The following is a 72,089-nucleotide window of genomic DNA, read 5'->3' as shown; positions in this document are numbered from 1 at the left end:
CTTCCCCTCTTTTGGTCACATTCACACCCACGCACTTGTCATCATATTGTGATGAGCTGTCTAGCTTGCCTACAGCATTCTGCCACAAGTGTTGGAGAATCTTCAAGAAGAGAAGAAGTGCTGATATTTCACCATTTCTTGACCTTGCTATTTTTGACACATATTCGGTGAGCTGTACAAGCCGCCCCACTGGTGGTAAGGCATTGTGCAGCATATCACATGTCTTTTTAGCTTCAGATTTATTTTCTTGAGCCCTTAACTAAACAGGAAGGGTTTTATGAGACATATGTGCGCAACAACATACAAAAAACAAACATACTATTGATCAAGTAGCTTCCAGCTTCCAGAGTTCTCCTCAGGCAATAATCATATTATATTTTGGCTCACATTACCACATTAGCATCATGCACTTTGTGCACGAATTTGTTGGCCTCACATCTATAATGATATGATGAAGCTCTGGTTCCACCTCATCCAATAGGTGCTCTGCTAGATTTAGATCTGTTAACAGTGGAGACTTTTGAGTACAGTGAACTCACTGTCATGTTCAACAAACCAGTTTGAGATGATTTGAGTTTTGTGACATGGCTGCTTCCAGCAGAAAACCATCAGAGGATGGTCATAACTGGATGGACATGGTCAGTAACAACACTCAGATAGGCTGTTGTGTTTAAATGATGCTTAGTTAGTACTAACAAGCCCAAAATATGCCAAGAAAATGTCCCCCTCATCATCGCACCAGCAGCAGATGCCTAAACCACCGATACAAGGCAGGGCAGAGCCATGCTTTGGTGTTGTTTACTCTAAATTCTGACCCCACCATGCTAATGTCAGAGCAGAAATCGAGACTCATGACAGCAAGTTTTTCCAATATTTTGTTGTCCAATTTTGATGAGCCCGTGCAAATTGTATCCTCAATTTCCTGTTTTTAGGTGAGAGGTGTGGTCTTCTGCTGCTGTAAACCATCTGCTTCAAGGATCACTTCGAAGGTGTTGTGCATTCTGAGACGCTCTTCTGCATACCTTAGTTGTTGTTGTTGTTTTTTTTAGTTATTTTGTCTTCTTCCTATCAGTTCAAAGCAGTCTGGCTAGTCTCTAAACTGCAGAGAACTGCAGCTCACTGGGTATATTGTCTTTTTCAGACCATTTGCTGTAAACCCTTGAAATGATTGCGTGAGAAATCCCAGTAGATCAGTAGTTTCTGAAATACTCAGACCTGCCCGCCTGGTACCAACAACCATGCCATGTTCAAAGTCACATAAATCACCTTTCTTCCTAGTTTTGATCCAGGTTGTCTTTATTGTGTCTACTTGCCTGAATTCACTGGGTTGCTGTCATATGATTAGCCAGTTGATTAGGTGTACCTGATGAAGTAGCCAGTGAGTCTAAATGTTGCTTTTCAAAGTCAGTCTGGACAGCAAAATTCATAAAATCCTCCCAATAAACCTTGTTTGCATACACAGCAGGATCTTGACTGATCATAACAGCTTCTGTTTTATCTGCATTTAACCCTCCTTGAACATGAAAATCACATTTGTATGATTATTAAAAATTTCCTTAATGTTGTTAATTTGTAGAGTAAAGACTTCAACATTATCTATAAATTATCAAATACAAGCTAAATTGTTCTCTTGAGGACCTGAGGGTAAAAACATATCTGGTAGAAATGTACTATTGCATACAAATGATCTAATCAATTGTAACATGTTGACTCATGTGTGTATCAGCCACTAGATGGCACTGTGTTGCTGCAATGTGTGTAATTCACTCGCGAGCAAGAAGCTCCAGAGGAAATGGAGAAGTAGACGAAATAAAGTGGAATCGGAGCAGAGATCAGTGTGTGCGTGCAGTTAATAAGAAGCTCGGTATACATACAAAAACAACACATGGTGTCAGAGTAGCAGATTCTACGCAATCCCTCGCCGTCGGACAGCGCAGACATGGAGGCTTACGGCGTTCCCACACCGCGTATGGATTGGGACTCCAGCAACCTGCCCGAGGCATGGCGGCGTTTCAAGCAGCACGCCGAGCTAATGTTCGCTGGTCCTCTTCGGGGGAAGGAGGAGGCAGACAAATGCAGCTACCTTCTTCTATGGGTCGGTGAGAAAGGACGGGACGTCTACAACACGTGGACGCTCACCGCAGACGACTCCCGAAAGCTTCAGACGTACTACGATAAGTACACTGATTACATCATACCGAAAGCTAACCCAATCTACGCCCGATATAAGTTTCATGAAAAGATGCAGGGTGAAAATGAGACATTTGAACAGTTTATTACGGAACTGAAACTACTTGCTAAAGACTGTGGGTACCCAAATACAGATGAAATGGTCAGGGATCGCATTGTATTTGCCACTAACTCGCCACACGTCCGAGAAAAGCTACTCAGCCAAGGCGCAGAGCTCACGCTAGAGAAAGCTATAGATATAGCACGATCACACGAGCTAGCAAAGCAACAGCTAAAAACTATGGGTCACTCCAGGGGCCAAGAAACTGTGCACGCCATCGGCAGGAAATCGCACAGACAAGAATATCAAACAAGAAGCGTGAGACCAAAAGAACACGCTAATGCAACACTAAAAACGTGCAGCTATTGTGCCGGACAACACAGTAATAAAGACACCTGCCCAGCAAAAGGGAAGCAATGTGCAAAATGCAAGAAAATGAACCATTTTGCGAGAGCATGCAGGTCAAGACTCCCTTCGCAGACAAAAGCCCACCTCAAATCAGTACACACTGTGAGAGAGAACATAGAAATGTCAACTATGGACACAGATGAGGACCAAGACTGTTTCTACATTGATAGCATCACCATAGAAAATGAAGGAAGAAATGATGAGCAAGCATATGCAGACATGCAGCTTGGTTCCCCCCCCACAGACAGTGAGGTTTAAAGTTGACACTGGGGCGCAAGCAAACACAATTCCAGCTAACATGTTCCAGACACTCTTCCCACACGTGACACTGAAGCCTGTCACACACAAGCTCACAGATTATGGGGGACACTCACTCAGCGTGGAAGGAAAATGCCAGTTAAAATGCAAACACAAAGACAAGACCTGCACGTTGGAATTCCATGTTGTTAACACAAGCGCCCCACCTGTATTAGCAATGAAAGCTTGCCGTGACCTTAACCTGGTAAGGATTGTGATGGCAGTGACGGAGGAAAGAGGCAAGACAACCAACAGTTCACAGGCAATACTAGACGAATATGCAGACGTATTCAAAGGGATAGGAGAATTTCCTGGTGAATGCAGTTTCCATGTAAATCCAGACGTTGCACCCACAGTCAGCCCACCTCGTCGGATTCCCATTGCTTTGCGAGCCCGACTCAAAGACGAGCTCGACAACATGGAAAGGAACCAAATCATATGCAAGGTCACAGATCCTACGGACTGGGTGAATGCACTTGTTGTCGTGGAAAAACCCAAGACAGGCAGACTCAGAGTATGTCTGGACCCCAGACCCCTCAACAAGGCTATACAAAGACCCCATTACCCTCTACCCACCTTAGAGGATGTCACCACAAAACTTGCTGGGGCCAAGTATTTCAGTGTTTTGGACGCCAGATCAGGCTACTGGGCCATTAAGCTAAGCCACGAATCATCTCTGTTAACCACATTTAATACTGTGTTTGGCAGGTACCGCTTCCTCAGGTTGCCATTCGGCATAATCTCAGCTCAGGATGAGTTCCAGCGACGCGTGGACGAGACCTACGAGGGCCTGAGGGGCGTGGCAGCCATTGTGGACGACGTACTGGTCTTCGGAGAAACCAAACAGGAGCATGACGACAACCTGAGGGCCATGCTGCAGCGCAGCAGAGAGAGAGGTGTAAAACTGAACCCTGACAAGTGCACCATCTGCGTCAAAGAGGTCAGTTACTTCGGTCACACATTGTCACACGAAGGGCTGAAACCAGATCCACAAAAAGTAAAAGCAGTCCAAGACATGGCGCCCCCACAGAACAGGGCGGAATTGGAAACAGTGCTGGGGATGGTTAATTATCTAGCAAGATTTGCCCCACACCTGTCAGAGATAAATGCTCCGCTCCGCCAGCTGTTAAAGCAGGACAGTGAGTTTGTATGGGACAAGAACCATGACAGAGCCTTTCAACGAATGAAGGAGCTGATCACTAAAGAACCAGGCCCAGTTCTCTCCTTCTTCGACCCCAAGAAAGCGCTACGACTCCAGGTCGATGCATCCAAAAGTGGCCTCGGTGCTGTGATGCTGCAGGACGGCAAGCCAGTTGCCTACGCATCCAAGTCACTTAACAGCACTGAGCAGAACTATGCCCAAATAGAAAAAGAGCTGTATGCTGTTCTCTTTGGTTGCAAGCGGTTCCACGAGTACATGTACGGTCATCATGTGACCATTGAGTCGGACCACAAGCCACTTGAGTCCATACTCAAAAAAACACTAGCATCAGCACCACCACGGCTACAGAGGATGATAATACAGCTGCAAAAGTACGACATCAGCATCATCCACAAGCCAGGGAAAGACATCCCGGTAGCCGACACGCTCTCCCGGAAATCCATAGAGTTTCACGACAAATCACTATGTGACGGGATGGATGCGCAGATCCACTCAGTCCTCAGCAACATGCCTGTCAGTGATCAGAGACTCTCAGAGATAAGAAACTAAACAGCCCAAGATCCTCAGCTCAACAGCCTGAGACGGACCACATTGAGTGGATGGCCTGATAAACGGTCTCAATGTCCGCCTGACATTCAGGAGTTTTGGAACCACAGGGATGAGATCTCACTGATAGACGGGATCATGTTTAAAGGAGAGAAAATGATCATCCCAAACAGGCTCAGAAAGGACATGATAGAGCGGATTCATTCCAGCCATATGGGTATAGAAAAGAGCAAAAACAGAGCCAGAGACCTTCTGTTTTGGCCAGGCATGGGAAAGCAGATTGAGGAAGCAGTCGGAGCCTGCAGCACATGCCAGGAGAGACAAGCTGCTAACCCCAAGGAACCCCTGTTGTCACATGCAATACCAGAACGACCGTGGCAGGTCATAGCCACCGATCTGTTCACTTGGAACTCGGAAGACTACATCATCATGGTAGATTACTACAGTAGATTCTTCGAGTTGGAAAGACTGCGCAGCTGCACTGCAGAAGCAGTGATCCACAAACTAAAGTCAGCCATGGCTAGGCATGGTATTCCAGAGTCGGTGATTAGTGATAACGGTCCGTGCTATGCTTCCAGTAAGTTTCAACAGTTCGCAAAGTCATGGAGTTTCACCCACACCACTACTAGTCCCCATTACCCACAGAGCAACGGTCTAGCCGAGAAAACAGTCCAGACAGCAAAGAAACTTCTGGACAAGGCCAAAGCGGAACATAAGGATCCCTACTTGAGCCTATTAGAATACCGGAACACCCCCGTGGACAACTTAAAGTCGCCTGCACAACTACTCATGAGCCGGAGACTTCGCTCCATCCTCCCTGCAACACCAAAACAGCTGGAACCCCAAGTAGTTTGCCAGCAAACAGTGCGTGAGAGGAGAGAGGTCTGCCAGCAGCGCCAGCAGACTTATTTCAACAAAGCCGCCCGACCTCTGCCTCAACTATATCCTGGCACACCGGTCCGGTTCCGGCAAAAAGACGGTTCCTGGAAGCCAGCTGTGGTCACAAGTTGTGCCGACACGTCCAGAAGCTACAACATAACCACAGATACAGGACAAGTTTACCGGCGTAACCGCCGACACCTCCGCAGAAGCAGGAACAGCGTAGGAGGTGAGGAGTTCATTCAACCAACAGGCATCAGCGATGACAGCCCTGTGGTATCTCAGCCCCCTGATAAAGACATTACAACACCTGGATACACGACTCGTTATGGGCGTGTTACCAAACCAAGACAGGTCTTGGACCTGTAATATTGTAAAGGGTGCAGGCGGATCGCTGCCCTAAAAAAAAAAAAAACAAACAAACAAAAAAAACAAAACAAAAGCTGTTTACATGTTTGTTGTTCCAATGATGTCATTATATGCATCTGTTTATTATGTTAATGATGTAGCCAGTATTGAGACAAATGCTACGTTAGTAATGGATGTTGGTCAGGATGTTATTCCTGTAATTTCAGTTGCCTTAGGAGTTTTACAAGCCTGAGTTGTGTTGTGTTTGTTTTTAAGAAGGGAGATGTAACATGTTGACTCATGTGTGTATCAGCCACTAGATGGCACTGTGTTGCTGCAATGTGTGTAATTCACTCGCGAGCAAGAAGCTCCAGAGGAAATGGAGAAGTAGACGAAATAAAGTGGAATCGGAGCAGAGATCAGTGTGTGCGTGCAGTTAATAAGAAGCTCGGTATACATACAAAAACAACACATCAATCAGACTGCACTTGGCTGGAGCAAGCCTGTACATATCACAGTGATTTTCACTATTTGTGCAAAAGAAAGGCTCGTGTCAAATCACTGCTACATATAGATATATATCTATATCTATATATAGATATATATCTATATCTATCTATCTATCTATATAGATAGATACATACAGTAACTGAAGTTTGGTGCAATAATAGATGTGCTTTGAACTTGGATTTCTTGCAGTGACTGTCATTTATTTGGTTATATGCGTGGTCTCCAGGGAATAACACTCCTTTCGTATTAAGCTCTTCCCCCACTGAGCATCCTTCCTTACGCAGACCTCTGCTTCCTTTTAATTTTCCCTGCTTCCAACCCTTTGAACCAAACGTTGGTTCATTCATTAATATTTATTTCCCTTTACATCACTTTGATGGTGGAGCCTTTTAAATGTTTAATTTGGTTCAGGGCCATTAAACAGTAATGCTGGAGTCTTTTAATTCTAATGTACACATTATGCCACAGACTGAACACAAGCTGTGTGGACATAGCCTCTATACTCTGCATCACTGTGGCCAACTGTTTTTGCCTCAAGTCCATCATATATTGATGTTGGTCAGAACCAGTAGGAAGCACATTTGAATACACTGGATAGTTCTTTAAGACCATTTGCAAATGAGAGCAAGTAACCTTGTAAAAGGTGCTTAATGGTGTGAAGAGTATATTAAATAAAAGTGTTAGTGAAAAGCTAAGACTAATGAGAAATTTAAAACAAAATATAAAATGAAATCAAGTGTGAAAAAAACAGTCTAGTCTGGATTCGAGCCTTCTGGTTGTAAGTCATGTGATTATGCCACCCACCATACCTCAACTCTTCATATTTTGCCTCCAAGGTGCAATAGTCCTCCAAGGCTTCTGACACATTGGCTGCTTTTTCAATCATTTTCATTTCAGTCCTTGTGCCGGAGCACTTTCAGAGGAATGTTTGTTTGATAAGCCATTTAACATTCACAAGCATGAAAAGTCATCTAATTCAAGGGTTGAACCAACATTGTGTCTACACATAACAGACAACTTAGCAAAGAATCGATTCAAACTTTGTCTTTACGCACTTTGTTACTAGCAGAACAACAACTTGGCACATCTGAGGGTGGTGTACAGTGTGTTCCTACAAATGTGAGGAAACCAGATAAGTAGATGGCCAAAAACTACAGCAGGTGAACAGTATCTGAAAATCATGACCCTAAGACATAGGAGGAAAGAAATATCGGCAAGACCTGAAACAGAACCTGGGAGCTGCAAATGTCTCTTTAGTTGATTCATCTACTGTCAAAGAAGCCTCATCGAAAATGGTTTTAGAGGACAGATGTGCTGTAAAGAAGCAGGGGAGAAAAGGTAGAGGTATGCCAAATTACACAAGAACTGGACTGAAAATTCAGGCACCATCTTATCTTAATGACCTTGTAGTACCATATCACCCTATTAGAGCACTTCGCTCTCGCACTGCAGGCCTACTTGTTGTTCCTAGAGTATTTAAAAGTTTTCAGGCCCCTCTTCTGTGGAACCAGCTTCCATTTTGGATTCGGGAGACAGACACTATCTCTACTTTCAAGATTAGACTTAAATCTTTCCTTTTTGCTAAAGCATATAGTTAGGGCTGGACCAGGTGACCCTGGATCCTCCCTTAGTTATGCTGCAATAGACGTAGGCTGCCGGGGATTCCCATGATGCATTGAGTTTTTCCTTTCCAGTCACCTTTCTCACTCACTATGTGTTAACAGACCTCTCTGCATTGAATCATATCTGTTATTAACCTCTGTCTCTCTTCCACAGCATGTCTTTTATCCTGTCTTCCTTCTCTCACCCCAACCGGTCGCAGCAGATGGCCGCCCCTCCCTGAGCCTGGTTCTGCCGGACGTTTCTTCCTGTTAAAAGGGAGTTTTTCCTTCCCACTGTCGCCAAAGTGCTTGTTCATAGGGGGTCGTATGATTGTTGGGTTTTTCTCTGTATCTATGAAGCGCCTTGAGGCAACTTTTGTTGTGATTTGGCGCTATATAAATAAAATTGAATTGAATTGAATTGAAAATTAGTGGCCACGTGTCTTTTTTTTTTTCTTTTTCTTTTTTTTTTTTTTTTTGCCTGTCCCGTTTGGCTCTTTTGCCATCAGAATTGTTGTCTAAAGGCAAACAAAGATGCCCAACGGATTTACTTTACCAAATTGACCATCCCAGCCTTGCCGTAATGGTCCATTTGATTCACCTTTTATTGTTTATTTTATTTTCACTTACTGAATACGGGACAGACTTGACTGGGGGAAAGAAGGGGAGAAAGAAAGAGGGAAAGAGAAACAGCTGAGAAGAGGGACGGGGGAGAAGGGCAAAAGACAAAAACCAACAGAATGAGCAGAAAAAAAATGCATATATCAATCACCTGGGTCACCTGCTGAGAAAGAAAAAAGAAAGCAAGCAGAAGAGAACAAGAGTAATAGAATAAACAACATCACAATGATATATGGGAATATGACAGTAAATACTAAATATTAAACATTATTGTGCAGCACATAAGATCAACAGAACACAGTGTGCTTTGAGGTAGGAGCCAAAAAGGGTGTAGTTTGTGGGTGTGATCACCCGTGTGTACACCTGTGAGCATGGACGCGCTTGTTTTTTGTTTTTTAAAAGGTTCCTTCATGTAATGATCTGCTAGAGGGTGTGGGGGGGCCACAGCCCCGTCCTCCAGGGCATGAAGCAGGTATGGAGGAGATCAAAACTCCAGACATCCAGAGGCCCCCAGAACACAAGAGACCAAGGAAGACCAACAGAGGGGCAGCTGCGCCACTGTCCCAGAGAGAGCTGAGGAGAGTCCCAGATGAGGGCTCACTCAGCAGCCGCGGAGCAGAAGCCAGGGGGAGTTGCAGTGAGCTCCGCCGGCAGCCAGCCGCGCCTGAGTGACCGAGCCCCAGGCCGAGAGGCCGGGGGCACCCCACCTCCGAAGTGGCCCGAGCGAGCCCCAGGCTCCAGGCCCCGATGAGCGGCCGCCAAGGAGTGAGCCGGTGTGTACCTGGACGCCCATCCCCGGACACAAAGAACCACCAACGCACCGATGTCTGAGGGAGTCCGCCACTGGCAGGGGAAGTGGTGGTAGGGGGAGATAGGCCTCCAAACCTTGGAGGGCCTGAGATGTCCCCAGAGAGGTGGCGCCTGACACCCAACCTGACATATAGACACAGACATACAGGCACACACAGATACAAACATCCATTCCCCCCCTCATGCTCTCATATGCACTTACTCCACACTCAACCAACGTGGAGACAGACATAAAGAGACGCTGTACACACGATCACACTCCCCAAGCGTACTCTACAAACCGGGTCTAGGTACCCTTGCCCCTGGAGGGGGGAACTGCACCCAGACCCAGGTGGTGTTACCCTTTTCCCTGCGGTGGGGGGAGGCAGACCGCCCCGACTCCGCAGCAGCAGGAAGGCCCCACACTCCAGACCGCAGTCAGACGGCCAACTCCTCCTCCTAGCCCCCCCGCTCCAGCAGGTCGCAGAGAATGGGGGTGAGAGAAGACTCCAAACCTCCCTCCACCCGCTCATTGTAGTGTTGATGCATGTGTGTTCTAAGGTGCATTTAAAACCCAGGAGGGCATGGAGCTACCTGCCAGAGAGCAGCAGGTAAGCGCATGGTCCCTCCTGTTAGCCCTCAATGTCTACATGTATTTAAAATTGAGAGGTGGGCAACGACGCCAGGGGTGGGGTGTACACCCTGATGGTACTTTGGATTCCGTGTATCGTGCCCACCCCCAAGATCCTATATGTATGTGTAATGAGAGTGTGAGTAATGTGAATGTCTAAGTTGTGGGATAAAATTGAGGCAGAGGCAGCCAGAAGGGGACAGAGGGGGGGGGTAGCCTCCTCTGCACCCTGGTGACATACCCCTACTCCAAGGTCCTGCATGTGTGGGTGGTTGTGGTTGTGAGTGGCCACATGTCTTATGGAGTGATAAATCCAAATGTGAAATTTTTGGTTCAAATTCTCCTCAATATGTATCCAGAAGGTCAGGAGAGAGCATTCACAGCTTAGTGGAGGCTGTCTGAAACAGCATTTCAGCCAGTTGTGTTAGGGATCGTCAAAACTGATGGAATTATGAATGCATAAAAGAACCATCAGATTTTGATCCACTATGCAAAAACCACCTCGGATTGGCAACGGCTTCATTTGTCAGCATGACAATGATACCAGATACACTGCCAATGCATTAAACATGCACCTGGATAGAAATACACACAATGGAACACTATCAGTGAGCAAAATTCCCCATAACATAAAGTTGAAGACATATAAGGCTTCCAAGTTTGGTTTGTGCTGCATTGCTCTCCTCACTTGTCTGCCTTTATACTGAAATGGAGGTCTTGTTAGACCACATCAAACACATGTCCCAGCTCTCTGTTATCCCCACTCACACTCATTTCCATGTCTCTCTAACTGTTGGGCTCAGTTCTTTCCTACTAATGCATCCCCATCTCTTTTTACTTTGTAGTCCAACACATGACACCGACATCAATAGAGGTCCTTTAAAGAAATTACATTAAGTAAAATACTGCTCAGAGGGAAGGCAAGAAAGGAGCATCTCACAGGAGGTTTATATATAACACACGTAAAGAATCACAATCAAGTAGTCACACAGTGTTACACAACCTGTGAAATGTGTTGTATAATGTGTCTGGTTGCTTTGGAGGAGCTTTGAAAAGTCATTTCAATAATGTTGTAAGATGTAGGAGTCATGACGCCTGACAAAAGATGTCATCATGTTACATTATGGAAAGTTTAAGACCCAATTTTTTGGAGCTTGAGCTTCAATGGTTTCGACTGTGCTTTTTAAACGTGTCTCTGCAAGTTACTGCACCACTGGAGTACTCGCTTTAAAAGTCTGCTGTGTTTATTCATAAACTTTAGAGACTTTTCAAAGAGCTCTACTTGCAGGGCAAGCGGTGAAAACATGTTATGGATTCTCTTTGACTTCTGTCTGCAGCAGGAAACCTTTATGTCTTTATTTATATTTTACAGGTGATCAGTGTTTTGGAAAGGAATGATTTAGCTTTGAAAAACCATAACCATCACTTACGCTTCTGTTGGACCACATGTGTTTTATGACCCGCTGAAAGTCTCAGCTGGCCTGTGCGAATGAAATCTGTATCCAGTAACTGGATGCAGGAGGTGATCTGGTGGGACTCCAAAAAGATGACACAGTTACAGCAAAATCAATGAAGTCTTTAATGAGCTGCAGTTTGAATGAAACAACACATCTGTTAGAAAGTTATATCTATAAAATTCAAATGATTTGTGTAATTACTTCCAATCATTTCACTGTGTGAAATAAACTTACAAATCATCTGATTGATTTTCATTCATGCAGGCCTAAATAAATCTACATGTTTGCAGTTCGTGTGAGGATTTATGCTACCCTGCTTATTAAATGTTTCTTTTTAAAGGGACAGCATACACAGGGTTTCACAGCCTTTTTTTCTTCCCCTCAACTAACCCAGGAAAGCTAAATAAAAATGTAGAGATTACATTAAAATGTTGCCCAGTAACAGCTTATGCAGATATAAGTCAGGTTCAAACCCGTTCACTTTTTATTCACAATTTAAAGTTGAGTTTGAAGATCTTTTAGTATTATGTTTACTTATTATAGGCTCAACATATACACTATATACACATCAATTAAAACTGATATCCAACCCTTCATCCAAAAACACATTATCCTCCAAAAGATTTTTTTAAGTCATTCAAAATTCACTTTGAATGACTTTTAAAATCTATTAAATACAGTAGATGGTATTTTCTTCCTTCATTCTCATTTACCAGCTCTGTGAGTGAATGAATGATAACAGAAGCAAGCTGAAAAAAAGCTGAGGCAGGAATCAATTTAGCGTGGACGAGAGCTGTTAAAGTGCTGTTAGAGGCCACAACACTGTCCACCCATACATCACTTGACAGTATGTGCAGGGTGTGTTTTAAGCTGAGGGTAAGTACTAACAATGTACAGCATACTTTGCTCAGTAACTGTACAACAAGCAAGATTTAACATGCCAAGTTACAAAATTCTATTAGCACTTAAACCGACAACTCCGAGAAAACGTACAATATTAATGCTGGATTAACCTCCGAATATGAAATAGTAATTTTAACATTAAGCAGTAAAACAGAGAAATATCCTGTAGGCAAAGTGGTTAGTAAATCTAATAAAGCAGTTGTCTGCTTAAAACTGTACACATAAGCCATTCCAACAATAAAAAGACGTTGTATAAAGATCTAATAAAGTCAGCTATAAAATAATTCTGAAGAATGGGGGTAAAATCCCATCTCATTAAGTCACAAAAACAAATAAAAATATAATTTTCATGTAGACACAATGTATCACAGATAAAGTGCACTACGGTGTAATTACTGGAGTAAGCTACGCAGCTGGAACAGACAACATGCATTTTGTTACATCTGTCGATGAATTTTCTCGCAGAAAACAACATAATCCTGATATTACAACTAACCCCACACAGTCTAGCAGCTCAAATTATATTTTCACTGCCAGATTCGACAGTTTTTTAAATATTCTAACTAAAGTTTTATATAATATATGCAAGCAGAAAACAGTAGCTGTGTTATTTTGAGTGGAAGATGTTTATTTTGTTGGTTTTTTGGCAGGTGAAAAATATGGTTATCTCACAGCTGTGGCTCGTTGCTTCGTGTCTTTTCAGTTCATGGTCATTCAGCGTGATTTTGTCACAGAGCAGGTATTCAGGTGTGCGTGCAGACGATACAGTTGTGTATCTGTCTGATGGAACATTTTCATATTCAAAGCTGTTGCGGTACAGATAGTGTTTGACTTAAATACCAGGGGGAGGTTTAGACACATATTTCAGTAATTTCCCTCATGCGAGCCACAGATATGCTTTTCTACGTATCAGTACAGCTGTTTGTACAGGCAGCATAATAAGATGCATTTTACTATACAGGTCTTAGCATGACCTCAAGCATAATTTCATACTTCCCATCTATTTATCCAGCATATATAAATAGTTGAAAATGCATTGTGATGATTGAAGCTCCTACAGTACTGTTTCTGTTTCTTCTTCAAAAAGCTTTCTATTGACACGGGATGAAAGTCAAACTTGAAACAGTCCCTGTATAATGATGAGGTGTGTAGTCAAGGTGGTGGGTGCCTTCAGTTGTAGTTTATACACTTTGGTGCCTTTGTTGTGGTTCATTGCGTAGTTGGCTGCAGCTAGATCAAACACCTGGTGGTGGCTGTGGTGGTGGAGTTTCAGGGTGACCGGCTTCTCCGAGTGTGTTACCCTAGTCGTCCTTGAATTCCAAACTCTGAATTGCAGTTTTTCATTCACCCATTGGCCGGTGTTACTCAACAAAACTCATCAAAAGTTATGAATTATATAATGCTCAGTCATTTTAAAATGTAATTTAATCACTCTCTGGAGAAAGTAAGTCGTTACAACATAAAACCCGAGGCTACAGATATTTACGTTGACATAAATATCTGTAATAATGATGATAGACATATGGGTTTTCTTTTAGCCTTTAACTTTGAAGACTGGCCTAAGCAGACTTCAGTCCAATGACTATTGTGTTTCTACTATAGAAGCATGTATAGGTAGAAATGGAGGCTACAATGCTACAAGCCTGAGAGCTCATCACCTGTAGAAAATCTGGCTGTTGGGCTGGGGTCAACATAAACTCTGCTTTAGTATCATTCCTCACCAGCATCGTCGCAGTCAGAACTCATTCAGTTGAAGACTGTTTGCAGACCGAGTCAACCACATTTCCATTTTATCACCATCTGGACACACCAGAGTGGTTTTGAACGTCACAAATCTGTTCCCCATGTTTTAGGCCATTTCAAGGGCAACAAGATTGCAGACATTTGCAATAATTTGGGTCATCAATAGTTTTATAATGGAGTTGTTTCTGTCCTGAATGCTGTTTGCACTCAAATTGTAGACCATTGTTGAGAGATACGTTTTCAATTCAATTCAATTTTATTTACATAGTGGCAAATCAAAACAACAGTTAACTCAAGACGCTTTATATTGTAAGGTGAAGATCCTACAATAACAGAGAGAAAACCCCATAAATCGGTTGGTGACAGTGGGGAGGAAAAACTCCCTTTTAACCAGGCTCAGGGAGGGGCACCCATCTACTGCGACCAATTGGGGTTGAACTTTTTAACATGTTACACCCAATATTGCCATTCGCACATGCAATGCAAAGCCCTTTACAGTACTGCAATAAGTTTTATAAAATGCTTTATATTTAGTATATTTTTCATTTTTTACTTCTTGCACCAGCAGCAACAAGTGAATTAAGCTCACAAAGTATTTAGTACTCTGAAGCTTTGCCTTTGCCGTGCACTTCAACAAAACAACCTTAAAATCGAATCAACCTAACATGATTCATTCAAACAAAAAGGACGACACCGTTATCTAATCAGTTTAAGCTCAGGGTGGAGAACAGAGGATTTCTGAAGCAAAGTTATGCTGATGTTATAAGTAAGTTTATTTTACAAAGGGGTGGAGGACCAGACACTAACTCAACAGCTGCTGAAGGAAGCTTCTGGTCTGGAACAGTCCTCTGTTTAATGAATTTGCTTTGCTGTGTTTCTATGACTGACAGTAAAATATTACAGTAATAAAACATGACTGCTGTTTGTTTTCTTAATACTGACTTTATCTTTGAGAGACTCCAAGATGATAAAAAGATGCAGGCGAAACAGATGTTAGCATAAACTGACTTTAGTGTGATAATTAGGATCCTGATTGTTGGGGCAGGCATTATTGCACAGCTGTTAACAAAACAACTTGTCTTCATTTAAAAATCGGTTGAATAACAATTATTTGATATGTTGAAGTAAATAAAGAAGAAAGGTCTGCTTACTGTAGATTTCAGTATTTTCTAAGTGTGTGTGTCCATCACTACATTAATGAGCACCTTCCAGGCAGGTTGCTGTGATGAGGAGGTGCTCTCCTTTCCACAGAGATGAGAAATGATGGTGGCAGCCCAAAGTCTAATTATAAAGTGGGTCTAACAAACCAGCCGTTCATATGTCTCTCACAGCTTAATACCTCAGAGGAGGCAAGACAGATTTTTCCTGTAATTTTCATTCTTTGTCTTCTGTGCGTTTTGCTTCCTCAGAAATGTCGGAATGCCGCGTGCCTCCCTCCTCCACCTACACAGTAGCCGCTGCAGCTCCCTCAGTCACTCCCCGAGAAGAAATAGCATCAATAAACAGTTGTCATGGTTTTCAACTCCACCAACAAGACTTGGTGAAATGCTGTTTAATCTATTCTTTAAAATACACGTGGGAGGATGTTTGTGCATTGTGTATTCTGAGTAGTGAGAATGCCTTCAGACATTCATCAAGAGTAAAACATTGTAGTTCCCCAGGGGTCAAAAAGACTTTCTAAACATAGTTTAATCATAGGAAAGAACAAAAATAATTAGAATACAGTTTAGTCCTTCTGTGCTGACAACTCAGTGTGACTGAAACTAAAATGCCTTGATACTTAAGTCTCTGACCCAGCAAACATGCCCATGCAGGCCCAAACCCCTGTTTATAGGGATGCTCACACTTGCAGATGATTAAGACCATATGGTTAGCAGCACCTGGCTGCTACTTGATTTTTTTTATTCCTAGTCCAGCAGTGAGTATCGTAGGTTTTGCACAAAGTTCAGTAAAAACTTTATTTTGTAAGTTTTCTTCACCAAACTATCAGAAAATTGATAAAATACTCAGAGTTGGTAGAGTTTTACTATTGAAACTGATACTCAAAGTTGGCTACACAAATAGAAAGATGTAGCTTTAGATTGTGGCCCCCCGAGCCTGTATAAAAATGATTTGGTTGGTTCTTAACTGAGCTCAAATGTGAGTGTTTTGTTTTTTTTCCCAGCCCTGAATATTTCACGTGGGTATCAAATGTACTTCAGAAATTGTGAAGACTCAAAAATAAGATATAAAATAATTACGATTTAAAAAGCAGCAAATTTCAATCCTGTCTGGCCCTGCAGCATAGACGATTTTCCTAGTACGAAGGTAAAGCTTTGCATGGCTTCACTGGATGCGCTAAAGTGAATGTACAAGAAAAATCACTTGACTTTGTGGGATCAGGTGGGGACTGGTCACTGATTTGACTGATTTAATATGGAACGAATTTTGGAATAAATTCAAAAATCAGCCTCCTGACATGTTCACATTCTGATATTAAACTGGAGCAACATCATCAAATTCAGAGCCCCTTCTGTTTTCTTTTCTGTCTTTTTCTTTTTTTCTTTTACCGCACAGCTTGTTTCTTTTTTGGTGTGGATGTACAAATTTTTCCAGGTTTTATATACCCCATTAAATGCCCATTATTACTGGGTAATTATTCCCATAGTAGTGCAAGTTAGCAAACTTTGGTTCCCTATACTAGTTATCATTTCATCCATTGTAATCACCAACAAACATCTAGCCAGCTATGTAGCCTAGAATGTCCTTAAGTGACCGGCCGTCGACTGCAAAACAATGTGAGATGAGCGAATCACTTCCTGTGGGTACGCAGCCTGCCTGACCCTCACTATGGTTGCAAACGTCATGCAGGTTTCTGTTTAAATAAACTCAATGACAACAAGGAAAGCCACTAAACAAATATGCGGTGAAGTCAGGCTTCTGAAAGAGGAACTAAGAGGAGAAAAATTCACAAGACAAGTGGAGCAGATAAAAGTAGAAACTACTTTCAGCTCCTAAGGTTTCGCCACCCCAACTGTAGAGGAGAGACACTTGAATAACATAGCCTAGCTAGGAGAGCAGCCTAGCATGTCCAGGTGAGTCGACATGTTTAGCAGAGCATAGTTACCAACCAACCTAACCAATCCAGGGTAATGATTTAACAGTCATTTTATTGGACTGCTTTTCCAGTTGGTGTCACATTATTTATAACAATAATGGCAATGAGCTCTGTGAATTTCTTGCCCAGGGCAATGGCGACTCTAGAATCGCCACTGGCCTGTAAATTTTATGACAATCCAAATTGGTGAACTGACTGACATACAAGTGCTACTTTCCCAGGAGCTTTGCTGCTTACATGGCTAGAAAGTCATGAGATTCTACTTCGAAAGAGCTGTGCCTCACATTTTCGGGGTTGTGAATGAGTGCAGTCGACTCCTTATATAAGATGATGAGGCGAAGCAAGCAGATGAGAAACAGTTGGAGGGGTTTGTGGTGCAGCATGAAAACTCAGCAGCTGCAACTCCTCCTTCACTTCGGCGAAATTAGATCAGAAGGCATTTTGATATTTCGAAATGGATGTACAGCTGCTTTCATAAACCCAAACTACATTATGCATAGAAGTTGCGTGGGGGTGCAACAATGCAGATATCATATATGAATGGATCATTCTGATCGCACGGTTTTATTGTTTAGGGTACTTTATAAAATTGCTAATAATTCCCATAATGAACACAATTGTTCTGCCTAATCTCCACTGAATTCTAGATAACTGTAAAGAATGCCCTTGCAGGTACTACTACATAATGATATGTACAGTGGTGGACAATTAGCTGTGCAATAATGATTATTATACAGTGGGTGGTTTCAGCCAAGCAATCTTGAGCCATAAATTTTAATTTGTTTAATGCCTGAAGTAAACCCGCACTCAATACAGATCACACCAACATTTAATTCTTCACCCGAGGTGCTATGCAACAGAAAAAAAACGATTTAAATGGAAATTTGCTTATTCCATTTTAACTTGCATGAGACTAGTGATTAGAATTTAATTTTAAAGTTAACTGGCATTCAACAAAGGGTTCCACAAGCGCCTCAGCCAGTCAGAAAGAGACTGGAACCAAGTCACTCACACTGAAATTATTCAAATGAGTGAGCGTGATGCTTGATTTTTCTGATTAGGTAAACCTAAATAAACTGCTCTCACTGAGTAAATCATTGACTCTTTGCTTTCAGATTTACCAGCGAGATGCACTTGAGAGTTAAGGACGCGACAATCAAAATATAAAAGGTAAAATAAAATCCACGGCTGGCACTCCAGTCACAGAATCTAATGCCGAGAGAGAGACACAGAGCAAACACAAACTAAACTGAGCACACATGCTAAAATGAAAAGGTTTGAGCTGGATCAAGGTTGTTTTAACATAAGCCTAAAAGGTGAAAGGCACCAGAAGAATCGGGGATAGAAAACTCATACTTCAACAATGAAAGCTATTGAGTTTCCAGAAATTCCTAGGCGACCGCTGCTCTGCTTCCAAGATGATTTTATTATATAATATTTTCCTCTCTTTGTACTCAAGAGAGCTTTTGTTCACTATCCCTTTTCACTTAAAGCAGCGCAGCCTCTGTGAACCCACACTGCCCCCTATTGATCAAAACCAGCCCCGGCATCAACACTTGGTGCTCTGTGATGAATAACAAAACTGCTTTCTGTGAAGCAACTTTCTCCTCTCCAGTGTTTTACTTCCACAAAAGGAAATGTGACTCACGCTTACCTCTGTAAAAGGACAAAGTGAGGGCCCACCGGAGGACATAATAGTAAAGACTAGATAATATGCAAGTTCAAACAGAAAACTTGTATGCACTCTGCAAAAGTATTCTGCATAAAACTGCACTCTGGTTATACTGCAGTGGGAGTGCACGGAAACAGCTCTGCACAATTTATTTATCAGTCAAGATGCTTGACTCATTTGCATATGCTGAGTTCCTGCATATATTTATGTAGCAATAATAGAAAAGACGGTGACTCAATCTCTAGTGATTACCTCCTGCTTTTTTTTTTCCTTTTTGAGCAACAAAATTAACGATCGTCACTCAAAGAAAAGAGATTCTATTTGCCGTCTTTGGATTTAAGAAGACACGGACAGGTGATGTAACCTTCCACTGTTTTATTTCCGTCCATTATGTCTCATCAGACACACTGACTGTACAAAGTAATGGGACAACCTGCCACCTCTCCATTAAACAGCCCATGAAATTGATTGAGCTGGCCTCAATGTTATTACCTCGATGTTTTCCATCTTCAGCGTACAACCTTTAATAAAGGCGTAAAGGCAGGGGAGAAAGTAACACAGTGGGGGTTTTTTATTATTCAGATGGAGATGATGGTCAGGCTGTCTTCAACCCTTTCTTCTCTAACGCTTCTCTAACTATATGAAGTATTGCCCTCTTGAAGTTATGCATTAAAGCTGGGGTGAAACCGTACATCAGAGAGCCAATGACAGTAAGGTGCTCTGGAGGAGGAACAAAGAAAGGAATGTACTTTTATTAAAAAAGGTTCATGGAATGGGTGTTCAGTTCGGCATTTGATCTTCGTATCACAGAGATGATGAAGAAAATGAAAGAAAACATGACTGAGGTTAATGAAAATCAGCTGAATGGTGAGACTGCTTGGAACACCTATGAGCTGGCCTCTGTCTCCCCCCAGTGGTGGAGGGAAAATGCAGCGATGTTTGATGGCTCAAGTTAATTTTATGTCAGCTGGCAGGAAGTAAGCCTATTTGCCTTTAGTGATTCCAGCAGCATTTCGATGGCCAGCTTCCATTTACCCTTCTCGTATCTGCACTATGAAAAGTCGATGAATAAGTGCAGAATACACAGTCTGGTCTATTTTACTGGAAGCATTAAATATTCGGCTTGAACTGCTTTACTGTACGCATGTGCACTATGGGAAGTGTTCTATAGATTAATAGTACAGTCAGACTTTGAATACATTCTGCAGCAGAGCAAAATGTCAGATGTTAGCGTTTAAACATCATTAATGCACATTTTTCCTCTTGAAGATCTTATTTAACTAACGCCTCTTGTTTTTGTTATGTCATATAACTTCAATTAAAGTGAAATGAACATATAATGATGTTGAGATTATGGACTTATATGACATCAATATTCATAATAAGTCATAAAATATGTCATCAAAGGATTAACCGGGTCCATTTATGAGCAAACCATTAAACATGAGACTAACGTTGGTTAAAAAGCTAGTTAAAAAGCTGACTGAGGCCTGTAATAGACTGGGGACCTGTCCAGAGTATACCCTGCCTCTCACCCTGGTATACCCAGCCCCAGGTGGAAAAAAGTGGACGACATTATAACAAACAAATCAAATATTTTCTTGTTTAAGCCTCAAATGTGAAGATTTTATACTTTTATCACCTTTATGTCTCTGTAAATTTTATATGCTTTAACCTTGCTGTCCTACCAATAACACCTTGAGTTCTTGGCATTGAGATGGACTTCATATGGACCAAATGATCACCTCGGTCACTAGGTGGATAAAAACAATTTGTTTTTATTAATATGATTTCCATTCCTATCTTCCACAATCTCAGTATTACTTTTTCCTCTCTTTTTTTACTTTACCTCACATTTATGTTTTATTTTCTTCACTCTTTATCACTGTGGTATATATAAAGGACTATTTTTCCACTATCTCATAGTACAAGGCCCTTACTATGCATCTGTGGCACTTTACTTATTTTAGAATACACTGTTTTTATTTTTTATCCTGCTGCTGTAAGACAATAGTTTCCCTTGTGGGATCAATAAAGCATGAAAAATCCTATTACTTCAAGATTTATGAGTGCAATGAATAAAATAAAACATGACGTTGAAGACATAATGTCAGCAAACCAACAAGCCCAGGATGACAGCACTAGAAGGGGGTACTGTGAACCATGCTAGAAAGCTAACGTTCGCTGCTTATCACTAATCTCAAAGAACAGTTGAGGCCAGCGTGAAGGTAATTAGATTTGTAGGTACTGAACTTTAAATGTTAAGGGATTATAAAATGTTTTGCAATTCATTCTCAAGAGGACATTTATGTCTTCACTTAAAGGCAAAAAAAAATCAGAGTACCACCAAGGTCAGTATAATTCAGCCTCTGGAGGCTCTGTCTGGGTCGTGCGTTCATTAGTTTTTAAGAGATTTTACTTTGGAACAAAATATTGGCCTTAGTAACAACAGTCTGGTTATATACTTAAAACTCATGGTATGAAACTACTGCAGGATGAGATCTGATAATCAGTGATCAATTATTTTCTCATTATCAGCCGCTGTCTGATAACAGCTGTCATCTATGGGGACTTTTTTTTGTACATTATGTCCAAAAAGGGAATTCCCAAAAATCTGGGCATGCCTATGTGAGCTGTAATGTGGAGGTGACGTTGCTCTAGAGGGGCCTCAAAAAGATCAGCCATCTCAGTTTGGCCCCAGCAGTGATCAAAGTCAGAGATCAGATGTGACTTTAGGCATATAATGTGCTCAGCCAAGTGCACAAAGCCTTCCTGACAGGACAGAGATGGCTCGGCATTGACAATGATTTACGGTGTGGTGTGGAGCATTCTTCGCCTACGAGGGTAGACAGGAGACATAGGAGGTCTGCAGACGCACTGTAAATTCTTGTTAAACTGATCAGAGCAGACAGCACTCAAACATCACCGAAACATCAAGCTAAACATGTAGAGTCTCCTCTGCTTCCCACTTAAGATCCAAGAAGCTGAAGCCAGCGTACCCCTGAGGCTCTGTAAGTGTTTTCAACTCTTGTACAAGCACTCCGGCTTAACTCCCTTGTGATTTTACTTATAGCACTGCATAATTACATACGTTCCGTTAAATAAAACTGTGTTAAAGGCAAAAAAAATATTTTACTGGGTTACTCAGATAGCCTAAGGTAAATACTGATGTGGTCTAGGGGAAAAAAATTGTCACTTGACAATTTGGGATTATTGGGTAAATCTAATCTATTTTATTTATTTATTTATGAAGTGAATCTATAGTCTGTTGCAAGAAACAGGAAAATAAATAAGCACAGATATTTTTTAAAGTCCATCTAGAAATGATTTTCACATGCCCGAAAGAAATTATTGGCTCTTTTATATGCAGGCTGTTAAAAAAAAAGACACCTCCTTCCAGACAGGTCTTTAAAAAAAAGTAATAAAGTGCAAAAGTTCAAGCAGTCTGAAACTGTGAAATCAAGTGAGTGTCACAAGTTATGTGAAGTGATTAAAGCTCCATTGTTCGCTTACTGAGCTGTGACCGATGAAGGGTAAAGGAAAGGAATTTTGCACAAAAGAAATTAAACTTCATTAGTTTGACATCGATTCCTGAATTTACATATTAACTTGGCTAATACAAGAAACAAACCTTGCAAAAAATCAGTCAGGCATCATGTTTTAGTAACTTAACAAGTGTTAAAAAGGAGTTCAAGCCCATATCAGCTGATAGTTTAGCTGATTCATATAGAGCCTATGATATTTACGCTGCTGTAGCCAGCCTATAGTTAGTATGCATTTGCAAGCCTCTTTGCAACCCTCCTCCATGCTTAAATCTGTCCTATCTGTTCTTGCTGATGCATGCTCTTTTACCTTTCTCCAGTCTTATGTCCTCTATGAATTAATGTGAAACAATGCTGGAGGTCCAAGAAAGGAGATAAAAAGAAAAACTGATTTTAAATATCATTTTCTACGTAGTGCAGAGGTTTATTTTGCTGCCTTGACCAGTTTTACATGCAAAACTATGATAAAACACAAAGTGTCCAATCAAGAGAAGCACTGAAAAAGAATGGTAGCTTTCAGATTCTAGGAAGTGAAGATAATTGGGTAAATAAAGAGAATTACACCATATGAGGGAGATATAAAAAAGTACTGATATGTGCATCCCCAGAATATATGTGTGCATAACCTCTAGATCTTTGCACAAACTCAAACTAGTCTCAGTTTAAACATTCAGAGAATGAGGACAAGCAAGAGATATATGAGACAAACACCTGACTTGATACACTACATACTGTGTTCACTCTGCTAGTTACACTCTGTCAACATGCAGATATGCTGCTTGCTGTGACTGTTGTTTCTTATCAACATTCCTGTCTTGACCTTGGTTCAGACACATTGGTCAACTTTGAGACGACTGAGAGGAGAATACAAACACTTGCTGCCCGTGGTTTGTTGACTAGTGTAAGGTAAGGTTTGCCTGGTGTATAAATAGACAGAGAAGGTCTAACGCTTCATTTCTGAGGTTTTCCTGACAGGAACCACAAGCACAGAAGCAGTCAGGAAACTGTGAGACACAAATGTGTTCTCTCCTAGAGCCGTTGTGTTGTTTGATTTTCTCTAAATGTGAGTGTAATTTTACCTCATGTTTGAAATATTCCTTTTATGACTCTATCTTGGGAGAGTGTGCTTATGTGATGGAGGAGAAAACTGGCAGACCAACAAAGATATAAGTATATAAGAATAGCATGATTTTAGGGTTTAGTTTTAGTTTACTAAAACTTTACTTTAACTAGCTGGAGACACCAACAGACTAAATAAACAGAACAGGAAGGCTGACTCTGTAATTGACTGTTGGTTGGTGTTTGTAGTGATTTTTGGTAGTTGTCATTGGTAGTTGTAGTGGTTGGTTGTTGTAGTTGGTTGCTGGTTGTTTATTGTTAGTTGTTATTATTGTTGGTTTCTGCTGTTCGTCAGTTGTTATTGGTGGTGATTGATGCCAGCTGTTGCTGTTGGTTGTTGGTATTGTATCATTATTCAACTGCTGAAATAAAAGAATTTGTGAAATAGGGGATTTTGTGTTTTCCATCAAATTGTATTGTAGTTGTATCTAAATGATTTAAACAGTTAGCTGTTAAAAATGTATTAAAGTTTCATTTGAAGATCAGTCTGAAGGCAGAAAGGCTGCTGATACAAGTGTTAAATAAAGATAACTGCAGCACAGCCTCTCACAGTACCATTAGTTATTGGCTAAAAAACAGATTTTAAATTTAACCTGTCATTAAACACAGGTGTTTGCCTTTATGGCAGCTGAACGTAGCAACAGAGTAGCAAATAAAAAGAATGACATGTGGCTGGTTAAACGCTGAAGTGCGTTTAAACAATAACTTAAAGCACATAGCAAGTATTTTATTTCTTCATGTGAGGGCAAGCACTACTTCAAACTGCTTGTCAGGGTTTCATATCAAAAGCAGGCTGCTGGATTAAAGAACCAAGCAACAAAAACACCTTTTACTGTTTTCAGTGTTTGGTGTCGTGGTTTTTGTTGCACAGCATCTTAATTTCACTTTTCTAAAGGCCACACAAGGTAATCTTCCTGTTCAGAGACATCACTCCCAGATCTGACTAAATGGGAGCAAAAGGGTCAGAAAACAGTCACTCCAAATAATAGTCTTATCATCCATCCATGGTTGGGAGACTGTATGAAATGCATCTTGGGTGCAATTAATCAAATTCTGCTGCCAGTGGTGACACATTGATGAATGCTCCCATGTTTTTACTGGTTAAAGACAAAGGTGGAAACAAAAGAAGCACATTTCTGTGTGATTTCTTACTGTCACACAAACAAAACATACATCTTTATACTTCTAGAGACTCTGAGAACCTTGTGTTGATTTATTCAGACATTTTTTGTTTCTTATTAAGTGCTTGTTTTACTGTAAAAAGCCCCACATAGGTGTGAATCATCATAACCGGATAAAACTAGAGGTGAGCTTTCATGAATTCTTATAATCAAGTATTCTGCAGATTCTGAGGGCGACTGAGGTAAACAACCTGCTGTAAAAATAAAAATGCTTTATTGAGCAATACTTAGTATGGATTGCAACATCCTGCGGTGTTGCAATACCAACGATGGGGTTTCATTTGTTTTTCTGAGGTTGGCAAAAAAATTATGTAACAGGAAATTTCATTTGAATGTGTGGCATTTTGATACCTGCATTCAGGCTATCGCATGCAGCAGATCCGCGCAAGTTGCATAGAAAGTCAAGTTGTTGTTTTTCTATGTTTTCCTGCTATGGTGCATGATACGGTAATAATATGTGTGTGTATATACATTCTTGAGCACCTTTATGCATCTAAATCAAACTCTTGAATTTGTTTTAAATACAAGTGCATTCCTAAATAGACTGCTCAAAAAATAAAACAACATTTTCAAAAAAAACAATGGGGAAAAAATTACCATGCTGGATATGAACTGGGTCGGGAAAGGAAGGATGCCACATCATTGGACAGAAATGAAAATTATCAGTCTGTAGAGGGCAGAGGTCATCCTGTTCCTCCTTGCACAAAAGAGCAGATATCAGGCGTGCTGATGGGTTAAGGAATGCCTTCCATGGTCTTCTCATAGAGTAACTGCCTGTCTCCTGGAATCTCCTCCATGCTCTTGAGACTGTGCTGGGAGACAGCAAACATTCTGGCAATGGCACGTAATGACGTGGCATCCTGGAGGAGCTGGACTATCTGTGCAATCTCTGTAGGATCACATCATACTACCAGTAATGATACTGACCCTAGTCAAATGCAAAAGTAGTGAAAAAAACACAACAAAAACGTCAGCAGCCGCCAAGTCTAAAAGCATTTCTGTTTTTGGTGGCTATCTCTTTGTTGCCCCTTTAGTGCACCTGTTGTTAATTTCATTGACACTAAAGCAGCTGAAACTAACAACCCCCTCTGCTACTAACTGCCCAGATCAATATGCCAGAAGTTTAACTGACTTGATGCTGTACTTTGAATAAATGTTCCTTTAATTTTTTGAGCAGTGTATTTATGTTGAAAGGCATAGCATAGCAGTCAGTATACACTAAAGCATGTATATATTTGTAGTATCATTGGCTAAGCCATCTTTTCATTTGGATGCATACCAAATAAGGCTTCCATCTTCCATATATAGTATTTTTGTGTATTAAAAGTTGCATAGGCTTTAAAAACAATCCAGTGATGGCTGGGCTCTGTGTTTTTGATACAGAGAGATCAAATTCAGCTCTACTATATGGTGGTCCACTGCCTATCAAGCTAATACTTGATAGGCAAGCTAATACTGCTGCCAATGCTGTTCGTAGAAGTGGTTTATGTTTAAGATCGCAATTTCAGACTCTCCTCCATTAGGCTAAAACAGCTAAACTATAAGCTCAGACAGCACCAGATTAAACAGTGTTAAACTCAGCTAATGGCCCCTGTTGACCACCCCCAACACGTTGCCTCTATGCACACAACTTCAAAGCAAACAGTAAGACTACGCATGTCTACAGAGCTGATATAAAACCTGTAGCTAGTTCGCCAGAGTAATGCGATTGAGGGAAATTACAATTCTAGATGCACATTTCTCTCCGTGGTACATGAACTAACATTCATTTCAGCCATCACAAAATGTTAAATGCTACAGAGAACTGCAGGTTTCGGGCTTGTGGAAAGAATTTCAGGCAGATTCGATTTCAGGTTTACAGATTAAGAATGCAGGAGTAGTCCTAAAGGTAAACAGTGTCTTAGCGGTACATTATCCACAGTATTACCAAAGAAAACTTAACACAAAGAAATTACCACATCAAGACTGCTGCACACTAAACTTAATGTTTGTTGTTCAGGTGAACTTTGATGTCAGTGAGAGAAAGGTTAACAAAACTCTTCTTCTTCATCTGGCTGCTCTCTTTAGGGGTCAACCATCTCACCCAATCGCTAGTGTCCTCCTCCTTCTCGCCACTTCTCTATGGTCTTCCTCTTTTCCTCCTGCCTGGCAGCTCCATATTCAGCACCTCTGCCTGACCTGAGACAAAAAGGCAAGACATATGGGTGCACCATCTAAGACAGATAAAAGGGGGCACAACCACTAAGAGACTTAAAGACATATTATTATTATTATTTTTTAAATAGATTAGTAAATGAACTGGAAGACAGTTAAGGGAAGCTAAAATTGGGATGACATGCTCTGGTTGGTTGCATCAGATTAAATTCTAGCTGCAGTGTTTTGCACCAGTTGTGGGCGAACAATACATCGTAGCAGGTCTCACCACCATAATATAAACCTTCCCTTTTAATCTTACTGCTAACCTTCTCTTGCAAATCAGCCCTGAGACTCTCCAGCCACACCACTGTCAAACTAAAGATTTCCCCTTACTTGCAGGCATACATATTACACGTGTGCTTTCTATCCCACAACTATACAAAAGATCTACCTGAAAAGGTCCATCTATCCATTTTCACACACTGAGACCTCCTTGTCTTTATCTTGCTGGCCACCTCCTCCACCTCATCCAGGAGGGGGGACACCAAGGTGTCCCACAGTCTGCCAAGAGAGAGGTCTTCCCTGAGGCCTGTCCTCAGTAGGACATGCCTGAAACACCTCACCTAGGAGGCATCTTAAACAGGTTCCTGAACCACCTCATCAAACTGAAAAGGTCCAATTGTAAAATCAGACACAGCCACAGAGTTGTGCGGCTGCAGGATCTCACAGCCCTGTGGGGAATGAGCTGTATCAAAGGACTTTGGAGGGGAGGGGAGGGGAAAGAAAAGGGACAGGACCAGGAATCTAGCATCCCAGCAGTGAGAAGAGGGATGGATGGGACTCAAATACCCTGCGCAAATGGAAATATTTTTCAGGTAGAAAGGGCAGCTGCTGTTCATCCTTCTGCCTCTGTGCAGGAATGATTCCCACACAGGATAAACCGAGAGCAGCTCCTTATATTTCAGCAAACACCATCACTTTCTTGCTGCACACAGCACAAATCTTCCATTTCCAGAGCTCGCTCGCCCATTTTGTGTGACGGGTCCCGTATGTCTGACCCACTAACACATTTCCGTTTATCAGGCGGCGTTACGTCACGCCAGTGGGCGGAGTCTAGTCGTTCAAAACACAGCCTGCCTTCAAATCCTCCCAGATTTTTTTACGATTCCCACCTTTTTTTTATTTTAAATTTTGCTCTCATTTTACAGCCTCCCTCAGCTTTTTCGGTACTCGGCGCCTTTTTTACTTTTTAAAATTTTTATCTGCTCTTCGTATATAATGCGGTGGATCTCCGTGTATTCTTTCCGACCTGGTTTTTCTTCCGAGATTGACTTCACGAACAGCATCATCCTCTGTTGTTTGTTTTCTGGATGCTTTCGATGGATATGGATTAATTTAAAAGCCGTATAAATGCACCTGCCGTCGGAGAGACACTCGGCTTTTAAAATCGCAGAGGTAAGACTGTGCGAGAGCTAAAGCGGAGGGTTAACGGGAACAAATGTTTTTGTTTGCTGCAGCAGCAGCAACTGTGCAAGAGGCTGCAGGAGCAGCTGCGGGGCATTATCCCGCCTGGAGCCCGTCTGCGTTGTGCTGCACGTACTGCACATCAGAACAAAGTCCATACTTTCAAATGATTTTGAATTTGCATTTTGTCAGCAGTGTGGAAGTCTGGGGAAATGGCGTTATTGTTGTCGAGCAGACTTGAGCGCGCAGTTCATTTCCTGCTTCGCTTCTTTTTCTGAGTAGAGCAGATTGTTTACCAAAGCAGACTAAAAATCGCCGCTGCAAATTTCGGTTTCGAGCCAATACCAAGTGAGCGCAGGCCCAGTGTTACCGACACTGATGCTTTAACCTTCTGTAGGCAATCTCAAAAGTACATCTCAGTTTTTCTGCGTGATGAAGAAATGCCCCTGTAGTAAAAGAAATCCATCTGTAAACACGACTCTCAGGGTTTAAACTGTAAGAAATGAATGTGTAAAATTACAGATTAAACTCTGGTAGCTTGTTGCCCAGACTTCCCTCTAATTATAAAACTTTCTTTTTCTTACTATGAAACAATTTTTAAAAAAACAAATTCTAAAGTAGAAGCAGAAAAACAGGAAATTTTGTTATTTAATAGTTGTAATTAAACATGTAATGTGACCCCACTGCTGAGGTCTTTATTAGGAAAACCTATATATCCTATGAAAATACTGCATTAAATAGCGGCATTTAGACAAATGTGTCCTTTCTGATTAATAGGAGAAATATATTGAACTTGGGGGGGTAGAAACAAGGTCAAGTATCAATCAATACCAATACTAGCATTACTGTCGATACTTGGATCGATTGACTCATCTCTACTGTGGATCGTGGAAATCACATTTTTGCACAAAACTGGTTTGTATTTAAAGAAGCTGCTCAAATTGCTGTTTCTACGAAACGTTTCATCTCCCTGAACTTTACTAAGCTGCTATCATTTTTCTTCTATTAATTAAATTAATAGAAGAAAAAGAATGTGATAGCTTCTTGTCTCACCCAACCCTCCCCCCCACCATCAGGTGTGTGTGCCCTGGGTGCAGCCTGGCCTGTGCTGTGGATGTGATGAAGAACCCAGGAGCCGCGGAGAGCCGTCGGCTGGACGGCCTGCTGGAGGCCGCTCTGGTCCGAGAGGCTCGCCTCTGGAAGGTACCAGTCTTCAAGAATGGATGCATCCAGGTGAGCCCATAGTTGTTAGGGGATGCATAAATGTAGGGTGTCATTTTTGCATTTTCAACTTGAGTAAAGGTGTTTTTTAATGTTTATAAAGCACAGACATTTTATAGGCAGCTCAAACCTTTTTTATGATATAAAAAATGGAATGATGCCAACAGGAAAATCAATTTTGATTTGGTCAGTAAAAGGAGCCATTCTTATGACAGGAACCAATAAATCTCTTCATCTCAAAGTAGTTCAGCTGGTATTATAGAAAGGCAGCCTGTCATCTGGTTTTTATGTTGCTGTCATTGTACCTCTTAAAGCAATAACCACAGCAGAAAACCTTACAGGTTCTGGTTTGCGCCTGGTTGCATTTTATTCTTTCATCTAAAATGTAGTTCTTTGCACATGTAAATCATTAATCTGTTTTATCCTTTGTCCGCTCAGGGCGCTGACATCTCTTCATCCCAACACCAAGAAATGATCCTTTGGCTTGGAGAAATGAACAGGCTGTTTCATTTCTGTCCAGAGACCTTTGCACTGGGAGTGTGTGTCCTCAACCGTCTGCTGTCTACTGTGAAGGTAGACAACAACACGTGATGGTGGTGGTGTCCGGCTTTTGTTTTGGTTTACAGCTTAATTTGCCCAGTAACTAAGGTTTACACTTTAGAATAATAGATTCTGTAGTTCTAAATTAAACTGTTCAAAGTTGCTTTGCGCACATTTCACAGCTAATATTCTGTATGCACACCCTGTTAGTTTATCCAGTGCTGCAGGAACAAAGAGGTGAGAGCGAGGCAGATCTTTACTGTTGCAACATATCATGTACTTAAAAGTTATCAGTTGTGATGTTTGATTTAATTTCCGCGGGTCTTTCTTTATGGAGGCAAACTAAACAAATCCTTTTGTGTTTTATAGGCTCAAACAAAGTACCTGAAATGCATCGCTTTTACCTCACTGGTTCTGGCTGCCAAAATCAACGAGGAAGATGAGGTAAGAGCAAGCTTTAAGCTGCAATGCAAAAAGGAAACCAAGAGTTTAAGGCTCAGTCACAGTAGAGTAAAATTGGAGGGCAGCCTCCTTGCGACTGTGGGGGGAAATCAGTGGTTGCCAGGTGACTGCAGTGAATTTATGTACTCTGATTATTGGGTTGGGTTTTTTTTTTTTTTTTTTCACACAACTACTTGAGCGTGTGATATCCTCACCCTCCACATTGGATTGCAAGGTGATTGCACAGGTTGCCTGATGTGAGGCAACCTGTCTCCAGACAATCATGGTGTGACTCGGACTCACTGCAATCACTCTCAGACTGACTGTTAAACTGATTTATAAACGTCCAGATTTCCAAAACCTTGCAATCAATCTGATACAGTCTACGAAAATTACTGCAACTCCTCTGCAACACATCTCTTTTCAGCAGGAGACTAGTTAACTGTATGTATTCTGGTAATATTCTGGCAGCAACTACGTCACTATTTATGGAATTTTCAAAACTGAGGTTCTGACTGGACACTTAATTTAGCAAGTAGATGGCAACAGAATTGGATGTTCACCGATTTATCAGTTAATTGCAATGTTAATACAAACTGTATGTAGTTGCCAACCAGTTGCAAACTGATTGCAGACTGACTCCGACTTATTGCAGTTTCAAGGCAAAGGCGACAAAATCACAAGTTTGTTGCACATGATCACTAATAATGATTTTTAAAAATAGAAATAAATAAAAAAATAAACACCTCCGACTTCAGTGCATTTTCAAAACATTGTTTATTAATTTCCCTTTTTGTCTGTGTGTGTTTAACAGGTTATAGGCTCTGTTAAAGGCCTGGTTGTGCAGAGTGGATGCAACTTTTCAACAGCGGAGATTCTTCGCATGGAGAGGATCATTCTAGACAAGCTGCACTGGGACTTGTACACCGCAACACCCATCGACTTCGTTCACATAGTAAGAGAGAATTCAGCAGATTGACAAGCAGACAGAATTATTTTTTTTTTTCTTTCTTTTTTGTAATCTGGACCTGAACTCGAAATGCTTCATGAATTCAGCTCCTGGTCTTGCATAAAAACACACGTGGTACAAAAGCGCACATAAAACTGTCATGCTTGCATCATGTTTGCTTCAAGATGGCATTCACAAACCCTCACACCTTCACCTCCCCCTAAAGAAAAGAATTGGTCCTTGTAGTGATTGTGCATTTATTTGATATGACTCAATGTGGCTACAGTTATATATATATATATATATATATATATATATATATATATATATATATATATATATATATATATATATATATATATATATATATATATAACATAACAAACTCCATTCAGTTGATAAAGAAATCCTGGATTTCACTAAAAGCATATCTGGAAAGCTGGATTGTGTTTTTCTTCATGCCACTGTTTTAGAAATCAGATTTGATTTCTTTATTTTTAATGAGCAAAAATTCCAAATATTTTGTTTTTCAGGTTCTTAAATGCAGATTTTAAATAAATCCTCCAAAGATTTAATCCAGACTTTTTTTTTTCTCACTTTCCTTCTAATTCATTGGCAAAGATGACATTTAGTGATTCATAGACTATTAAATCTGTCCATTGCAGAGTAAACAGATGAAAGAATTAAACTTGACATTAAAATAAAGCTTTAGTGCCACTTTGTGATCTAAAGATTTGACTTGCAGATCTCCATAGTGGACAAAATCAAGTTTTTGTGTTTTTTAAGCAATAAGTCAAGCGTTATGAGGCTTCTCTAACACAGAAGGCTGCATGTGCAAGCTGCAAGCAAAGTAACATACGTTGCATATCAGGCCAAGGCACTTCTGACTAACCCTGCAGCCTCGCTGTGGAGACCTAAAAGATGAGCGGCCAGGAGGGTATAAAGATCAAGGATCTCTAAAATTATATCTGGGGTAACCGCTCAAAATCTCCGTGTTGTGTTTACGGCTTGGATCTGTGGCACTACTTGTTAAATCTTCCCAAGTCATTGCCTGAGGAGGTAACCGCTCACTGAGCTGTCAACAAACACACACACACACACACACACATTATTTGGATCCCCCCCTCGTACAGTTGGGCCTCGGGCTGTATTCATAATGCTTTTAAGTGAAAGTCAAAGAGCAAAAATTCACGGGACTGAGGTAAACGTCTCGCCTGTGAAGGTGCTCTAAAGAAAAATCTTTATCCATGTGATAGAAATAAAGCAGATTGTAGGCCAGAAGCTGGAAGCTTTATGAATACAGCCTTGACAAATGGTTAAACTGAATTCAGCCACATGCTTTACGAGTTTTACCTACAACTCGTGATGCACACTTTCAAATGCATCTGACTTTTTAGAAAAGTTAAATATTTTTATTTTTGTCTTCTCATGGATTCTGTCTCAACCCACACCTCAACGACCACCAACATTCCCAACAAATGTATAAATAACATCGTTGTGATTCTGAGAGCAGTGTAGGACTGCTTCTTAAAGCCACCAACCATAAACTGTCCCCCCCAAAAAGCAGCTTGGCACATTCAGGCTGAATCCCCACTAAACTTACAAGAAAAAGAAAAAAATGGCACTTCCCCTCCAGGCTGATATTTATGTCACAGGTTTACCGAGTGCAGTTCTTATTGTGGCTCTATTATTGTCCTAGCGCTCGACTTTTCAGGTATTACAAAATCCAAGACTTTTAAAATAAAGACATGATGTATTAATAAAAACTATAATAAAATAAAGACATTTTCTCTCTTTGTACTATTCAAATAAATACTTTAACTATACTTTTAAGTATGTCACAATTACATTCCCCCGGCCCTGAAGAAGTTTCCCTTCACTAAATAAAACTGTATTCTACCGTTGTCTACAAAACGGCTAACAATAGACTCTATCGATTAATTTGTCACAGACGCTCCACCATGACACTTTGATATGAATAAATAAGAGGATTTACAGAGTTTTCTTCGTGTTACCTCTTGTCGTTCAACATCCATGTGAAACTCCTGGAGAAGCACTATCAGCTGTGTGATGGTAAAAACCATCTTTACTGCTACATTACCCTGAAAAGGACTCCAGAAAGAAGTGTAGTGGTGAGGGGGGGACTCAAGAAATTATATTGACTTTAGCGCCACACCGCTGAATCTGCAGCTCCAGGAACATCCCACTTTCTTTAAATCCCATGGCTTATATTTGCTACGGCGTAAAAGACGAAATAAAGCAGATGAACCAAACGCTATGTGACTAAATGAATGACGGGGTTTGAAACAAAAGCTGGATGAATGCATTCCTTTTTTTGATTCTCAGGATGTTCATCTAAACCAAAAGACTGAGCCAGCTTATTCAGCCTGTACTCACTGGTTTTAAAAGTGAAGCAGATTAATTAGTTTATGTTGCTATTTGGAAAAACTGAAACCACCTTCTTTTTCCACTGAGCCCCAACTCAGGTTTGTCAGTTACCTCCCACAAACGGTAACACAGAAAAGCACTGCACGTACAATACGATACAAACGAGATTACAATAAGCAGTCGGACAAAGAGGAGGGGGGTTTGGCGGGCTTCATTAGCAAAACCTGCACTGCTAGAGCTTCAGGTTTGGACCTCTACACTCACCTTTGAAGAGTGGATGATCAATCGGCAGATTGATCACGTCTTTGTTGGTGAGAAATTTGTGTAAAAGGGATGAATGATGTGCAGTTAAATGCACTGGTATACTTGATATAAATCTAGCAGGTTAGGAGTGGGCAATGGGTGGACAGACAATGAGATAACAATGACATCGTTATGGTAACATTTTGGTCTCGATTATGTTCTTTCCCCCCCGTTGGTCCATCCTAGTTCCATGCCATGCTCGTCTCCAGCCACCCCCACCTCATTCCGTCCATCGGTCTCGGATCCGGTGTCGGCTGGTACCCTGCAACGGACCCCGGTGTCCCCCCCGTTGGGCTGGGGAATCAGAAGAGACCTCCCGGCCTCCAGGTGGCGTTGTGGACCAGGCAGGTGCAACACTGTATGGCTTGCCACCAGCTTTGGCAGTTCAAGGGCTCCACATTGGCTTTGGCCATCATCACTTTGGAGCTGGAGGCACTCACACCCGACTGGTTCTCCATGTTAACAGATCTGCTGAAGAAAGCACAAGTAAGAAAAAGCGCCTACTACTTTCTCTGGTCACGTTAAACATCTTAACGCAAGATATTCAGGGATTAACACATACTACAGCCCAACCAACAGTTTCATGTATTCTGCAATTAGTGGTTGATTTTTAGCTCAAGTAGATTTTACCGCAAACGTGATAATGGAAAACATGGGCAAAAACTTGGACAGTATTGGTCGGTTTGTTGAACTCATGCAGAGAAATGTAATATATGTTGAAAATCTAGCACTTTCAGTCCAGGCACTCCATGAGTCGTAGCAAAGCAGTCTCTCAAAATCCAACTGGAAAAATCCCAAAAGCTTGCCCATAGCTGTAAATCTGCAAGCTGCTTTGCAACCCTGTTTTTGTTTTGTTTTTTTTCCCTGATCGAATCAATGTCATGTCAGTCACTGATGTCCACTGTGCTCTCAGCTTCTCATCTATGCGTAAGAAATAAAGCTGAGGCCATAGGACACAGCCATAATGACAAACATTTGATTGTAGAAACTGTTGCACGTCAGGTATTTCTATTTGTATACCACCAATTCACAAAAAGCTTAGCCTCGAGATGCTTTAAATCCTAGAGCAGCGGTCCCCAACCTTTTTTGTGCCACGGACCGGTTTATGCCCAACAATATTTTCACGGACCGGCCTTTAAGGTGTCGTGGATAAATACAACAAAATAAAACTAGTACCGGTACCGAAAAAAATATTTATTCATAACACACGTGAAAAGACCCAGGAAAACAAAGTTAACGATAAAAACGATAACAGAATAACGCTGAAAACCAATAAAAACCCTGAAAACCATACATTTCACACCTAAGCCTCAACTCTCACGGCCCGGTACCAAACGACTCACAGACCGGTACCAGTCCGAGGCCCGGGGGTTGGGGACCGCTGTCCTAGAGTATTGGATTGAACTCTTATTTGCTGCCATGTCAAATCTTTAATTAGAAAAGTAACTTATTAGCAGTAACCCTGGCAACAAGCCTGTACAGGAAGTAACTAACAAAATGTTGTTTAAACACTGTGTCTTCATTGTTTGTGTTCTGTTGCAATTTCCATTTAAAAGCACACTAACACACCAAAGTCACAAGAAAGACTTTCCTACTCTGGCAGTGGGACCATCTGAAGTATAATAGACTAAAGTAGAATCAACAATATAGTCTGTAGGCCATCATTTACATCATGCTTGTCTCTTCTTTTTCTTGTTCATCTCACACACATTATCATGCTTCTTCTTGTTCCCATCTCCCAGGTTGACAGTGCGGAGTTCATCCATTGCAAAGAGGTGGTGGACGAGTACCTGCACAGCCTGGAGTTCTCCCTGACAACCAACGCAGTCTACATTTTCAACAGCACTCAGATCCAGGAGGAAGAGCGAGCCCAAAGCCCCACGCGGCACTTACGAGAGTCCGGGAGGGACCAGGAGGACTCGGACGAGTATTACGACGGATTCAGAAATCTCTATAACGAGGAAGCGACTCCCGGGGCAGAGGGGAGCAATCGCGATGATTCGTTTGAGCAGGAGGACATCTCGTCGTGCCCCCCACTGCACCCTGCTGTCAACTAGGAGGACATTTTATTCACACCGTCCACCTTTCGTCTACAAGGACATTGTGGGACCCAGATGCTCCTCGCTAACCATAACATTTCAAGATTTTGTTTTTCCTAAAAGATTTGGCTAATGTAAAATTTAGTATTATTTTAGTTTCTTCTTTGCACTTGTCCTCATTGACTCTGAAGGTGTCAGGATTTTTTGGGGGGTCTTATTCTGATCTTGTGGCTTGTTCTTGGCGGCTGAGCTGAAGCTGTGGGGAATCACTTACGTTACCAAAATTAGATTTGAATGTTTCTCTTTAGTGCAAAGTTACTGTTCTACCTGTAAAGGCCTTCTTCCCCTTACTTTACAACCTTCTTTTGGTTCACATCAACTCCAGATTTTTTGGGGGGTGTTTGTTTTGTTGTTGTTTTTTTTAAGGCCTGTTTATTTGCTTCTTTTCCAAGTTTGACGGTGCCCCCCCTCCCGAGCCACATAGCACTTTGATATTAAAAAAAAGAAGCTTTTTTCTTTTTTATACAAATAATTATATATTTTTAACCTCTTTTTATTATTTTAATCTTAACTCTACTAAAGTTTTCCAATTTTGTTAAATGTTTATTTACCCTTTTATTTAGAAAAGTTACATTTTTACTTAAAAGCTTTATTTCATGACTTAATTATGCAAATGTTTTTATTAAATTAAGTTGCAGCCTGAGTTGGTTTAAATTATGCAGCTGTTACATATCATATCTGAGTACCTTTGGGAGATTGATTCAACACTAGAGCAGAATAATAAAACAATGGTGATTTTTGACGGCATGAGATTATCTGATTGATGATGCAGCATCAGTGATAAATTAGCAATATTTTTTTAAATTATGTACTGTATGATAATCTGAGGTTGACCTATGGGATTCTTTCCTCTGATGTGTAAACTGATGAAGGCTGATGGATGGGAACGCAGCGTCTCTTGAGGAACTTTACCTCCACCGCTCTACCAATGCTGGAGAGACTGATCTTTGATTTTATATATTTATTTTTGTTTAGGTGGCTCAAATTGTGTTCAGTCTCAGTAACATGACTTCTAATGTGAACAGGTTATTTTCTCATTTGTAAAGCCTGCTTTGATTCATCAAGTCGATCTGAACCAAGCAACACATATTCCTTCAGATACTGAGGCAGCTATATCTTATTGTCTACCATAGAAATAAAGCTATGATTTCAACAAATAAAAATTCATTTCCTGATATTTTGAATGTTTTTGGTTTTTACTCAATTTTTGCTTGATATTTAGAGGTTTTGTCAATTACTGCATACGAGGATCAAGTAGTTGGGATGGGGGGGGTCAACAAAAAATCGGAAAAGTCAGTGACACTAAAAAGAAACAGGTGGTGAAACATTTTATAGCTAATATAACTGCATCTACAAACTGTGGAATAATGTTCCTCAACATAAAATTGCAAATATTTCATCGCCTACAGTACATATCATCAAAGGATTTAGAGAATCTGGAGAAATCTCTGTGCGCAAGGGAGTTTGCTTGTAGTTTGTCCATCCACAAAATCTGAGCTCACAATCAGTCGTAAGTAGGTTAAAAAAAACTTATCTAGTCAAACCCCTGAAATACGTCATGCATCTCAGCAGCTATCACTTATCTGTCACTGGCTTTGATGTTGTGTCTCAGTCCAAGTATGTACATGGAGGCTCTCAGGGTGATTAGCAGGCAGCTTTGTTGGCAGTGTTAGTGTACTACAGCACAGAGAGAGCTCTGAACATATTGTAGGGCTGAATGAGGTCCAGTGAACTCTGCAGGTGGTAGACAGAATAATACCAATGCTGGCAGATCCTTCACAGTAAATGGAAAACAGTCTCAATTACCCAATAAAATATCTCACAGATTATTATAGTCTTGTGTAGTTTTTCATTGATAATAAATATAGCATTTATATACATGTTATATAAATTTAGAAAAGAAATGCACTTATACCTTTACCTGTTATATCATACAGCAGCTAGTTAACACTGGTAACAGGAAAAAGGGGGATGCCCCTGGGCTCATAGCCAGATCTGTATTCATGACATGACCATATTAGGATTTCTGCCTTCACTGACATCACAGTCTAGCATAGAAAAAAAAAACAAAAACACACAAAGTGAGTGTTTTGTCCAGTAAAAATACTATATACCTCATCTATCTGATATTTTGGTCATATTCAATACGAGCAAGCACCTCTGTAAATTAGGTTGCATTCAATTAGAAAAGGTTATTTATTGAAAGAGAATGGTGGACGGAGTGAACAAAGATCCCGCTCACTTTTATGAGCCCAGTTGGTGGCCCAGAAGACGCTCACAGAAAGCAGCACTGATGACTGAGGTCGATGAAGATCCACCTTTTATGACGCATGACATCAATCGGGTGGTCAGGGATCCCTTTGGCGAAGAAGTTACCGATGGAGTGTCCAGAAAAGAAATCTGGAGAAATTCTAAACAATGAAAGAACTTAAACTGAAGTGGGGAAGGAACTGGGTAGGATGTGGCCGGCGTCAGGTCGTACGGGTTTAGTAGGGTGAGTTTACTTTAATAGTTTGTCATTTTTTTTCTTCCATTTAGATAGTCCTGGACAGGAATTGGGTCAATTCAAGCCACTCTGTTCCCAGTTACCATAGTTTATATTTTCATACTGGAATGATGAAAAAGCTGAAATGCAAAGTGAAGGGAGGACACACCTTTCCACCTCTCACTCCTTTGAAAAACACACAGCCACACCCAACAGAGGTGAGCAGCGATGGTGAAAGCAGGGAGGATTGTGTGCCGAGCACACAGCACTTTGTTCTTCAGTTAGAGATCGCTACACAGGAAACGCTGCCTCAAGCTGACAGCTGTTTGGTTACAGCGAGGGGCCGTCAGCCTCTGTGTGTTGTCTTAATGCGCACCTGAGGGAATGAGAGTCTTCACTTGCCTGTGCTTCACTTTCAGCTCCACGCTGGGTAAATATAGACAAACAAATCATGGCAGAGACGCATCAAAGTCAGGAGTGGAAGGGTGTGGGGTGGGGGGGTTGCATTTATTTCCAAAAGACACACAGTAAATACAGCTGCTCTCTTCTACATCTGAGTGTAAACGCGTCTACATCAAGCTGAATAGTTTCCTGAATCCTGGGTTTACGTCGATATACTGGCTTTGTGTTTGCGTCCACTGTCATAACAGTCACATCGAGACGATCAACTCACCGTTTACAATAAAGTTAAATCACTTACGGACAATGTACACAATCATATGTGCTTCTTATAACAATATCAGATTTAAAAACTAGTACATTTTGCAAATTAAGCTTGGTAAGCTCTAGAAAATATTCACATACATTTAATGAGTTAAACTGAAACAGCACCAGAATATTGCATACATTTCTTTAAAAAAAACACTTAAGATTATTAGGTTTAGGTTGTCAGCACCTATGTGTATGCAATATGCAGTACACAGGTACTCAGTTATTGCTATTTAAGTATATTATTTGGGCTTAATTGATTAAAAAAAACAAAAAAAACAACTTTAACCGACTTTAACTTTAACCAAGTTTAACCGACACATTTTATCTGGGCAATTTTTCAGAAAGATCATGTATTTAAAGACAAAAATCTTTACTGATATCTTCTTTTATTATTTTTGTAATACTTGCTGAAGAGTTTAAAAAATGTTGCCCAGGTGTTACGTTGTAGTACCAAACAGTCAAAGGTTCGAATGGTTTTAAGCTCTTATTTCTTGTGTGGATAGTTAATGAAGAAACAAAAAGAAAACAACAAAATATTTAAATCACAATTAAGCAAAACAAAACGCATATACATACATATTTATTTTAAAAAGTGTCCAAAGGGGGGGAAGCAAAACAAACAAACAAAGATCCTGAATAAATGAGATGGCCTCTGATGGAACGTGAATATTTTTGCTCATCATCTCTCACCATCTTTCACTCTTTTCTTCCCTGTGGCTTCACCATCATCATCATCATCATCATCATCCTCAGTGTCTTTGGTCCGTGTGCACAATATCAAGATGGAATGTCGGAACAAACAAACGAAAACAAACAAACCAACAAAAAACAGATGTTGTCGCTGCTATGGTGATGGAGGACAAATCCATGGCCGTGTGAGGAAGGGTATACAGCGCCCAAAAATTAACTGAAAAACAACGACAAACAATAAACAAAATAAATCGAATGAACAAACAGCGACTTTACTGAAATAATAAGTGAAATAAAAGAGAGGGATCAGAAAAGCAGCACTGAAGCAAAGAAGTTAGGAAGCTCAGATAAAATCGTAGCGCGTGTGCTGGTGAATGAGGTGTGAACCTTTTAAACTACACTCTGTATGATGATTACTTCGAACACCAGTCCTGAGTGAAACGGCCAAAAATGATGTTCGGAAACGCACAAAATGGAAGATCTGCAACAGGAACAAGAGTAATGCACGTGAGCGGCCACAAGATGGAGCCATATGCCTGGTCAACTTGGTGGGAATGACCATGAAGACTTCACTGCCGTTCACCTATGACCAAAGCTTGGCATACACACAGAGATGCTTGCTTCACTCAAAGCCAGCTCTGATTGTGATACAGTGTGTAAGGGACCGCCAGCCAACAAAACAAAACACAGATAAAGAACTGAAAAGGAGCTACACGACAGACTGAAGTAAAGTGAAACCTGAACATTGTACACGTTTGACTGTCTGAAATGGCCTTGAAATCATCAATATGAGATTAAAGTGCAGACTTTCAGCTTTAACTCAAAATCCTGAATGAATGTGCAGGAATTACTGCTATTTGTTGATATATGTGCCCCATATTCACAGGACAAGTGACTGGCAGGTAGAAGGTTCGTGACCAGAGATGGGCAGTAACGCGTTACTTGTAACGCGTTACTGTAATCTGATTACTTTTTTCAAGTAACGAGTAAAGTAAGGGATTACTATTGCAAAATCGGTAATTAGATTACCGTTACTTTCCGGTAGGAACGCTGCGTTACTGCGTTACTAAAACCGTGATTTTTTGCGAGAATGTCTCATGACAGTGACGTAAGCGAGTGCGACGTTTGTGACAACAGCTGTGTGCAGATCAACAATGGCTCACATATCGATTGTGGGAGAGAGTATGAGCACGCAGCGTTTAAAGCGTGGAAGTACTGACCTTACTTTGAGTTTGATTCCATAAAAAGTGACAAAAACATTAGTGTCCATCGTGCGTGGGAAGAAAACTTCTTTTTACAGCGAAAAAAACCCCTAAACTTCCAAGCAAGCACCGAGTGCACAACGACGTACACAGAGAAACTCGCGGATTCTTCAACTGACCGCGGCACACGTGCACCAGGGTAAACCTCCACCTACCCCCAGGCCTGCTTTACAGGTGAAAATAGAGCAACAGGACCGCTGAGTCTTTGACTTTATTTATTTTCTGCTGTGTTTTACTTGCATCTATTTGAAAGAGTGAGTGTAAACACAAAAAATATTTTATTTTATGTGCTGGAATGTGTAGAAAATAGGTTTAAATGTTAAACTAATTTATTCAAGTCAGAGAATGTTGCATATAATTAAATTTTTGCTTGATGCATAAAGTTAAAAGATTAAAACTGATAAAACAAGTTAAAAAAAGAGACTTTTCCATTTGATTACATTTTGTATGATGGATCATGCAGAAAAAGTAGAATTGGGCTGAAAGATCTATCGCTTTATCACCTATTCAGGTTGTAAATCGTGTTTTTAAAAAGTAACTAAGTAACTAAGTAATTAATTACTTTTGAAAATAAGTAATCAGTAAAGTAACGGGATTACTTTTTTGGGGAAGTAATCAGTAATTAGTTACTGATTACTTTTTTCAAGTAACTTGACCAACACTGATCGTGACCAGGTCATTTCATGAAAAACTGAGCAGATAAAAGTTGAATCCAAGTACTGAACTTGCATTTTGTAGCTCCTAATAAGGATTTCAAAACGTTATCAGCTTCAAGAAACTTCAAGCTAAACTTCTGTTTTACTACATGAGTTTTATGGAGGTTGAGCAAAAATGTTGGTCTAAGATCAAACTCATTTTATAGCTTCTACAGTCAAGTTGTACTTGACCAAGACTAAACCAGAAAAAAGCAGCCTCTTATCAACAGTATGTGAACAAGTTGGTCTAAAGACAAAACAAGCTGAAGGCTCCTAGAATGCAGCTTTAAACGAAGGAATTTCAAAACAATGCTGACTGGGCTTTGAAACAACCGCAGCACCTTGATCCCTGCTGTGATGGGTGAGCTATAGATCGCTATGCATGTCAGTCCAATACCGTACTTAAGAAGAAAGCATCAGGTATAAAGTGGAAGATTTAACAACGATGAGCACACCCCTATTGAAACATCAGTTTTGCCCTTTCTGAGGTTTTCACTACCTCCTGACTGAGTATCCTGAATAATTAGAGCGAGGCGAAAGGAAAGAGTGAAAGCACAGGAAATGTTAAGCTTGGGCAGGACAAAAAGGAGAGGAAGTTTCCTTAACGCATGCCAGGCCTTTATAATGGTTGAAATGCTTGTGTATTGGAGACAGGTCGACAACAGGTCTAAAGCAGCAAAACACGCTCTATTCAAGGCTCCATAAATCCAAGGGAATTAGCAGAATGCTAACCTCGTGTATCAGTGTTACTCAGCAAAACAAGAAGAGACAAGAGCAGCGGGGAAATCATTTCAGGTTCTGAAGGCACACAGTGAAAGGCAAGAGGATTACTTAAAGAAAGGAGTAGGGTTTAAAAAAGAAGCAGCTTCCTGTTACTGAGAGAAGAATGACACGATTGAGTGACTTAGAGGGACTGCCTTACTTTTTCTTGTCCTTGTCTTTCTTGACGGGCTGAGATAAGGACAGTGTCTCGGCTGCCGCCTTCCTCTTGTTAAAGGCGTTCATCTCCTCCTCCAGGTATCCTCGCTTATCCTCCACCTTCTTCTTCTCCTCCTGGTGCATCCGTTTCAGCTGCTCGAACTTTTCGTGCAACTGAGGGGGAGAAGACGAGTGTGGAGACGGACAAATGGGATGAGGACAAGAGAGACGAAACTTTAGAAGAAAGGGCAGTTTAGGAAGAGTTTGTCTGACTAATATTTTTATACTCAAACTGAACTGAACATTGGCTTTTCCTATATTTTTTCAGTGTATATAATTTTGTCTTGCATGGTTATATTACTAAGAGCAGGTTAAATAACCATATTATGAAGTGCAGTGAAAAACAGGGCATCCCCCTGTTTAGTCATACACTGCTTCCCTTGTGATCGACAACACACCATCATCTGCTATTGCAGTGTGCAACACTTTGGTATGTATAACACTGGATGCACTGCAGAGCTGCTCAAAGTGTTTTTGAGGGCCCTGTATAGTTGACAAGTAGACACTCAAACAAAATAGAAACTATTAAATGCAGGTGTTAAAGACCTAAAGTGTGGCTTTTATGGTTACTGGGAGCCCTTAGCAACATTTTTTTTTTTTTTAATTTATTTATTTTTTTTGTGTATGTATGTACTTTTTTCTGCACTGTTCACCTGATGAAGTATATGAACTATAGTGTTCATATACTACACTGTGTAAATGGATGTAATATGTATTATTTAATCTGTCTGAGGTGCCCGAAGTTTTGTCACGTGCCTTTTCTTGTATTAGCTAAAATTATGAAAGAAATGAAGTGTTTTCTGAATTCTTCGCCAGACAGAAAGGTCCAAGGCTGTGCCATCAGTGCAGAACTATCCATCTGTTCCCCTTCATAGTCTAGTTACTACTGCAGTCCTGGTCCAATCTGTTCTCTCCAATAGGTTAACAGTCCTTCAGGGCTGCTATAACAAGCTGTTGGCTTGTTGTTAGCATTCAGTGAATCCAAGTAGCTAGCTACTGCTTGGGAAATAAAAGGGGAAAACAGAAATGTAATCAGAAAAAAATATATTTTGAACTCTTTAAAAATGCCCTAAGTAAAAAGACGTTTAGTCATGTGGTTAAAAGTAGCCTGCACAAAGAAAAGAGAAGAAAGAAAAAAAAAAAAAAAAAAAAAAAGCAACATTTTATGCACTCCTCAAGTACAACAAGGAAATAATGCACTTTTGTAGATTTCAATCGTAATACTATGATGGGAGGTGAAAACTCATCTCTTTCCAACACTGAGAAAGTTGGTGGTAAACTGTAGAAACTGCACAAAATTTAAAAATGCCAAGACAAACTTTCTTAGATCAGACATACAGTCAAGTTACAAACAATAATTTAAAGTGTTTGATCTGTGCATTTCTTTCTGTGTAGTCACAGCTTCCTAAACTGACACTGAGTCATAACTTTGAGCCTCACTGTAGGGAAATCGTGTGATGAGGGTCTTGGTACTTTCTCACAGTGGTGCCAGATATGAGTGATTAGGATAAACCAATACAAACAGAGTCGGTCATTCACATGTGCAGACACTTTGTCATATCTTAAAATGTGCTGAACTCAACAGGTTTTACAGATGCCATGCAAAACTGTGTGCACAATATTTCTGATCTTCTGACAAAAAAGCACCTGAAGTTGATGTGTGGACATGTCAGGTGCAATTGACTATCAAATAAACGACAGCTCGGCTTTTCCAGACTGACCTCTCTCTCCTTGTCTTTAAGTTCTGCTTCCGTCTCTTTTACTTTGTTGACAAACATTTGCCGCATTTCTTCCTCTTTGCGCTGCAGATCCCCCAAGAACTCTTTCCTCTTAGCCTCATACGTCTCCTGAAGGCTGCAGAGCAGTAAAGCCAGGACAGAGAACAGAAACAAAGAAAGATTAGGCACAGTCTTCAAAAGATAATCGTTTCCTTTCATTGCTGTTGACAGTTGGTTGACTGTGTGAGCCTTTCAATAAACGCATTGTCTGTGTTGCACTGGGTGTGTCCACCATCTACCTGAATGGCTCGCTGTCAGGATCTGTATCTTTGAAACCCATCTCCTCGAGCTTGCAGCGCCGGTACAGCTCATAATGGCGGGCATGTGTCTGCTCCCTCAGATCCTCCATGTTGACTCTGATCAGCATCTCTCTGAGCTTTACAAAGTCGCAGTGGCTCTCGTTCTCAACTAAAAGGACAAATACAGAACGCCATGAGTACAGCAGCAGAGACTCAGGAGGCCCTTTTAGTTATTCCCTCCACATTAGACTCTTCTGGTGTCCAAATAATGTTGTTTTCAGTCCTTGCTTCACGCCTTCATTCAGTGCCTGGCCATCATTTTCAAATGACTTTAACATGCCATCTGTCACTCCCTCAGCCTCTCTTCCTCTTAAAAGCAGGAATGTGAAGCCTCCACAGGAAACAGATAATTCGGCATGTACATATACGCCATCCTGAGTGATTAAATTAAACCAAAGCAATTTTTTTTTCCAGCAGACTTCATATTCTGCACTTTTCGTGCTCACTTTGTTCAACTGGAGAGAACTTTCACTTTAGTTTCACGTTTGAGTGAGTCTCACACTTAAATGCCTTCATGGTGACGAAAGGGCAGGAAGTGTTTCCTGCCTCACAGACTGACAGCAGAGGAGGGGAGAGGGGATGATGGGTGCCCTGGGCATCCACTCTGTTGAAGCCTTCAGTCACAGGTCACCTCACCCCATCAAAACAATAAGGACTGTTCTGATAATAAAATGTGTTTCATTTTGAGGCCAAAGCTAAGATCTGTAATGGCAGGAAACCCTAAGATGACTGAACCATTTTGTACAGTAAAACAATCTCAAAGTTAAGATAAAACAAGTGAGTCATAAAGAGCTAATACAGGCAGAAAGAAAAGTCAAACAAGCACTTTGGGGGACTGTAGATCAGGAAGTACTATAAACCAGCTATATAAATGCAGTCCATTTGCCATTATTTACTGAAGTTCTGACGCGAGTTTTGTATTTTAGCTAATACTGACAGTTTCCCACCATAAAACGATGATCTTCCATTCAACTATAGCTAGCGAGAATGCTTGCTACAGATCTGCTGTTGCTGAGAGAAATCTTATTAAAATAAAATAAAAACAAAAAGGGTTTAACTTGTGTGCAACATCATTTGTTCGGATCAAACATGCAAGGCAAGACTTCAGTATATTAAATAAAAACTTTTAATACCTTCTGAGTTCATTCGATCTCTTTTTGTCTATATTGGAAACTAACTTGAACAACATCTTCAGTAAGCTTTTTTTGTTTTGCTTTTAAATAACAGGAGACGATTTGGAGAACAATGAATGGAGTATTAGTAGATCCCAAGGATATCTTAATAGAATGTTTGACTAAACTAAAAAAAATAAAAGCATAACTCATTAAAAAATTTGTTGAAAGTCAAGTTCATCAACCTACTGGCAAAACTCAGCAACCCCTTAAGATTACTTTGGTTGCTTCAGACCCGATTTGTGAAGAAAGGTCACCGTGGTGAGAAAATACAAAGGCATTATGTTTAAATACCACCAGAAGCTCTAAGGATGAATAAACAACAGTGGTGGCATTCAAAAAGCACAATTAGCATGGCAATTAGCTTTTCCAGGTGGACACAGATGTGAAAGTCTGCAGAGGATGACGTTAAAATATAACAATGCAACATAAATATTTAAACAAAACAACAAAGGGTAACTTTAAAAAAAAAAAAGAAGGCATTCCTTTATTAGACTTGGACAAAACACAAAATAAACTAACAAATTCTTTTGAAACCAAAATTAATTTCAAAAATCAGCAGTCATTCAGCTGCATGACTCAGTCACTTGTGTATTTTTTGCTCAAATTTGCTGGCTAACCGCACATCATTAGTGGAAAAAACATGGGTTTAAAAAAAAGAAACTAGCCGTTTACTGGGGCTGCATCCAGGCTACAGAAAATTATTGTTCATTTGGCATCTAATAGCCTCTCTTCTGCACACTACCACCACTACCACCACACCCCCGTGAGGACTGAATGAAGGCCAACTCTCCAACTGCCTGCAGCACTGAGCCCTCAAGATACAGAAGCACATGGCTCTGCTGGTACACAGACACATGCACAGAAATACAGAAGCAAGCAAGCAAGAGAGATGTGGCTCCAAATAAAGTTATCAAAAGTAAACATTCATGCAATTAAAAATCTAGAATGATCGGTTTTTACTGGGTTGATTAACAGCTCCGTGAGTCTTTGGAAAGGCTTCCAGATGTTTGGAGTTTCAAAGATAAATATTACAGATTAGGGAAAGCTTTGCCTCATCATATACATCCTTCAGTCTCTGCTGAATCCTTGAATTCCTTACTGCTTTCCAAATATTTATTCCCTGCGCCAAGGAGGTAGGTAGGATTTTGATAGTGTCATTCTATCTGTAAACACCATAGCTCAAACTGTTTTGAAACAATTCTGATAAAACTTAGTAGAGGTGTAGAGTGGGGTCATGTTAACAATCCATTAAAATCTGGCTTACATCCACCAAGGTCTTCAAGGTCAACTCACTGACTTATTGTGCAAATATTGACAAAAATTGACAACGGTTTTTCACACTGGCAAGAAAATATTGGCATGGAACATTAACCCTAACCCTTTAATTTTATTACAGTACAGTAATGGGTTATAACCATTTAAATACAAAACAATTTGGGCACATGTACAATGATCTGGGTCATTTATGCTTTCTTCAAGAATTTTAAGATGGACAGATGGAAATATTCACAATTTGCTAATCTCTCACTGTCTTGCTGTGGGCTTATATACATACTATGTGTATATACTATTACGATATTTAAATGGTAATAAAAGCGAGTCATGTTGTAAAGTACATGCAGTACTTCATGCAGGGATGTGGGAACCAGCAGTGCTGTCTTTTACAGTATAAAGACGTGATCTCACCTCATATTACTTCAGTGCATGATCATTTCCTCTGGGGCCGTGTCTAGACTCTTCTTCTTTCTTTCTTTTTACTTGTTTGTATAAGAGAACATTAATAAATTGTGTTCAAATAATGCCCTTGTACAGTGAGGCTGTTTGGGTGGTGACGAGTCTTCAGGCGTGTTTGGTGGAAGTTCTGAATTTAAAAATCCAGGGTCACTGTTTATTTCTGCTTTCTGCTGAAATATTAAAACCAACGAAATATCAATGGACGGATTACATTCTCAGAAGAAAATAAGTCTGCGAAAAACTTGATCTATGTGATTATTTAGTAGCTTTTAGTGATACTTTTACTGAGTAGATTAATGCTGAATAATACATTTTTTTAAATCAAGAACAAATGTACGTTTCTGAACTTACATAAATCTACACATTCTCAGGATTTACTGTTTATGTGATTAGGGATGTGTAATTTGATGCCAGAAAAATATTCTTAATTTTGTGTCGTTTTCTATCTGTGTGAATAGTAACACATAGAAAGCTGCAGAGAAGGTCTGCTACGTGTCACAGATGTCTGGAGTTCAGAGATAACAGCACAATGAGATCTTGGGGAAGATTAAATACACACACACACAAAGACCCCCTGAATAGCTCTTTTAGTCAGCAGACAGCCCTCGTCTGTCTTTCTTCAAGCTCATGGAAATTTCTCATGACTCTTTAAGAGGTTACCATAACCCATCTATATGACATCTGGCATCTACAAACTGTTTCCACAGATTGAGAGCCTCCCTTCAGTTAGCTGCATGTTATAAAACACAGAGACCTCTGTGCTCAGATACTGTGACAAGTGTGTTGTATGAATGATGAGCAATCAGTGTGAAAGCAGGGCTGAGTCAAAATGGAAGCAGCTTTGCTGTATTATATCCCATCAATTTAGACTTTTGATGCCAGACATTGATGGACTTTACGGATGAGACATAACCATGCAGACAACAACAAGCTTCAAGAGTCTACTGCACAAGTTATAGTTGTTTCTAAATACAAAAATAAACAAATACTACATACCTGCTTGCAACTATAATACATTATTGTGTGTTGTGTAATATATAAGAACACTTGTAAAAAAAAAAATAAGAAAAGCAACCAGGAAAGAAATGAGCTTACAGCAGGGCTGACAAAACGTTTTTGCAGTAAGCACCAGTCTGTCGGATGACTGGACTAGAGCAGCACAGTGACTGATAAGTCCAGAGGAATCCATCCCACAGGAGACACGCAGCAGGCTTTAGAAATAACCACAGTGTCCTCTGAGGGTTGGAGAATGAGTGGCCACTAGATAATGGAGAGAGGAGAGGAAGAGAGGATGGGTGAGGGAGGGAGCAGTAAACGAAAAAGGAAGGAAGGAAGCGAGAGATGGAGGGAGAGTGGAAGGGAGTGAGCGAGGTTCTCTGAGAGGATGACTCCCACATGAGCAGCAATATTCTCACAGCAAATCTGTGTGTGTGTGTGTGTGTGTGTGTGTGTGTGTGTGTGTGTGTGTGTGTGTGTGTGTGTGTGTGTGTGTGTGTGTGTGTGTGTGTGTGTGTGTGTGTGTGTGTGTGAGAGACATTATTAAATTAAACTGTTTACCATCATTGACAAACACAGAGGAATGAGCTGTGGGAAACAAAAACTCCCAAGAAACCCGACGTCTCCACGGGCAACGCATTCATGCCAATATCCAGGCATACATCCAGGCTCTGCACGCCTACAAACACAATGCATGAAGCTAAAGACGAGACATCGTTAACGATAAACTGTCTGCGTGCGCACAGAGACACTGTCAAAACGATCTCCATACTTCATTTTAGTGTCACTCCGCATAAAGTGACACTGTCAGCTGTGGAGGGCATTCTGCATTAACGGGTAAAAATAAACAGGAAAACTATGGGATGCACTCGCCACTCTGCCACGTGCAGGAAACATCCTTCACCAAGGATACTTAACTGAGTAAAACGTCCTTAACGAACAAAAAACAAATAAAAAAAACAAGAACAAAAAAAAATAAAATTGTGAGTCCAGCTACTAGTTTGTTTGTTTTTTTTATTTAAAAATGAATCATATGATTCAGAGCTTTGTCAGTCATATATTATTTTTTATGATTCCTGCAGGTTACTTTTCTTCCACTGGCTTTATTGTTTTTCTCATTCTACTTTCTCAAATACAGAGTTACTGCCTGGTATGACTTTTAATATTGCAAAACATCCACATGAACACCCAAACACAGGCACAAGGACACTGAGTCACCTACTTCCTCAGATATATAAAAATAAACAAAAGATAAAAATCCCACATGACCGATTTCAGCCACATTCACAGCACAGCAAAAACAAGAAAATCAAGCAAACTTATAAAACGGCGTAACAGCAACTGTACAACAGTTCAGCGTTTGTGCCAATATCCCAAACAGTCACCTGTCACACATTAGGTACGCCTATTCAAACGCTCAATAATGCAAATGCCTAATTAGCCAATTACAACTTAGTACTTTTAAGTAAAGAGACAAGGTCAAGATGCATTAGAAAGGGGAAGAAAGGTCACTTAGGCAACTTTGAATGTGGCATGGTTTTCGGTGCCAGAGTGGTTGTGCTGAGTAATTCAGAAACTACTGATGGTTCAAAAAAGAGGAAATATCTGATGACTAGCAGTGCTCTAGAAGAAAAGACCTTGCTGATGTCCGAAGTCAGAGGGGAGTGACCAGACTTCTTTGAACTGATAGCAAGGCAAAACTAATAATCATTCACTACAACCAAGGTATGCAGAAGAGCATCTCTGAACACCCTGAAACCTTGAAGCAGCAGAAGAGCACACAGGGTGCCACTCCTGTCAGATATTAATCTGCACAGGCTCACCAACACTGGACAATGGACCGTAAAAAAAAACATTGCCGGTTGTGACTAGTACTTTATGGAGTATAACCATTTTCTCTAACTGAGGATATATAATATGTGGTATTTTACAAGAAAAAAAACACTTTCTTTTTGTAGTAGTCCTGAAAAATTAATCAAACAAGAAATGATCCTTTAACCCTTTATTGACCGGCCCTTCAAATTTACCTGTAAAATGGGCCCGCCGTTGGGCCCATGATCAATAAAGGGTTAATAAACCAGCTATTTGATTGTAAAATACAAACACAACATATTGTGGTTAAATTTCTTGTCAGCATCTCTCACCTTGAACGACACCCCAGGGGTACTGTCTGGCCCTCACTGCTTTGTTCCCCACTTTGACTTCTTCCACACTCCCGACTACAGCAAATGGCAGATGGGCCTGCACAGAAAAACAGGTTAGTGTCAAAAAGGTTTTTACAAAAAAAAAGTTCTTACTGGTGCAATAAGCAGGGGACCAGGGTACACTGCCCTAAGGAGATTTTTTTTATTCTTCACAGAACAAGTCAATTTTCAGTAGGCTGTGGTGTAAACTGTACTAAAACGAACAGGACGGATAAGCCGTTTCACTGTGTTTGTCTGCTCTCTTATCCTTCACAACCAAACCACACCAGTGCAAAGCGTAACCATATTTACATATGAGCTGCACCAGTGATCGGTTTCACGTTTTAAAACAAAATGGGTCTCCCAACTGCGGCTCAGATGGGAGACCTATTTAGTTGAAGTGATTAAACACACACGCTTTATTATTGCTCTTGGAGCTACTATGCTTCATTAAGACCAACAGTGAGGAGGCATCGCAGGGGAAACATGCCTGACACGCTACCTCAAAAATTAGATGGCGAGTTGAAACCAGCTGGCTGGTTACAGCTCAGAGGAACCAGCAAGCTGGCGAGTGTGGGTGCTGATGTAACCAACTATGAATAGACTGGGATACTGTACAAGGACAGTGCCTCGGAGAACCAAATGCTGTCTTGTTCACCATTTTTGTACATGCGTGGGTGTGTGTTTAAACATTATGATTATACATGAGAGGCATAATAAATTCTGATCTAAAAATAGACAGATATTATCATGAAAATGCACTTGTGCCTGATGCTTCAGCAAAGGTCTGTAGCATACGTTTAATTATAATCCTACTTGTAAGATGAAACTTAAGTTGGAGTAATATCATAAAGTTTATGCACTTTTTAAATTTTTTACCTAAACCAAGGAGGTTACATTTTTGGTAGCGCTTGCGTGTGTGTGCATTCAATTTTGTCATTCTGTCTGCAAACACACTTGCATATAAAAGTCTTGCATGAATTCTGATCAAACTTTGTAGGACTGTAGAGTCGAGTTGTGAAGGTCAAAGTGATAATAATGCTAGACAGAGCCATTTAAAATTATGTTTCTTACTGCTACTGTTTGTATTATTTTGTATAGGTAATGATATAGGGTGAATCTAAATATCACGTCACTTTGGGCCTCTTCTTCAAGGTCAAGTAAGGTCAAACTTTCATAAAATGCTTTTTATCTTTTAAACTACGCTTAAAATGTACTGTCTTTGTCTGTATTGACAAGTGATACTGATACAGTGGGATGCAAAAGTTTGGGCAACCTTGTTAATAGTCTTTATTTTCCTGTATAAATCGTTGGTTGTTACAATAAAAAAAATTGTCAGTTAAATATATCACATAGGAGAGACAGTGATAGTTGAGAAGTGAAATGAAGTTTATTGGATTTACAGAAAGTGTGCAATAATTTTTTTAACTTAATCAGGCAGGTGCATAAATTTGGGCACTGTTGTCATTTTATTGATTCCAAAACCTTTAGAACTAATTATTGGAACTCAAATTGGCTTGGGAAGCTCAGTGACCCCTGACCTACATACACAGGTGAATCCAATAATGAGAAAGAGTATTTAAGGGGGTCAATTGTAACTTTCCCTCCTCTTTTAATTTCCTCTGAAGAGTAGCAACACGGGGGTCTCAAAACAACTCTCAAATGACCTGAAGACAAAGATTGTTCACCATCATGGTTTAGGGGAAGGATACAGAAAGCTGTCTCAGAGATTTAAGCTGTCTGTTTCCACAGTTAGGAACATATTGAGAAAATGGAAGACCACAGGCTCAGTTCAAGTTAAGGCTCGAAGTGGCAGACCAAGAAAAACTCGGACAGACAGAAGCGACCACTGGTGAGAACAGTCAGAGTTAACCCACAGACCAGCACCAAAGACCTACAACATCATCTTGCAGCAGATGGAGTCACTGTGCATCGTTCAACCATTCGGCGCACTTTACACAAGGAGATTCTGTATGTGAGAGTGATGCAGAGGAAGCCTTTTCTCTGCCCACAGCACAAACAGAGCCGCTTGAGGTTTGCTAAAGCACATTTGGACAAGCCAACTTCATTCTGGAATAAGGTGCTGGGGACTGATGAAACAAAAACTGAGTTATTTGGGCATAACAAGGCATTATGCATGGAGGAAAAAGAACAGCATTCCAAGAAAAACACCTGCTACCTACAGTAAAATATGGTGGTGGTTCCATCATGCTGTGGGGCTGTGTGGCCAGTGCAGGGACTGGGAATCTTGTCAAAGTTGAGGGACACATGGATTCCACTCAGTATCAGCAGATTCTGGAGACCAATGTCCAGGAATCAGAGACAAAGCTGAAGCTGCACCGGGGCTGGATCTTTCAACAAGACAGTGACCCGAAACACTGCTCAAAATCCACTAAGGCATTCATGCAGAGGAACAAGTACAACGTTCTGGAATGATCATCTCAGTCCCCAGACGTGAATATTATTGAAAATCTGTGGTGTGAGTTAAAGAGAGCTGTCCGTGCTCGGAAGCCATCAAACCTGAATAAACGAGAGATGTTTTGTAAAGAGGAATGGTCCAAAAGACCTTCAACCACAATCCAGACTCTCATTGGAACCAACAGGAAGCGTTTAGAGGCTGTAATTTCTGCAAAAGGCGGATCTACTAAATATTGATTTCATTTCTTTTTTTGTGGCGCCCAAATTTATGCACCTGTCTGATTTTGTTTAAACAATTATTGCACACTTTCTGTAAATCCAATAAACTTCTTTTCACTTCTCAAATATCACTGTGTGTGTCTCCTATGTGATATATTTAACTGACTTTTTTTTTTTTATCGTTACAACCAACGATTTATACAGGAAAATAAAGACTATTAACAAGGTTGCCCAAACTTTTGCATCCCACTGTATATGGGGATTCCAAATATCACATAATAGTTTGCATCCAAATATCATGTAACATTTGACCTCTCACCTTATATCTTTAAAGAAAGCTTTATGAAGAGAAAGAAAATGAGCTGACTGGTTATATAGAAGTATACTTCAGTAAAATATTATATAATACGCAGAAGTTATTCATACCCAGTTATTTATAATTCAATTACCTACTCCTCCATTAAGTTTATATACAAAATACAATACTGCTCCCTTAAAAGTAAATAAGGCCCAGAGAGTGAGCTCCCATGGCCCAGGTTTGTGCACTCAGAGTGCCTGTTATGGTTATGCTTGCATAGGCAGACTAGTGCAGAACTTCTTTTTAGTTCTTGTTACGAACTAAAAAGAAGAATAGAAAAGTGCCAATCAGTGCAATCAGTGGGTCCAACGACATATGATCCTTGTATATAGCTACATACCCACGGTTAGCTAGTGTTTGCAAATATTATAAATATTTTACAAAGTATACAGTCAAAATTGTGAGACTGTAATTCATCTGCATTGAAACACTGACTCTTTATTTATGGTGTTTTAGTCAAAGCATGTGTTACCGTCATTAAAACAAAGAATGTTTTGACTTTTTAAATGTTTTTGTGCCAAAAATATTACTTACATTCATGGAGGCATTGATCTCACTGACAGTTTCGTCATCTGTTGGGAACTGATATATCTGGACGCCGTTGCTCACCAGCTCGCTCATTATCTTTATTTTGAATTTATGAAGCTCGCTCTTGGAGATTGTGTCCGCTTTGGCAATGATGGGAATTATGTTGACCTGCGGAAATAATGACAAAAAAAAAGTGAGATAGTTATTAAATATGCGGTGCACTGCACTGTTGTTGCTAATGTGGTGGAGTCTTCCAAAAATGATAATGCAAAGACGTTTTGTGTTACATTATGGAAGCATTTGGTTTAGCCTGGTTTAAACGTTGACATGACAAAACAAAAGGATGCACAGGAAACACCTGAATGTTTTCAGATCATGACAGATTACAGCAATTGCCATCTAACCATCATGAGCAAACACTGCTTAAAAAAAAATTAAAGCTACATTAAATATGTTGAGGTTTTAAACAGCTGTGTAGCGCATCTATAAGACCATGCACAGTTAACTGAATAGCAAATAAGCCCAATCAGAACCCCGACTGATAAATAAAACAAACAGTGATTATGAAAACAAACTCGGCTCCATCTACAATCAGCAGCAGATGTGAAGAAATAAACGCACAGTTTGTCTGCATTCCTCTGTACGGCTGCATTTCCCAGATCACCAACTGGGAAGATGGCAGGACTCCCACAGATCCACACAGCAATTCCACAGCGTGCCTTAGAGTATGAGTCAGAGCTTGTTAAAAATCAAATTTGAATCTCATCATACTTTGTTGGCTCGTTAATTTGCAGCGGGGTGGCCAGTATCAGGTTTTAACCCTAATATAACAAACTAATTTAACTAATCTCGGTGTTATATTTGCTCGCTTCCCACAACTGAGTTTTCCCAGCTGACCAAAGATCATTCCCAAACAGTTAATGTTTGTTCTGAGGGACCAGGAGCGCCAGCTGTGACCACATTAAAGCAGTTCACAGGAAAGATAATCCCTGAAAAAACAGCCCAATATTTTTGGCACTTTGTCATTTAATGTTATACAGGGAAATATCTCTGAGTGTGCAGGTGAGACCACGCTGATACAGTCTGAGCCTTAATAATGAAAACGCTTACACAACAATATAAAAACACCTAATATGAATGGATCCCATTATTATCGTTTGTGTTACATAATTATCTGGATAATGAGCTGCTTAACTCAGTTTTCATAATGAAGTTCCTGTAATTTCTGGGCTTTGGTGAACAAGAAATTGATGTACAACACTGCTGTGGAGTCAATTACTCACCTTTTTTAAAGGCTGGATTTATTTATTGATATAACACTGCTATGATAAATTACTTATTGCATGCCGCTCGTAATAGATTAGTTTGAATCATCATGTGTTTATTTTTTCAAGAAAAAATAAACACATGATGACTCTTGGGGACGCTCTGGAGTATTTCCTGATTTTTTTTTATCTGATTTATGGACGCTGCTGGATAAGAAGATTCTGGGAAAGTCGCAATAAATCTACAAATATAAAAATAGATGTTTAGCAAGATGTTTTCAAGCACGCCTTGGAAGCCTAAATAATACCTGATGGCAATAAAAGCAGGAACACAACAAATGTCTCACAGACTTAGATAAGGGTTTAAAAGATCTCAAACCTGCAAGCTGCCACTGACTGTGGATAACGTCACACAGCACTGATGTGAGAACAGCGTAGGCATGGTCTCATGGTAAGTGGGCAGCATGACGTGTCCTGTCCCATGCACAGTCTACTCAGGCAGCAGCTTCTCTTGAACCAAACCGAGTATTTTCAGTACCACTGTGTGCTATATGTAGGGAGCGGACAATGCCCTGACCTGATTGTGCCAACACTGTTCAAAGCTCATGTGAAAAAACAGCACTACAGGAGTCAGGAAGCAGACTCCTTATTACTTTTAGAACCCCAGCATGTAATGTGTCCTTTCAGTAATGCTGCTTCAAGCCTCTCCCTCTATTTTTACTTTGGAAAACATCTCATCTGCCACAAACAGGAAAAACGGTATAACCAAAAACAGCAAAATGGAACCTAACCCAGCCATGTGACAGTGGATTACATCACAAATTAAAAAGGTATTCTTAAAGTTAAGCAGGAGGCATGAATCCTTTTGCCGAATAACCTCAATAAACTCACTCTTTTACATTCTTTAATTTATAAAGTTAAGTAGAAATGTTTCCCATCCGTTAACAAAAAGACTTAAAACCTTCATTTAAAACAAACGACACTCCTTTCAGACTCCTATCTCTCTTCCTGCCTTCATTTACTAAAAACCACATTTTACTTTACGGGCCTTGTGTGGGGAGGGCTGATTCGTTAACAAGAAAAACACCATTGTCTGGGTTAGACAGAAAAAAAATACACAGACTGAGGGAAAAGCTGTTTCTGGTCTCTTTCCCTGGTTTTTCTGTCAGAGGGGACAGATCTGTTCATTTATCTGTTTCATTTCCAGATACAACTTAAGATTTACACACAATGTAATGATGCTTTCTCTGACAAGGATATGTCTCTGCATTAAATTTGATATTAAAAACACATAGCCCTGATTTATCGAGCCATGAAAAAACATAACGATTTCCAGCTACTGGGATGGGGTTTTTTTTTTTGGTTTTTTTTAAAGCAATTTTCTTGGTTCTGCATGTTTAAGAATTAGATTTCAGGCTGTAAACGCGTCTGTAATCTGTTGAAAACTAACTGGTATAAAAAACTGAATGCAAAAACATAAAATAACTTTGTTAAAGCTATTTGGTTTATTGTCTTGGTTTATGCAAAACAAAGTAGGCACTTTCTGTGGTCACCCTCCAGATATCCAGAGCCCATAAACATGAAATAAGACAGAAATCTCATAAATGTGCAAAGGTTGAATATTGTTTGGTTTGCAAGGGTCTTAAATGTTGCCTCCAAATCTATCTAGAAAGAGAACCCTGCACACACAAAGTCCATCTGCCCTGTAAAACACAGCAGTGTCACTTCTACATTGCAGTTACTCAACACTGGCTTGTTTTCAGATACAACAGCAAACACACTGCACATTGTGGAAAAATTGCTGGGACAGATCCACTGAGATCAGAGTGGTACTCATCGTGAACACCCGCAGCCTCACTGGTGGGTTCTGAATTGTGTAAATCTTTAAGGATAAAAAATAAAGCCTACATTTCTTCCGGTTTAATCCGGAAACACTTTGTGAATGTGTGCAAAAAAATGCTTAAAAGGTGTATATATAAAATGTCTCTGATTGTTACATCAAAAGAAAAAAAATGTTAATCATATGGATCTACATAAAGTTTAGGCTGTGGTAGCTGCTCTGCTACAGTATATTTAGCTCAGGTAAGTTGGATGAGTCAAAGCAGAGGCCATGGCTTGGCTGTGTTCACTGTGCTCATTTGGGTGGTATAAGGAGACAGTTGGCAAACATAGCATGCCAGGTTTTGATCGTTCTGTTGGCACATCAAGACAGCACACGGGCTTGGTGGTCAGCGCCATCGTTTCACAGCAAGGAGAGTCCTAAATTTGGATTTCTGTCCTTTTCTAAAGTTCGTATAGGTTCCTTCACAGGTTAGGTTAGAACTCCTGTATCCCTAAAGGACAGTTTTAGTAAAAATACCAGAAGCACTGGTTTAATTTTGTATTAAAAAAGTACTTTGAAAAGAAAAGAATAAACCCTTGGGTTTTTAAGAAAGGGTTTAATATACTGAATCAAATTTGTTCCTGAAAGCTGAGGACTGAGTTAAGAGCCGTTGCATAAATTATTTATACACTTTTTCTGATGCCATAAAACTATTAAGTGTCCCTGTAGAGCGGCATTTGGCTGAGGTATCTAGTTTTTATTATGAAGAGTATCGAGAGACTTCTGGCAGAGATGGCTTGATTGTTGGCAGGGGAAAGCCAGCAGGGTTGGTCACAAGCTGACCATCTGCTTTATTCTGGATTTATTATTACTGCACCAACAGAAACAAACAGAGACAAAGCTACCACTTCATCAGCTCTACAGCAGTGCTATTAGAAGTTAAATAGACTGAAAAACTAATCGCAACCACTGCAGATCAATCTGAATGATCGAATAAAATTTGATTGCTGAACCTTACAGTGTATTGTTTTGGTATAATCTCATACAAATTCACAAAAATTGGCTTATGGCTTCCACATAAAGCTTTGTAAGTGAAATGTGACAACTCCTGTGTGAGTTTACTGCCTCACAGCTTTAAAGTTAAACGAGCTCCTGCAGAGCTGAAAATACAAATCTCCTCTTTCACCGTCATTCACTCTCCTCTGGGTTTTGTCGGCTTCATAATGTCTTACAGCTCACCTCCCTGGCTTTTAATAATTTCTTTTATTAAACTGTGAAAACAGGAATAAAATGACAAAATAAACAGATAATAAACAGGCAATGCCCACTTAATACAATGAAAATATAAATAATAAAATAATAAATACAAATGGCTCCAACTTAATGGCTCCAAACTGACTTATCTGGCTTGTCTAACTATGTACACCACAGTGACTCCGCCCCTTTCCCTTTCTTTGCCCCAAGTGCTGTTTTGATGAGATTTTTTTTCCATTTGTTATTTAATGAAGGCAATCCCAACGACTGCATCTCCAGTGAGATACACTCATCACATACAGCAAATCATAGATCCATGGAGCAATAATCTGTGCAGTAATACTCACAACAACAATGAAAAAGCCACAAATCAATGTGTTCCTGAATCTGACTATTGACTGTGTGCTGACCTGCAAACATATACCAAACTCAATCTCAGAGTGAATTAGAGGGTTGTGATGCTGATGTATTGGAAGCAGAGTAGTTTAAACTGACATAAATATCTTTTTATAAATAAGAACCTCTCCCTTAAAACACCAAATCAAATTTTTTCACTATGCTGGCTTTTTAGGTGTAAAACTAGTCATGGAGAGGTTCTCTTTTCCCCAAATCACAACTATTACAGTTCAAACCATTAATCCTTTTCCACAGAAATAGCCAAATAAGTTCAGCCTAAACACTGCCATGTGAACTCTTCTTGAAATCCTAAAAGATGAAATGGAAACTTGCATAGTCACTGGAACATTTTTGTTTCAACTTTACTCTTCTCTTTTGGGACACAGAGTCCACACCCTGGTAGGAAGATCAGGGATGCCCTCGTTTCAGTGAAATTCAAACCAGTCACACGGAAAGGGAAGTCTGACTTCAGACTAATATTATTCAAACACACTTGCATTTTTCCAGAGGGAAAATATAAATGCATGCTTGTGTGTCACATGTGCGTACCTTGCTGTCCAGTTTTTTCATAGTAACGAGGTCCAGGGACTTGAGGGAGTGTCCTGTTGGGGCAATGAAATAAAGGCAGATGTGGATCCTGGTGTCGTGGTAGTTAAACAGCGAGCGTTTGATCTTCAGCTCTTCCTGGAGATAGTTTTCAAACTGAGTGTCAATGTAGTCAACAATGGGTTTGTAACTGTGGAGAGAGGAAGGGAGAAGAGAGAAACCGTTAGGATTTATGTCTGTGGGTCAAAGCTAAATATTTGTCTTCTTATTCATGCGCTGGTAATGAATATGAAAAGGGAAAGGGGACTTTTCACAGGGAAAGGAAAAGACACAGATATGTTTTCAGTAACTGTGTGATCTGATTCAATGCCAAGATCTCAGCTTAGAATTGCACAGCTTAGTGCTGCATGAAATTTGTGTTCAGCTTATGGAAGGTCCAATCAAAGAGGCTGCAGAAAACAACGCGTCCTCTCTGTCACAGAGCTGTGACCGCTTTCGGAGCCTTTAAGTGTCACCAGTAAATCAGTGAAGGGCACGAACACAAAGTAACACATCGTCGTCTTTACAGCCTTTTCTCCTCGAGCATTTGCGAGAAAGGACAGGAGAGATGGGGAGTGCCTTTAATGCTACACCACTCGCTCACAGCTACTTGACTATACAGCTAAATGTCAGAAAATGTTACTTACATTGCATTAAAATAACACATTTCTGTTGGTTATTGCTCCAGTACAGTTGGTTTCTATAAGCTGTTTTCAATCTTTTAACCACAAAAGCCGGTGACCAGCCTCATTGGGATGTTTTGAATCACATTCACACCAGACTTGTTTATTTGAGTCTGCAGCTTTAACTCGTTTCATTTGGGAAGATGAGAAGAAAACCATTAGAAGGAAGCCACATGCTTAAATAAAAAACTAAGCGAACTGTTGGTTCATTAGTCATAGTAGATAACGTCACACAGTCATAGTCTGGTTCTCACATCAACACTTGTCATTTTCTGGCTATATAGCTCTACAATTATGATCATCTACATATGAGATGTTCAGTAAATTTGTTTGTATTGAACAGATGTCTCCAGACGAATTCCTTCGTTTATCTCATGCTGTTATATTTGGACACTGCACAACCAACTCAAACACTGTATGTTTTTCTTGCTGTGGATAGTAGAAAGGCTTGAAAACAACTGCAACCAGTGTCAAACATCTTTAACACCTCCTGAATCCATATTCAGTCACATAGACTTCAAAGTGCCTCGGAGTGACCAAAATGCAACCCAGATGCTCATGTTTAACATGCGTCTGCAAAAGTAAAAGTGATAATGATGACATTTTGTCTTTAGAAAACAACGAACTCTGAGAAACAAGCCCAAAAAACAGGGCTACAAGGACATAGCTGTTTTGTTTCTTTTAGAATTAATAGGAAGCAGTTCCCTTGTGTGCTCTGGAAAGATGCAGTTTAACACTAAAGATGGAAAATAGTGACACAGTCCTGTTACGTTTAATCTAAGAGCTTGAATGTGATTTCTACAAACTCTCTGACCTAAAGCCAGTAATTCCAAGTTTTTCCTGTTAACCATCACCATACACTACTTCCATCTTTTCTAAACATGACAAATAACTGAAAATTACATCATCTTGTCCACTGTTCAACTCCGGATGTGCCACTTCACTGATGTTTTACAACTCAAAAGTGACACATAAGTAGAACAGGAAAAAAATGTATTCCATTCCCTCAGCTTGCAACATGTTTACAGTCATCTGTCCTCTCACTTCACATCCATCTTCAATCTTCTCTGAGGAATGCACAAACTGTGACCTTTTGAAGCTCTCTCAGTGTGCCGTTACACTCCGCTGCAGGCTCTGTCCTTCGCCATGTTGGTTTAAACGGTCTACGGAGAAAGCTGCTATCAAAGAGCGTGAGAGTGCTGCTTCCTGGCTAGGCCACAACAAGTACACTTCATTCCACAGCTGAATGTTAAAATAAACAAATCAACAATTTCCTCTTTATTTCTCCAACTTCCTTCAATTTCAGCCTTCGGAGACACCATAAAAGATGCAGAAGTCTGGACTGACAGTGGTTTGTGTGTCTGGGTCACTCGTTTGCCTACGTAAGCATCTTTTCATTAAAAATGTGTCAATGTCATTTTGGAGCTTGCCGATTTTTGGGGAAATACTTACAGGGAAATCTGCTTTTACAACAGACCAAAGGAAATCACAAATTCGTTTTTTTTACTTCTGCTTTTGGCTTATGGGATAATGCAGAGATATATTTGTGATCATCATTGTTAGTTTTTGTTGCTGGTTACCAAGCAGGTCTGGATACTTTGTGAGGCACTCTGGGCTGTATGTATGTGCACTTAGCTCACCTATCCTCTTTGTTGATCTGATCGCCGAAGCCAACCGTGTCAACAATGGTCAGTTTGAGGCGGACGTTGGTTTCTTGCAGGTCGTATGTTCGAGGCCGCAGATACACGCCGTTCTGGTAATGGCTCGCCTCTTCGTTCTCAAACATGGTGTTAAAGAGCGTGTTCATTAACGTCGACTTTCCGATACCAGTCTCCCCTGTGAACGGTCGGAAGCAGAGAGGGAAATGGAGAAAGAGAGAGTGCGTTAGCATCACTTGGGAGTACTTCATCAGCTTTCAGACATCGATTTTTATTGCTGTAACAGAAGTGTAAGCCAGTGTATTACGTTCATGTCAAGAAATACAACACAGTGCTGCTGTTTGTTATTTATCTTTGTAGCTAAACATGTCACTCAGTGCAAAGTAAATCAACACGAGGGCCAGAGGGACTCTGGAGAAATGTACAGTAGTTACACATTCTCTGTCCGATACTCACCTACACATAGGATGTTGAAACAAAAACCCTGCGTGACCGATTTGCTGACCAGCTGCTCAGGGAGGCTGTCAAACCCAACATGGCCACCCAAACTGAGGTTACGCTTCTCTTCATTCTACAGGACACACACACAAAAAAAAAAAAAAAACATCAGAAGTGTGGCGGATGTCAGGAAAACACATGGCCGAGTCATTATTCAGAAGAGGATGGCACAGATACTGAAGCGCTCACATTCCAATGCGTGGAAACATCAAAGACCTTCTGCTCATTCTGCACATGTAAAATCCATCACATTATGATTTAGGTAATCGGGGCCTGCAGTGAGGATGAGCTTCAAGAATAATCACTCAGAAGCACAAAGAAGAAAGACATGCTTTAACAGACAGAGGAAGGAAGTGATTATATTTGTATGGAAAATGGAATAAGGCACTTGAAAACATGCAAGATGCAAGTTAGCAGCTTGTTTTATAGAAAACCCCAATGTGGACATTTCAGAACTCCACCAGTCCACCTATTCTCCAAACAAGCTCATGATCAATTTATCAGTTATTACACACTATAATAGAAATATATCGTTAATAGTGGGATGATAACAGCAGGTACAGAAGAGGCACCCAGGCTGCCTTATCTGCAACACCTTCGTCAGGTTTGATCTGTGGGATCCCCTGCCACTTCAAGAGCAGCTGGGAGATTTAATCCCTCTACTTCGAACCTCCGCCCTGCTGGAGGTGCATTGTGCACCTCTAAAAAAAGGAGCACCCACAGGGCATCCTTATGAGAAGGCTAAATCAGCTCAACTGACTCATCTCACCGTTTAGGATCACAGGGATATTTCAGCAGGTTGTATCAGTGATCTTGCTCTTTCAGTCGTTTCTCAAAGCTCATGACCATCGGTGACATAGATCGAACAGTAAATCGAGTGCTTTGACTTCTGATTAAATTCTTTCCCCACTGCTGAGGTGAAGTAAGATGCCCACAGATGTCCAAAGAAACGGCCACGGAAGTATTTAACCTAAAACACAAAAGTTAGCAATGCACGACAAACTAAAAACCACCAGAAAAAAAAACAACAACAACAAATCAGGAGGGTTGTAACCTTTTTTCACATTTGATCTAGCTCATTTAACCAATCTCAGCCAAAGAAGAGAGTTAAAGCTGTACAAGAGGGCCAGCACCTTGAGATGAATAGGGCCACCCGATCTCATCTGGCTGAGCCACGAAGGACTGCATACTTGAAAGCTGAAGTCACCAAGCACAGGCAGCTGAGAGCAGAGCACAGCCAACAATACAGAACTGAGAGGTGGAGGCAGGCTCCGAATACACAGAAGATGACTTTTAAACCTAACTGAACTGCATAATACAGGCTGGAAAGTAAGTGTGTGTGTGTGTGTGTGTGTGTGTGTGTGTGTGTGTGTGTGTGTGTGTGTGTGTGTGTGTGTGTGTGTGTGTGTGCGCGCGTGCGCGCGTGTTCAGGGGTTTCGGGAGGTGAACGAGAAAACAGGGCTTAATGTGTCAGGCAACACAGCTGGAGTAATCCAACATGAGCTGAGATAGGCAATACTGAGCTGAGCTGCAGCACATTGGGGAGATTACTATACTACACTAACATGTGTTAAAAGTAATAAATATCCTATATGCATTGATAATATGAATATTATTTAAACAAAGACATCAATTTCACTGCAAACCCCACAACAACAGACAGAAACTCCCTTCATTACATATCGTTCTGAATTTCTTAATGAACATTGTATTTATAAATGTGAAAGGAGCAATAACACAATAATTGTGCATTGTAATAGGTGCATGACAGACTGAATATATTAGTATGCTAAAACAAGGGATAAGGCCGGTTTCAGTTGTGTGCACTGTAGCTCCATAATCATCCTCGATTTCCAGTTCGAGCAGTTTATACAGCTCTTGTTCTTAAGTCTGAATACGTATATTGTAAGTCGCTTTGAAAGGAAAAAGCAATGAATAACTGCAACGTTTGCAGGAGTCGGTTTCAGGTTCACCGAGATGAATGAGAGGAAGAGGCTGTGGCCATTCTTTCTTTGTTATTCGCTGTAAACTCAGACCTTGTCAAACAACATTAGTCGGCCTGCTAGTCAGCATTGGTAGTCAGCCTGCTGAATGAATGAAGCCGGGTAGAGATGTTCAGATAGAGCAGTGGTTCTTAACCTGGGTTCGACTGAACCCTAGGGGTTCGGTGAGTCGGTCTCAGGGGTTCGGCAGAGCCTCCGCCGTGACATGTACGGCTCATTTTGTGCACCAGTAAAAAACATATGCATGTCTTGAATTTGAAAAAAAATCTTATTTTATTTTTCACTAAAGAGGGGTTCAGTGAATGCGCATATGAAACTGGTGGGGTTCGGTACCTCCAAAAAGGTTAAGAACCACTGAGATAGAGGGAAGGGAGCAGACTATGATATTGTGCCTGTAAGCAAAACTAAACTCTGGATTCCTGAGTAGGTTTTAAAATAGGAGTTAAAAATTTACATAAGCCTGTATTTATCCAGGAAATTATAAATAAAGGCTTGCGTGCTGCTTTTCCATAAACATTTTTGTACTTTAAACTCTGAAAATGTGTACTTTAGTTTGTAAATGTACTTCTTCAAGCTCACAGTTCCTATTTAATACTTTTCTAGACATTTAGAGCATAGCTAAGCTTAAGGAGGGTTTTTTTTACTTGTAAACCTGCTTCTGTGGATATTCCTCCAAACTTACTAAACCACAATGGTGAAACAAAAATTCAGAAAAACAACAGGGATTCTGACTCACTCTAGATCATTTTGGGTTGACCTCCTACACTGAACCTAATCACGCTGTCAGTAGCGCATGATTTTTGTGTGTAAGTGAGTGACACATAAGAAGCAGATGGAGCCCGTGAACGGCTGCTGCAAAATGAGCGCCCAGGCCTGACCAAGAGTGTTATCTTTTAGGAGAAGACAGCACAGAACTGCAGACGTGGACACAAACTCCCCAAGCTGTCACTCGACTGGCTGAATGTGTAAGTGTATGCACTGGACTGACTGCAGGAGGAAGCACTCAGTTTCCTTAGTGTCCTTAGTGCAGTAAAATGGCTATCCAGCCATGTGCAAGTACTCCACTTTAAGTAAAAACTTAACGAATCAAAGAAGTTGGAAAAATAAAAATGGACTGCAATGACATTTCATTTCTCAAAAAGAAAAACAGTGCAGAAATAGTTCAGACAGAGAGTTGAGAGTTGATAAGAAACTCATTCATTGCAATGAGTGCAAGATGTTGCAGAACTAAATGTGTTAAATAAAGCACTTTAATTTCAGCTGCCAAAACACTGCACATTATATTGTTAATATAGATTTATTTTAGAGATTATAGATTTAAGATAGATTTCACTTAAGCAAAGTGTGACGTACAGCCAAAAAATAATATTATGTTAAACATTTCTCCATCTTTGGTATTTTTCAGGGAGGAATTAAAGGATTGCCTAGTTCACTATACATTCTTTTCACCCTATGTAATTCAAGCCAACTGGATTTCTTTAACAACATGACAAATCTAAAAATAAACCTGCCCGTTTTTTTTGCTTTCTGGTCCATTTAGATTTGATGTCGAGAACATAATAACACCCATCAGCAAATACAGGATGTATAACCAACAGACAAGAACAGTTAGGGAAACTATGAGGTATCTGACTGTCCACCAACCCACCCGAGCTAGCTCGGAAGAAGAGAAAAGCAGCGGCACAAAGTATGTCAGGAATGAAAAGCTTCTGGTTAACTGTCTCAGGGTGAAGAGACAACACAGTTCCCAGGCCACCAGGAAATGGTTGCACAGAAGAGGCCCCAGGTGGCTCCAAGTGAAATGAGCCACAAACAATATGGGCTAGGTCACAATGCTGCTCGCTTGAAACTAGCCGAGTTACTAAAGCCTTTTATTATTGTTGCAGATGAAAATCCGATGTGAAACAAAAAGAATGGCACAAGTAAAGGTAATTAAAGGTAATCAGTTTCAAGGTCCTCACCGTCACATCTGCATGGTCTACTGGGTCACCCAAAAAGAGTTGTGATACGTTTTTTTGTTTTGTTTTTTAATAAAACCTGTGCAAAAACTAAAAGAAAAGCTCTAATCTCAGTTTGTTCTGTAGTATGTGTATCCTGCACTGCAACCCTAAAGTCAGTGAAACATGTAACCATTTTCATTGTATATTCTGCCACATGTTTAGTTATGATTGTTTAAGCTACAAAATAATGAACCTCTGCACGGGATCACTTAATCAGGGACCGAAATACTGCTCGTCTGCCGCTCTTATCCAAGCTAGTTCTTTCTTTAGAAATGCAACTCAGTGCTACAAAGCTGTGGATATTCAGTGAATTTCTGGGCTCTAACCAAGCAAGCCGTGAGATCATTTTTTCAAACATTCTAATAAATATGTGATTCGGATCTGACCTGATATAAACTCAGGCAAAAACCAAGCTCTGTTTCATGTGCCCATCAGTCCACAGAAACACTCGGCCACCGGCCATCAGTCGGCCCCTCCCTCTCTAGCCATCTTCTTTTCAGCTGTCTTCCAGCCTTCTGGCCTACATCCCCGCCTGACTGGTGTCTGCAGCTTGTGTCTGCCTCAGTGAACCTCCACCTGACAGACAGCAGCAACCACGCACAAACACACAGTTGCAGCTCATGTTTGTGTGTTTGTGGGCAAGAAAACTTCACACATTACTACTACTACTTTAACATCTTGATGTAAAATTTGTTTAGATATAGTTTGTCTGTTAGCAAAGACAGAATTCATCCACTTGAATGTGGCATGAAATGAAATTACTTTTATTGTGATTCAAACTGCATATACTGTATTAAGCTTTTGCAGGTAATGAAAGTGCAAATGACATTTTGGGGGCTTCTTGTCACACTTTGGGTTTGATTTGACTTAGCATCTGTGAAGGGAGGAGACCACAGGACAGCCTCAGTGACAAACCCGCACACGCACACATTTATCACTCTTTAGCTGAAGTGGCTGCTGACTGGTGTTTCCTGTCCAATGTGTAAGTTCATGAAAGTGTAACTCTACTTTCAAACTGCCAGTACACAGTACTAACATGTTACACTTTTGAAATCAATAACGTACTTTATAAATTACGTTACAAATATTTTTGCATCTTATTCCACGTCAACAAGCATGAAATGCTGAGTGAGGTGTTTTTGCGTTACTGTCAGGTCAAACCACACCTACAGACTTCTGCTCCACCGGTTCTCAGCAGCTGCCCATGCTGGCAGCGATGTTGTAATGGTAAAAATGTTGACGGTTGAAATTTGAATGACGTGTGCCTCCTCTTGTCTTTTATGCTATTATAACCTGCCCCACGCTCATGAACATGCTTACATTACTACTGAGCCTCACCAGTAGTAACACCATCCATGCCGAACAGGAAAGACAAAAGGGAAAAAAAGGAGTGACAGATGGGAAGTTGAGACAGGAACCATTTTACGAGACAGATGGACAGCATACTTATCTTTATGGGGGTTCCTTACCATTAGAAAAGAAGAAAGTATGTTTTTGTTTTTAACTTATCCTATCAGCCACAAAAGCAATGTTTTGTAGGTCAAAGGTAAAAGTGGAATAGATTGGATTAGCTTTACTCTCACCCATGCATGCTAAGTACAATATAAGCCTTCTTGTTTTAAGATCTTATACTAACTAGCAAACACGATGTTGAATGCTTCTGGTTGATACTTCAAAGTTGATTTCATTCAAAAATGTGGATCCCAGGGAAGAAAAACTCCAGAACGTAAAATATGTAATTTTCTTTGTGTGCTAATTTTGAATGAAGTAAGAGCTTGATTTGGCTAGTCATATAAAAGGAAAAGGAGCAACCAACTGCACAGTCCATAGTCCATACATAAATATGATTTTGACTTAAGAATCTACCTAACGCAGTTTTCTCTTCTGCCCTTCTTATTGGTATTTACTGATGAAACTGGAGGGACCCTACCTTCTGTTTTACCGTCCACTTTGCCAAAAATGGCCAAATCAGTTCTGGGTTAATGAGCTGATGGTTGACTTAATTTTAAAGAACACAAATATTCATCTGGAGCAAATTCCATAGAGAAGAGCAAAAGTTTGATTTAGAAAACATGATGTTTGGAGCTGATGCCAATTTGAATTTTTAAGGAATAAATATCACAATATTGATGTACTGGACATCATAACGTATACATGCAACAGCTACTTTTTGCTGCTCCCCTATTCACAAGGGATCACCACAGCGGGTAGCTCCGCACGTTTAATTTGGCAGAGTTTTAACACCGGACATCCTTCCTGACACAAGCCCAAAGGCATTTGCGTTTCCTCCTGGGATGGAACTTGGGATCTTTCGCTTGTCCTGCGAATGTTTAAACCGCTACTCAAATACAATATGTGAGTTACACTAGAAAGGGAAAATAACTTCGCAGCAAAGTGGTTTACTAACCCGTTAGCATCTAAACACGAACACACTGCTCATCTCCACGCTGCCTGCTCAGCTGTGGTGTGCACCCTGCTCCATGTGCTGCAGGGTGCACAACTTAGCCAGAGAATCTTTTTCTACATCCAGACATATCAGCGTACAGTTTCATATATCAGATCGGCTGTAGGTATGGGAGCGTGTCTAGCCGCCAGTCTATCCGGTTCAGCTGTTCATTGTGGACCACACTTTGTTACATTTCACTGATATCTAAGAAAATAACTGAGCTACATACATGGTAATCCTCATTCAGCCTATGCTGACATTATTTTGCAAATTTAACCTCAGTATATAAAGAATTGGGAGACAGATATTGACTCATCACAGCTGAGGCTGCAGCTTGGATGTCATGATTCATCCGATTCACCAGGTTTGACAAGCTCGCCCGAAGGCCGTTTAAGCCCCACAAGTTCTATATACAGCTTACAACGCTGATGGCGGTAAACTTGAGCCACACTTTGACCTAAACAATGTGATACAGGCGTGTTCCTTCTTGTTCCAGGATGCGTTTCATTAACAAATACATGTGCAACTAGAGCACCAGCTGTATGAAGACATTGTAAGCACAAGTTAAATAAGCTTTTAAAAGAGCAAGGACCTGCCTGCTCGCCTGCTTGAGTCCTTACTCCACATCTCTTGGCTTTAAGCACTTTATGGAGCTAATTTCATTTCACGCATGCAGTCCTCACAGGAGAGACAATACTCTTCAGGGTCAGTAAGCACTGTGCCTCCTGAATGTGCTCGGGCTTTTTTTTTTTTCTTTTTTTTTTTTAATTGCATCCAAATTAAAATGAACATCATTATTTTTATGCTACACACTCTAATGCAATCAATAATCGAGAACGACACACATTGTTAGGCAGTTGGCTTGTATTGACCACTTCATGTGGATCCGGCCTAGAAAGTTATCCCAGCGCTACAGGCTCCACCGGATGGGGCTGACGTGGAAAAACAATCCAACCAAGCACACATCTCTATCAATAGCTGGGTGTAATTAAACAGTACTCCCTTTACACAAACTGCCAGGCCAGCAGGTCAGTTTGTTCAATGTGGTCTCACTTAGTTCAGGATGTTAGACAGCTGCGTTGCTGCCAACGCCGGCCTGTTTCGCTGCATTCTCAGCATTTTTCTCATTAATCAATCAATCCTCTAAATTTCGTATTCCAAATGAGACATTTTGGAAACTTCCACTGGGCTCTGAGCCCCCATTCCTGGATACCTTCCTAATTTAAGAAATGCGAGGAGTGCAATATCCTCTCTTTATTTCTGGATCCTCTCCTTTTCTTCGCAGACATGTGTTGCATCAATAAGTGGTAGGAGTGGCCGGGAGTGTGTCCTTAATCTCTTTATCCCTGCAAGTCAGCTCTGCTTACAGCCTAACACAGAGATCTTTTCAAGCATCTGCCAAAAAAGTTAATCACCTTCTCCCATTCATTTGCCACTTTACTACAACATCATCATCATCACCATTATTACTAACATCATTCATACACTCACCTATTCTTTGTCATGTGACTTTGTGGGAATTTACAGAGAATTTTCAGGTATGTTTTGCGACACTTCACTGTACCTACAGAGTCACACCTGAATGACAACATGGCATGTTACTATGGATGTAATCCAGGATGCATTCCACCCTCAACTGATACTACTCTGCCCAGCCTGCTACTGTGCCACTGTACAAAGCAGTATCATGAACTGACATACCCATGGCTGTAAACATAACATTTTGAGTCTAAGGAAGAAAAACACAAGTGTATTTATCACTCATCACTGCGATTAATACACCTAAAGGAGTCTTCAAGTGGTAATTTTATCCACTGGCTAGCCAGTGTACATGCCTTACTGTGATTCTCCATGGCGGTTGCAATGTTTGTTTCCTTAATTTCTAACAATCTCAACAGTAAATAGTTTAATGTTTCCATACGCTACACCCATATTTTCAGCAACGCGTCCACGCGTGTAAACGCAACCGAAGAGAAAAAAATGCATTACACGGCACGACATTAAAAATAGTCAGCTACTGTAGCGTACTTAATTTCCCCATAACTGGGAAAAACACAGTCACCATCACCGAAATCACTCCCACCATCTCGCCTGAGCCCACAGTCCAGGCTCCAAAAGCGGGGGAGGCTTAGCTACATACATACCCACACATAGACAGCAGCTAACACACACTTTTACTAATCACAGCCAAGTGTGCCCGTAGCTGCACTTGCAATGTTTACTGCTCCTAGAAAACAGAGAGGGGAAAAAACAAGGAGCTCCGGATAGCATTTGCTTACCGAAAACACGTCAACGTCCGTGGCAGCCATGGTGCGGAATGTATGGTGTTGGTGTGCTGAAGCAGACCGAGCAGAGGCGAAAGGGAGCAGCCCTTGTGTCTCCGTACTAGCCTGCTAAACTACTGACTGAGCTGAGCTGACAGTGATAGGAAGAGAGGGACACAAGGCGGAGAGGAGCTGCTGAACTGGGCAGGGAGGGCGCTAAGCTAGGTGACGAGAGGACTCCCTGCTACTTCGGTTCTGCTTCGCTCAGACACGCTACAGTTTTTCATTTGCTTTTAAAACGGTACTAGTGTAAAAGAACAACAGTTATTTTTTTTATTTTTTATAAACTGATTATATATAAGGGAAAGGGTGAGAGAGTCGGTACTTAACGGCTGTTTGACGGAGCACTGTTTGCGCATGCGTACGCAC

At 40.5% G+C, this 72,089-nt stretch overlaps 2 protein-coding genes across 3 annotated transcripts; one reads left to right on the top strand and one right to left on the bottom strand.

Moving 5' to 3' along the window:
- Positions 1-27,984: 27,984 nt before the first annotated feature.
- On the top strand, positions 27,985-37,440 carry ccni2 (cyclin I family, member 2). Its single transcript, XM_085421053.1, has 7 exons — positions 27,985-28,327; positions 29,413-29,569; positions 29,996-30,130; positions 30,467-30,541; positions 31,353-31,493; positions 34,365-34,664; positions 35,921-37,440. The coding sequence occupies exons 2-7, from the start codon at positions 29,456-29,458 to the stop codon at positions 36,233-36,235; spliced, it is 1,080 nt and encodes a 359-aa protein (XP_085277179.1). The 5' UTR covers positions 27,985-28,327; positions 29,413-29,455; the 3' UTR covers positions 36,236-37,440.
- Positions 37,441-39,700: 2,260 nt separating this feature from the next.
- septin8a (septin 8a) lies at positions 39,701-71,832 on the bottom strand. Of its 2 annotated transcripts, XM_085421051.1 has the most exons (10): positions 71,676-71,832; positions 62,906-63,020; positions 62,432-62,627; positions 60,073-60,259; positions 54,793-54,954; positions 51,225-51,321; positions 45,116-45,284; positions 44,820-44,952; positions 43,043-43,212; positions 39,701-40,380 (listed from the first exon to the last, which is right to left on the bottom strand). In XM_085421051.1, the coding sequence occupies exons 1-10, from the start codon at positions 71,703-71,705 to the stop codon at positions 40,377-40,379; spliced, it is 1,263 nt and encodes a 420-aa protein (XP_085277177.1). In that variant the 5' UTR covers positions 71,706-71,832; the 3' UTR covers positions 39,701-40,376. The 2 variants fall into 2 exon arrangements, with proteins under 2 accessions (XP_085277177.1, XP_085277178.1); XM_085421052.1 differs by lacking the exon at positions 39,701-40,380 and having other exon boundaries at positions 43,039-43,212.
- Positions 71,833-72,089: the final 257 nt, after the last annotated feature.

Source organism: Rhamphochromis longiceps, linkage group LG10 (assembly GCF_057381845.1).
Source record: "Rhamphochromis longiceps isolate RC_006_pf linkage group LG10, R_longiceps_female_GT1.1, whole genome shotgun sequence".
Classification (NCBI taxonomy): domain Eukaryota; kingdom Metazoa; phylum Chordata; class Actinopteri; order Cichliformes; family Cichlidae; genus Rhamphochromis; species Rhamphochromis longiceps.
The sequence above is the reverse complement of the archived record's forward strand: the minus strand, read 5'-3'. Positions and strand labels throughout refer to the sequence as shown.

Excerpts from the sequence above, each read along its gene's own strand:
- ccni2 (XM_085421053.1), top strand. The coding sequence starts at position 29,456 with ATGAAGAACCCAGGAGCCGCGGAGAGCCGTCGGCTGGACGGCCTGCTG. Across the intron at positions 29,570-29,995 it reads TCAAGAATGGATGCATCCAG|GGCGCTGACATCTCTTCATC; the intron begins GTGAGCCCATAG and ends TTGTCCGCTCAG. Across the intron at positions 30,542-31,352 it reads AAATCAACGAGGAAGATGAG|GTTATAGGCTCTGTTAAAGG; the intron begins GTAAGAGCAAGC and ends TGTGTTTAACAG.
- septin8a (XM_085421051.1), bottom strand. The coding sequence starts at position 71,705 with ATGGCTGCCACGGACGTTGACGTGTTTTCG. Across the intron at positions 63,021-71,675 it reads CGGACGTTGACGTGTTTTCG|AATGAAGAGAAGCGTAACCT; the intron begins GTAAGCAAATGC and ends TGTGTCCTGTAG. Across the intron at positions 43,213-44,819 it reads TTAAAGACAAGGAGAGAGAG|TTGCACGAAAAGTTCGAGCA; the intron begins GTCAGTCTGGAA and ends TCTCCCCCTCAG.